Below are 72,089 nucleotides of genomic sequence, written 5' to 3'. Positions count from 1 at the left end.
CTAGTAAAGAGTAGTGACAAAATAGATCACTTGGACCACTTGAGAGAGACCTTCGACACATTACGTAAGTATAAAATGAAACTGAACCTAACAAAATGTGTTTTTGCTGTCTCCTTAGGAAAATTCTCCAGTTTCATGGTGTCTCAACAGGGCATAGAGGAAAATCCAGACAAGATAAAGGCAATAATGGAGATAAAGTCCCCAAGAACTGTGAAGGAGGTACAGAGCTTGATGGGAAAGCCTTAAAAATATTCATCTCTCAGGCAACAGATCAATGCCTAACATTCTTCAAAGTCTTAAAGAAAGCCTTTCAATGGATTGACGAGTGTAAAGATGCCGTGATAAGGCTAAAGGATTACTTGACATAATCGCCATTGTTAAGTTTGTCAATAATAAGGGAGAAGTTGTATCTTTATTTGGCGGTATCTAACATGGCGGTGAGCTCGGCACTAATCAGAGAAGAGGAGGAAGTACAGAAGCCGGTGTAATACACCAGCCTAGCTTTTCAAGGAGTTGAAGCAAATTACCCATGGCTAGAGAAGATCGCCTTCGCTCTATTAATCGCTTTCAGAAAACTCTGTCCCTACTTTTAGGCACATCCTATCTTCATCATGATAGACCAGCTAATAAGGGAGAGGATGAACAAGATAGACGTAGCAGGGCGACTCTTCTAGTGGGCCATAGAGCTTGTCCATTTCGACATAGAGTTTCAGCCCTGGGTTGCAATTAAAGCCTTGGTCCTAGTCAATTTCATTGTGGAGTTCACCTACCCTTAAGAAGAAGAAGAGCCTCTAAAGAGAACATGGACGATCCCAACAGATGGATTCACCACCATGAAAGCTGGAGGAGCAAGTGTAGTTCTCATATCACCATAAGGAGAAATCTTGAAGTAAGCAATTAGATTGTAGTTCCCAGTAACAAAGAACGAAGCTGAGTATGAAGCATTTCTAACAAACTTGAGATTGGCAAGAGTACTAGAAGCAAAGATTCTCATCGTCCAAGCCGATTCTCAACTCATGATTGGCTAGTAATAGGAGATTACGAAGCATAGGAGGAAAGAATGCAGAAGTTTCTGAAGATCGTCCAACAACTCCTACTGCACTTCAACAACGTCAATTTCCTACAAATCCCTCGAGTAAAGAATGCTGAAGCTGATTTCCTAGCATGATTAGCTTCGTTTGACAACTATAACATATCCCTGAGTTATGTATGGAGAGAAGGGAACAGCCTAGCATAGAAGGAGAACAAGTGCTGAAGGTACAAAAGCATGATGAATGGATGACCCCCATCGTCCATTTCCTAAAAGAAGGGAAACTCCCAAATAACAAGACAGAGGCACAAAAGATCCAGATCAGAGATGCCTACTTCGTCATTATAGATGATGTCTTATATAGACGAGGACACTTCCTTCCATATCTTTGATGTGCTAACTCAGAAGAAGCCAACTACGTGCTACAAAAGATATAGGAAGGGGTCTGTGGTAATCATGTGGGAGCAAGATCTCTTAGAGCAGGCTATTACTGGCAATTGCTATGGAAGGATGCCTATGACCTCGTCAAGGCATGCGACCAATGCCAACGCTTCGTGAATGTCCAGACACAACCAGGGGAACTAATGACAGCAATAACCATGCCTTGGCCTTTCACCTAATGAAGGATCGACATCTTAAGCCACTCCTAGTAGGAAGGAAGCAATTTAGATTCCTAATAGTCACAATCAACTACTTTACTAAGTGGGTGGAGGTTGAGCCAGCAGCAACAATCACAGATGCCAAATCACCAACTTCGTATGGAAGAACATAGTTTGTAGGTTTGGGATTCCTAACGTAATAATATCAAATAATGGGAGGCTATTTTACAACCCTATGCTTCAAAAATTTTGCCAAGATTTAGGAATCAAGAATCACTACTCCTCTCCAAGACACTCTCAAGCTAATGGTCAAATAGAAAGGATTAACAGAAGCCTATTGAAAATTATCAAAACTCAGCTTGAGGGGGTAAAGGGTGCATGGCCTGAGGAACTACCAAACGTCCTATAGGCATACAGGACTACCACAAGAGTGCCAACAGGAGAAACGCCATTCAGATTGACGTTTGGCACTGAAGCCGTCATACTAGTGGAAGTAGGACTAACAAGCATTTTAGTTAAAGCCTATGAAGAATAGAGGAATTGGCAAAAGCTTTGCAGCAATCTCGACTTGATTGACAAAGTTAGAGATGAAGCTATAAAGCAGATGATGAAGTACAAAGGAGCAATGGCTAGATACTACGACAAAAAGGTGAAGGTAAGAAGATTCGACACAAGCGACCTTGTCCTTAGGAAGGTTTCACCAGCGACAAAAGACCCATCCTAAAGGAAATTAGGACCAGCATAGGAAGGACCTTACGAAGTCATTCGTCATTCCAAACAAGGGTTGTACTAGTTAAAAACACTGGATGGTCAAGAACTACCTTGTCCATGGAACATAGAGCACCTGAAGAATTACTATCAGTAAGAAACCCTAAGTATCATCAAAATTCCTATCTTTATCTAGATGTATTTTCATCTCTATTTTTTCCATTTTGTACACAATGAGATGTTTTTATCTCTCTATCAATAAAGCATGAGGAACAATATTATTCAAAAATCATTATCGCAAATATTTCTATTGTAAAACCATTAACTACATCGTCATTCGTACATGACTTAGAAAAAAGTTATTAACACATAACGATATTGTCATTCATACACAACTTAGAAAAAAAGTTATTAAGACATAACGATATCGTCATTCATTCATGACTTAGGAAAAAGTTATTAATACATGGCTTAAAAAAAAACTAGTGGAAATAAAGAACAATAAAATATAAAACACTCAGAAAACACCTGAGTAAACTATTCAAAAGCGGATAAGTTTGCTCAAAATAGACGAGCCCAAGAGATTATAAAAAAGAAAAGAAAAGAAAAAGTAATGTTCTTAGGCAAATTAGAAGATGACAGATCAACGCTAGTAGCGTTGTGAATAGCAACGGCCTCTCCGCCTTCCCTAACTCCCTTAGTGGACTAACGATCCACTAGGATCTCCGTTCTCAATGGTCTCCATGTCAAGCTTTGAAATGTCCAAATTAGAGTGATGCTTGGCCAAGTATTTTCTAAAAATTTCAAAACCTTCCACTTAATAATCGCAAAATTTCTCCGAGTATTCATCAGAAATTTTGAACTTCTCCACTACCTCCAAGCCAGCCTTCTTGACCTTCAAAAGAGCTTTGTCTATATGCTAATCCTTCAGCTTAGAAAAGGCCTTCTCAATTTTAATGCTCTTCTCCAGAATCTTTAGAAAATCCTTATCCTTCTTAGCCTTGTTTGAGAGAGCAAAAACTTAACCCTTGAGCGATTCGTTCTCTAAGGAGAGAGAGTCCATCTTGGATTTAGCTGATACATATTTTTCTTCATAGTCCAAGTACTTCCCAGAAATGTACAAGGATGTTAGGATTAGTGCCCTTAAATCCCATTGTATGATGTTATGTATGATATTATGTATGACTTAATGTTGTAATTAATAAAGTTGTATTATTATTAAATAAAATAATGGTAACATGAATATTTGGAGATTATCATATAGTCCATGAGATGCATTGTATGTGATTTACGTGATTTAGTCACAGAAGATATAAATCACAAGTTCTTTGTAAACTCAGAATTTTAGTTCGTAGTTGGTGATGAAATTGGGCATTTCATCTACAAAGACTATAACATATCAACTAAGATGATTTGTCTTGATCATGGAAGTGGAGACTTCTAGTTGGTATGTTGTTTTAAGAGTTAAGACATATTGAACTAGACCGCTGTGAGATTCATTATTCTCTTAACGACTGTCAAATGAATAATAAATCTCACGACTTCTATTTACATGAACTCTTAATCTTGAGAGAATAATGGACCTGATCATGAAGTGTAGGTTGCTCTGATATATCAGGAGTGAGATCTAAAGTTACGATCAAAACCTCAGTATGTTGAGCAGCCACATTTATTGTTGATGGAACATATATTCTTAAAATGAAATTCATAATCTCTTAACGAAGATATAAAATATTCCCTTGAGACAAGTTCAATGGGTTTGGTTATTCAGAGTGTTAGGCCTAGCTACTTTAGTAAGAAGTTACTAAAGTATATATTTATAAAATTGGATTTTATAAATATATGATGAATAACTTTAAGGATTAAATTGGATACTCAAGGATTAAGATGTAGTAATCTTCAAAGTGGCAGTCTACATTTATGACTTTGTATTACTACGAATATTTTATGAAGGGGTTGTATGTATAATAAAGTCTTGGGATATTTATTAATAAGGCCTAGAGTGCAATTATATTTATTTAGTGGAATTAAATATAATTAATGGTAATTTTGGGCTTCTCAAGAGTTGACAGAAATGCCCAAAACCCCTTGGAGCTAAAGTCTTATTTGTTCCCTTTTAGTCCTACTCCAAGCCACATACTAAAGCCCAATTGGAATGTCCCAAAAGGCTATCCCAATTAGATAATCAGTTATAAGGAGAGAAACATACAGAATTTTGTATAAGAATGAAATGTTTGTATGTGAGTGTTGGACACTCTCTTATTCTCCCTAAAACACATACCTATAAACTGATTGAGAGACCACACTTCTTGGGTATCAAGTGGAATTGGAGTGAAGATTAAAAGTGTTCCCGAGTACTTCTAGTATTTGGTTTTGAATTTCACTGCACTAAGGTACACTCTCTTGTTCTTATATTTATAAATTTATATAGTACATGTTATCTATTGCAAATGAAGTAGATCCGTTAATTTTCCGCTGCGTATGTTTTGTATGCAATACAAACATATGTTTTTCCAACAATTGGTATCAGAGCGGTCTTCAATTTCGAATCTATATAACATGTTTTGTGAGTTTTGGAATTAGAGATAATAGTTTCATGATGTTAGAAGATAATACATTTAATTTTTTGCATGGTTGCTGAAATTATTGTTTGATGAAAACTGATATTGATATTATGATGTTGTTTAAGTTTGATATTAAGTATGTTAAATTGAACTTTAAGGCTATAGCATCAATGGAATTCAGTTTTGATATCAAATTCTGTCTATTACGTTCATATGATGGTTGTTTGTTCATGAAAAACCGTTGAAAACTGCTTCAAAAAATTCTGGAAAATTCAAGTTTCACAAGTTTTGATCGATCGAAAATTGCTTTCGATCGATTGAGTGAAACAATAACCAATTTGTTTGATTCGATTGCTAGTCGATCAATCGAATGTTCTTTTTCGATTGGTCAAGCAATGATAGAGTACCAATCGAGCCAGCAGATTGTTAAGTATGAATTTTTTAATTTTTTTGACTGATCGAGATACACATTCGATCGATCGAAAACTATGAATTCAGAATTTTTCTAACTGTTTTCACATGGATAAAGTGTAAGGCTATATGTAATGAGATTACGCATGTTTTCTAATTAAAAACCTTTATTTTAAAACATCTAGTGGGAGAGAAATACAAGGGTTGGATCTCACAGCCTCCACTGTCAGTTTACAGTAGTGTGATTAAGCACGTTGCCTTGGCGTATATGCCTTGCTCCCAACGGAGGGTATTTAATGGTACTACAGATTAAACTTCTTAATGATGGATGATTTGTGTTTTTACATTAAGAACGACCACGCTACCGTGGAGTTGCTTAATGACTCACTTAGATTTCAGGCAATGGTGTACACTAGACTAAGTTTAATGTTAACCTCCCTACGGAGCTATGTCATTATTACTTAGAGGTTAAAGGAAATACGGCATGTTATTAGTGTTTGATAAGAGTTATCATGATAGCACTAATAATGAGAATAGTTCTCAATCAATCATAGCGTTTATAATTTACTTGCTACCAAGGAATTTTAAACATGGGATTCGGTTGTCGTTGCATATTTTATATTATGGTTTTATAAAGGTTCCATACTATATGCTTATATGCTAAATTGATAATGTCCACTTTACTTATTATATTCATGTTTATTGTTTTTAGATTTAATCATGGCATCATTCAGCCCACTTGTTGCGATTCTTAATCAAAACAAACAGACTGGATCCAACTATGTCGACAAGAAAAGAAATTTGGATATTGTTCTTACTGCTAAAGAGCACAAATATGTGCTTACTCAACCTTGTCCTAGCTTTCCATCATTAGATGCTCCTCTTGAGGAAAAATAGTGATATGATCATTGGCAAAAATCTAATAAGATGGCCAAGTGTTATATCCTAGCATCTATCTCAAATGTTCTATAGCATCAAATGTAGGATGTAGGACTAGCTTCAGAGATAATGTTAAGTTTGAAGGAGATGTTTGGTGAGCAAGGTAATTCTGCAAGGCAAGAAATTATTAGGCAAATTTATAATACCAAAATGGCTGAAGGCACTTCAGTGAGGGAGCATTGTCTTAAGATGATCTCTAATCTGAATACATTTTAAGTTTTAGGGGCCGATATTGATGGAGAATCTCAAGTGGATATGATACTCTAGTCACTACTAGAATCATTCAAAGAATTCAAACTTAATTACAATATGAAAAAAAATATTTATTCATTTTCTAAATTAATGAATGAATTGGTAGTGGCGGAAGGCATTCTTGGTACATTCAGTGTTGATGCCAATACGGCTGAAGCTTCTACTTCTCAACCTAAGTCAAAAGGCAAGGGTAAAAAGAAGTAGAATAAGGACTTCACCAAGCAAGATGGTAAATAAATTGCCTTAGGAGTTTCCAACAAGGGAAAGAAAAAGGAGTACACCAAAGGAAAGTGTTTCCATTGTGGTGAGAAATGTCATTGGAAGAGGAATTGTCCAATATTTAGAGCTGCCAAGAATAAGGGTATGAAATGTTCATTCCTTCTTGAAATATGTTTAGTACAAAATCCCATGAATTCCTGGTGTGTGGATTCAGGTTGTACTAATCATATCTACAATTCTTTGCAGGGGTTCTAGGAGACCAGAAAGCTGAGTGAAGGGGAATTGTATCTTACTTTGGTTGATGGGAGCAGGATTCTACTTGTAGCTGTTGGAGTGTTTAATTTATGCCTTGATTCTAGAGTTTTAATATTGGAAGACTATTTATATGTACCTAATGTTTGTAGGAATTTAATTTCTACAACTTATTTAGATAAACATGGATATTGTGTTATCCTGAAAGACAATGTTGTAATAAAGAAGGATAAAATGTTTATTTGTTCTGGCAATATTGTGGATGGTCTTTATATTTTAACTCCTAATAAGCATGAATTATACAATTCTGAATTAGATAATGACTCTCATGTAAAATCATTAAAGAAAAGTTTCCTTCTACTAATGATACATATCTTTGGCACTTGCGTTTAGGTCATATTAATCCAAACAGAATTCAAAGACTGATCAAAGATGGACTCTTAGAGCCATTAGACTTTGATGGATTTCCAACTTATGAATCTTGTTGGAGGGAAAAATGACCAAACGACCTTTCAATGCAAAAGGTAGAAGAGCCCAAAATTTGCTAGAACTAGTACATTTAGATGTATGTGGTCCTATGTCAACCCAAGCAAAAGGAGGTTATGAGTACTTCATCACTTTTACAGATGATGACTTAAGATGAGGTTATGTGTACCTAATGAAACGGAAGTTCGAAACTTTTGAAAAATTCAAAGAGTTTAAGGCTGAAGTTGAGAATCAATTGGGTAAACGCATAAAGGCCATTCGATTTGATCCAGGTGGTGAATACCTTCTTGGGGATTTCAAGGATTACTTCACTTAAAATGGGATTATATCCCAATTGTCTGCACTTGGAACTCCCCAACAAAATGGTGTAGTAGAAAGAAGGAATAGGACTCTTTTGGAAATGGTTAGGTCCATGATGAGTTACTTAACTTTATCAATTTCTTTTTGGGGGTATGCCTTAAATACAACAATACATCTTTTGAATTTAGTTCCATCAAAATTTGTTCCTAAAACACCCATGAAATTGTGGAGTAGGTATAAGCCTAGTATAAAATATTTCCACATTTTGGGTTGTCCGACACATGTGCTAAAAGGGAAGCCTGATAAATTGGAACCAAAATCAGAAGTATGTTTACTTGTGGGTTATCCAAAAGAAACTAGAGTTTATTTATTCTATAGTTGTAATGATAACAAAGTTTTTGTTAGTACAAATGCTAAATTTTTGGAAAATGACTATATGAATAATTATACTCCTAGAAGTAGAGTTGTTTTGGCTGAAATGAATGAACCTGTAATTGAACAACCAATGGATGAAACTATGAATGATGTAGTTGTATCTGATACACCATAAGATGTTACTCATGAGATGACTAGTACACTGGAGCCTTGTCATATTAGGAGGATTTTTAGGCCACCTATAAGATTTATAGATTTGGGAGAAACTTATGAAGCTATCTCAGAAGAGGTCAAAACAGATCCTTATACTTATGAAGAGGCAATGAATGACATAGATGCACATCATTGGGTCAAAGATATGAAATCTGAATTGGATTCAATGTATTCCAATCAAGTTTGGGGATCTTGTAAATGTGCCTAGCGGCATTAAACCTGTTGGTTGCAAATGTGTTTACAAGAGGAAAAGAGGGATAGATGGAAAGGTTGAAACATTTAAAGAAAAGCTAGTGGCAAAAGGGTATACACAAAAAGAAGGTATTGATTATGAAGAAACCTTTTCACCAGTAGTAATGCTTATATCTATCAGAATTCTCTTATCCATTGTTGCTCATTATGATTATAAGATTTGGAAAATGGATGTCAAGACTGCATTTCTTAATGGCAATCTTGAAGAAGAAATCTATATGATGCAACTGGAAGGTTTCATAGCAAAGAACCAAGAGCATATGGTATGCAAGTTGAAAAGGTCCATTTATGGACTTAAGTAAGCATATGGATCATGGAACATCAGATTTGATCAAGCAATCAAGTCATTTGGTTTTGAACAAAATCTTGATGAACCATGTGTATACAAAAGACATCGAGATAAAGCAGTAATGTTCCTAGTACTTTATATTGATGATATTCTACTCATTGGAAATAATGCAGGGGTAATGTCATCAGTAATGTCATCAGTAGGTGAAGCTAACTTTATTCTAGGGATCAAGCTTTGGCGAGATCACAAGAATAAGATGTTAGGCTTATCACAAGCTGGGTATATAGATAAGGTTCTAGAGCGGTTTAGCATGCAAAACTCCAAGAAAGGATTTCTTCCTTTCAAACATAGAGTTCCTCTGTCTGATGACCAAAGGCTTAAGACTCATGAGGAAAAAAATATGATGAGACAAATTCCTTATGCTTCTGTAGTGAGAAGTCTCATGTATGCCATGCTTTGTACTAGACCAGATATCTATTATTGAGTTGGCATGGTCAACCGATATCAATCAAATCCAAGACCAAAACATTGGCAAGCTGTAAAGCATATTCTCAAGTATCTACAAAGAACGAGAGATTATATGCTTGTTTACTGGTGTGAGGATTTGATTCCCATTGATTATACAGATTCAGATTTTCAATTAGATCTTGATTTCAGAAAGTCCACTTCAGGTTGTGTATTCACCTTGGGAGGTGGAGCCATGAGTTGGAGGAGTGTTAAGCAATCTTGTATTGCTGACTCCACCATGGAAGCTGAATATGTTGCTACTTGTGAAGTGGCAAAGGAAGCTGTTTGGCTCAAGAAATTCCTTTCTGATCTTGGTGTTGTGAGAATGGAGCAAGTTCCTATCACAATGTTTTGTGACAATAGTGGAGCGGTTGCACAATCCAATGATCCAAGGAATCACAAGAAAGGAAAGCACATTGAAAGAAAGTACCACATCATTCGAGACATTGTTGCTCGAGGGGATGTAGTAGTAGCAAAGATAGACAGTTCAAATAATCTAGCAGATCCTTTTACCAAAGCCTTGCCCCAAAGGACCTTTGAGTCACATTTGGAGGGAATGGGAGTTAGATTAGTGCACAATAGTCTTTAGGGCAAATGGGAGATTGTTAGGATTAGTACCCTTAAATCCTATTGTATGATACTATGTATGACATTATGTATCATTTAATGTTGTAATTAATAAAGTTGTTTTATTATTATCTAAAATAATGGTAATATGAATATTTTGATATAATAATATAGTCCATGAGATGCATAGTATGTAATTTATGTGATTTAGTCACAAAAGATATAAATCACAAGTTCTTTATAAACTCAGAATTTTAGTTCATAGTTAGTGATGAAATTGGGCTTTTCATCTGCGAAGACTATAACATATCAACTAAGATGATTTTTCTTGATCATGGAAGTGGAGACTTCTAGTTGGTATGTTGATATATTTTAAGAGTTAAGACATATTGAACAGGAAAGCTGTGAGATTTATTATTCCCCTAACGATTGTCACATGAATAATAAATCTCACGACATCTATTTACATGAACTCTTAATCCTGAGAGAATAATAAACCTGATCATGAAGTGTAGGTTGCTTTGACATAAAGTGAGATCTAAAGTTACATTCAAAACCTCAGTATGTTGAGCAGCCACATTTAGTGTTGATGGAACATATATTCTCATGATGGAATTCATAATCTCTTAATGAATATATAAAATATTCTCTCAAGATAAGTTTAATGGGTTTGGTTATTCAGAGTGTTAGGCCTAACCACTTTTGTAAGAAGTTACTAAAGTATATATTTATGAAATTGGATTTCATAAGTGTATGATGAATAACTTAAAGGATTAAACCGAGTACTCAAGGATTAAGATGTAGTAATCTTTAAAGTGACAATCTACATTTATGAAGGAGTTGTATGTATAATAAAGTCTTGGATATAATTTAGCAATAAGGCCTAGAGTGCAATTATATTTATATAGTGGTATTGAATGTAATTAATAGTAATTTTGGGCTTGTCAAGAGTTGCCAGAAGGGCCTAAAACCCATTGGAGCTACAGTCTTATTTGTTCCCTTTTGGTCCTACTCCAAGCCACATACTAAAGCCCAATTTGAATGGCCCAAAAGGCTAGCCCAATTAGATAATCAGTTATATGGAGAGAAACACCCAATTTTGTATGAGAATGAAATGGCTTGTATGTGAGTGTTGGACACTGTCTTATTCTCCCTAAAACACATACATATAAATTGATTGAGAGACCACACTTCTTGGGTATCAAGTGGAATTGGATTGAAGATTAAAAGTGTTCCCGAGTACGTCTAATCTTTGGTTTTGAATTTCACCGCACCAAGGTACACTCTTATTCTTATATTTTGAAATTTACATAGTACATGTTATCTATTGCGACTGAAGTAGATCTATTAATATTCCGTTGTGTATGTTTTGTATGCGATACAAACATGTGTTTTTCTAACAAAAGATTCACCCAACACCTGAGGGAAAGAAAGGGAAGACGTTGAAGAAAAGAAGCTAAAAAAGAAGAAGAAAAATATTGTTCGCAAATCATACCTACATGATCTTATGCACTTGGGAAGACAACAGCTCATGAGACAGCCTCACTCCCAAAGGCGAAAGGTCGTCAACAGATATTGCCTCGTGGGCCTTCAATACAGCAGCCCATGCGTCTTCCCAAAAAGAGCCTATTTGGGCCTTATCCTTTCCTTTGGCCCTAGAACCACCGTTAGAAGGGGTAATTAGCTCCACGGAAGAAGTAGGCGAAGCTAGATGCTGAGGCTAAGACTTGGCAACCGATGAGGTCACCGTGGGATCGTCCTTAAGTGGTTCGTTGTCCCTTTGACGTTTCCTCGTCTGAAGGCCACCCATTAGGCTAACCTTGGCTTTCTTCTTTTGGATCTCGGCCAGTTTTCCCTTACTAAATATGGTTGTCATTCCTTAAAAGAAAAAAGAAAAGGAAAGTTAAGTACTAGTATATTAAACCTACTCGTGTAAATGATGATTCTAGTAAACTTACTCTTCTTGGTCTCAACGTTTTTCCAAACGTGGTTAAAAGGTTCTGGTCCAAGAAAGTGGAGAAAAAGGGACTGAGGAGAGATGAGCTCGTCGAAGTCTTTAACAGTCTCAAGGTAGTCTCTGACCCTTTTAACACGGTTATGGTACCTCTTCTTCAAATGAGGATGAACGAAAGCTTCAAAAACAATATATATATATATATATATATATATATATCAGTACCACATCCATCTGAATAGTTATACACATACATGGAGAATAAATAGAAAGATGCACCAGACACAGAGTACCCCAACTATAAAGCAGTTTAGGAGAATCATCTGGGTCCTCTCCCAGAGTGAATTCCCAATCGTCACTAGAGACAAAGAAGAAGTTGGTTTTCTAGTTTCGAAGAGACGATGGGGAATCAAGAACCAATCATTAACTCCTACCCCATGGTTTAAACTCCTAATAGTCAGGTCTTTGGATTGTCTCAGGCGATAAAAATGTAGAAACTCATCTATCCTATTGGTGTCCTTGTCATTAGTAGACATCCATATTACAATACAGCAAACTACTATCCTCCATGAGTTCGGCACTAACTAGGCTGGAGCAAGTTTAAAAAGGAAGAAAAGCTCTCTAACAAAAGGATGACTTGGGAAGCGGAGTCCACTGACAAAGTCAGCCTCATAAAAGCACACTTCGTCAACATAAGAGTGACAAGCTCTATTGTCACTATCTGGGATCCTAACAAAAGAAGAAAATTGAAACCTATCTCTTTTTCTTTTCTTGTCCTTCTCCTTAAGGGCATAACGTATACCCCAGGCTTTGTGCGGAGTAGACGGACAAGTGGCTTTAATGGCCCTATGGTCCTCGGACGTGGACAAACTTGTCTCGAGTTCACTAGACCTAACCTCCTCTTCTCTAGATATTGCCAAAGTTTGGGCAACTCCTACTGAACGGTGAACTAAAGGAAAAAGAAAAAGCAAAATGAACCTAAAAGGGCAGTCTCTCCCTACGAAAAGCCTAACTTTGGGATGTCTTCTACCCACAGCCACAAGTAGACCACACAAATGAGTAAAGAAAAAAGAAATTGGGGGGCAATTTGACCTAACTGAAGAATAATCTACCATAAAAAGCAAAAATACAGAGTAAGGAGCGCAGAAAACTTACCAGAAAACAAAAAAGGAAGGAAGAAAACTCAAGGAAGAAGGACTCCAAGCAGACGAAATGCCACGAAGAAAAAAGGAAAAGGGAGTGAAAATGAAAAGAAAAGAAAAAGAGGGAAAAACACGAAATAAATGGAAGATCGTGTGCGGGAAAATTGAGAAAAACTAACATGACGAGAACATCTTGACCATACACGTCTCACGCAATAGACTAAACATCAACTCACAATAAATGCGTCAAACACGAAACACGAAGTGACAGACAACTATGTTCTTATCTTGTCCCATAGACGAAGATAAGAATAGAGGGGGCAGCTGATGAGTCAAAAAATAACTAGAATCATTATTCTCTATAATGACAATCCAAATAAGCGTTACACATTTATTGCGTTCATTAAAGACAAAGAGTAATAGACGGAGCAATGGTAACAAGTGAGTTGTGCACATTAGAGCGCCCATTGGTAACACACTAGCCGTTGAACATAAATACAGAAATTCATTGACCATTAAGACAAGGAACAGCTATAAAAGAAAGAGGTGACAAAATCCAAAGAGACACACAAAAATTCATCCATAAACTACTCCCAAGTCAATTTCTCTCTCAAATACCTTTTCTTTTTCTGAATTCACCATCGGTGTGTTTTCGGCAAACACCACACCGGTGTATTCCATCTCAATTCAAATCTTATTACAGGTTTCACATCGAAGGCATAATCAACCTAACTTTGTCCATCGACAAAGATGATGAGCTCAATTGCTGATTTCTTGCATCATTAGGTATCATTTTTTTAACAAGGTTATATAAATAAATTTATACAAATTTATTTTTTTTCTTTCCTTTACTTTTTTAGTTCCAACCAAACACAAAGAGGAAACGTAAAATATCTTTTTTATTTTCTATTCTTCTACTTTTTCATCTCTCCAATCAAACAAACCTTAAAACTTAGTTGTTTTTTAGTTTTTATTTTTTATTGATTTGATGTCTATTTTGATTGGGTGAACCCCGGAGGAACAATTAGGCCGCTCAACGCTTTAACTTCTTTTTTGCAAGACATACCACATCATTCATTAAATGTAATGTGAAGTTGTTGAGGGGTGCAATTAATGTGAGGATAAATACTATGTAAGGTTGAATTTAATCAACCATGTTGTTGGCTTTATTCTGTGCCAAATTTGCTTGTATTTCAACAACTAGTCGCTAACCCGTGCGATGCACGGGATAATTTTTATATTTTGGCTCAAAGCATATTATAATTTTTTTTAACCCATAATAGTACAAAATGTTAAAGCAAGAGCAAAATGGGGGAAAATATAAGGAGAATACAAATTGACTAAAAAAGGGATGAATCTTAACAAATTTAAGTTAAGAATAAGTAGTTGCCAATGTAAATCCTTCAATTTAAGAACTTTCATGGCCTTACAATTAATGCCCAAAAACCAAGTCTTGTCTGGTTGAAAATAGCTACGGAATAAAAAAGAAAAATTTAAAAAGGGGGGCTCTCTCCTTTTCTTCTAACCTCAAGTGTCAAGCAAGGATCATAGGATGGATAATGGGCAATAATAAAAGTCCACAACACAAATTTGGGTAAAAGAAACCACCTGCAACATTTAACATTCTGTGAGGCAAAAGATATGACAATCCAACTACAAATTTGAGTTAAAAAATTAATTGCAAGTAATATAGAAAAGCATGATTCCAATCCAAAATTTGGATTCTAAAACAGTAATAGGTTCAGGAACAAAATATGATCCAACTCAGATTTTCAACAAAGATGAAAAAATTGATGTGTAACCCCAAAGTCTTAGGGCATAAAGTTCAACTTAAGCAATCTATATATTAAACTCTAGGAGTTTAAACTTTCTTTTTCAGTTTTAGATGTCTTTGTGATTCTCATTAAAAAAAAAAAAAGCTTTAAATGTAAATAATCACCCTTTCATCAACATGTTTAATATAAACACAGGCTAGGGAAAAAAACCATAACCAAAAAAGAAAAAAAAAAGAAAAAAGAAGAGAATCCTATAGAGTTGAGAACAATTACATCTCAGCGAAGAAGCAATTAACAATAAAAGTACTAAATTTCTAAACTTTGTTTTATCAACATAGTACAACTTTTTCATTAAAAAAATTAAATTAAAAAAAAAAAAACATAGTACAACTTAAAATGATGAACCATAGAACAATGGAGAACTTTGTTCTGTTTTTTTTTAATAGTAGAAAAAGGAACAAAACGGAATAGTAGAAGAATTAAAACCTTCTAGGTTGTGTTCCTTGCAATCCTCCAAAACCAAAGGAAACCCATCAAACAAAAAAAAAAAACATGAAAAATAATCAAGCAATAGGGAACCAAACGAAATAAAAGAAAAATCCATATGGAAAAAAGAGAGGAAAAAATAGGGATGTACAAAGATTCAATGGTGGAGTTTACAAACAAATAGAGAGACAAACGGATATAATTTAGGAAAACAAATTTGAAAAGAATTGGGAGAATTACCTGACATGAGAAACCAATCAAAATCTCATCCTGATTGTATTTTTGCTGAATAAAACTTTGGATGCTGTACTTATTTTGCTAAATCTTGTCTTTGCCATTGCAAGGTGAAAACAACACAACTTTCTTATATCCTTTATGCAACATAAATTTCAATGAGGTTGATGGCATGCTAAGCATGGCTGTAGCTCTGTACCTGCAATTACATATATGTACTTACATATTTGTATTGTAAGAGTTCCAATTAAAACAAATTAGAGATAATTAATAACTTCCCTAATATGAAAAAAATTCATCAAGAGCATTTACAAATATAATAAGTCTAGAGGATAATTCAGTGATATAACAATAAGGGGAGTGGCAAAATAAATAAAATCTAAATGCATCTTATAGGGAGTAACAATTAGCATAGCTGCTCCTGGCTGCTCCTTTTGGAATTTAGATCAAACATATCTTTGCAGCTCTCCATACCATTTTAAATCACAATCATATCATTGAAAAAACTATAACACTATAAGAAGAAACTATACAATGTATAAAAGGAATTGAAATGGAACAGAGCTGATATTGTACAAAATTACAACAGAAATTGCTATGATAAGCCTAAAGACTGAGCTAACCTACATTTTTTTTTATAAGTAAGATACACATACATTGGCTGGATCTTGAACCCAAGACCTCACCATCTACTTTGCTCTTACTAACATACAAGCAGGTTTAGAACACAAAGAGCCTCCACAAAGCTGATCAAGCTTGCTCTCCAAAATTCTTCATAGGTTTGATACCCAATAAATTAAATCAAAACCAACCAACCAAAATACAGAAAACTAAATCCTACGAAATGCAAAATTAAAAATATTTTTGTTAGTGTTCATATATTTTGATGAAGATTAAGTCTTTCAAACATGGAAGACTCATAGCTTGTCTACAATTATATGGATAACAACAAATAGAACCCAAAATATATTTAAAACCTTATTCAGAAGTTTTGAATTAAAAAAACACAAATTAGTAAACCAAAGTGTTAAACTGGACCCAAAAACCACAATTTCACTCCTACTAACAAATAAATAAAGAGAACAGGTTAGGGAGGAAATCCTAAATTAAATTAAAACCTCAAAACACAAAGAGACAAAGCATAGGTAGAATTTGATCTTCTATGGTGTTCCCCTGACAAAAACAAAAAAGAACAAAGAGGAAACATATTAGCAATTGAAATCTATAATTGCAGCAAACCCTAATTAGGAACCCCAAAATCCCAAAACTAATAAAAACCCCAAATCAATCCTTCAGCCTCAAAGTCATCTATGGAAACAAAAACCACAAATTAATTATAAGCAAATAGATTAGGACAACAGCAACAAAAAAGGAAGAAGATAAGGAAGATTGGGGATTCAAGGTGATCTTACCAAGGAATTCTTGAGAAATTGAACCGGGAGATTTTGGGGCAACATTCACTTTTACCCTCTGCTTCATCCTGAAAACAAAACCGTCACATGCATGTGATTGGTCCTTATGAAAAACACCAAAATTATTGAATTCCTCTTTGTTCAATAATTTTAGTGGTGTGTAAGAAGAGGTTTAGGGTTTTATCGGGGAACTTACACAAAGGATAGTATATAATAGAAAAATTAGCACAAACGATCAATGTTGGTGATGATGATTCAGTGGCTACGTGATTGACTTGTCAATGAAATATGCAAGAAGCAAAGAATTAACTATAAAAGAAAACCTAAATGCTATTTATTCATTAAAAGAAACGATTAAATGGCTACATATATCTACCGCTTTTGTTAGGTACGGAAGGCTGTCTTCTTCATTCTCCTTAAGATTGTCATATGCCATCTCATTAATTGTGTTATAGAGAGCTAGGAAGCTCAATTTCATACAGTAGGGAAGATTTTTCACCACACTAATATCCCATCTGAAAAAATCATTAAGAATTCAAATTTAAGCTATGACTTGCTATTATAAAAATTGGAAGGTTGAAGAGTTGGTTGGTATAAACCTTTCAACGGCATCAGTAAATAGCTCCAGTTCATCCAGAGTATTCAATGGCGGTTATAAGAGAAGTCACTTTCGTTAACCCTTTACGAAGATGACTGAATTGAGGTTCGTAGGCCATTCCAACGGTCCAAAAGAAGCATTCCATCAGTCTATCTCTACTGAAGCTCAACTTGTTTGCTAGACCCATACCCTTCCACCACCTAAATGCATGTGGGAACGAACGTAATTGGGCTAATCAGTACTCTAATGTTTAGGGTTTTAACGGGTTTGATTGAAAAACAAATCAGAGGTTGAAAGGGTAGAGAAGAGAGATGAGGGAGAGAAATAGAGAACAAAGAGGCGGTGTGTAAGAAGAGGTTTAGGGTTTGGGGAAGGAGAACAAAAATTTGGGTATCAGGTTTGGTTTTGTTGTGGAAATAGAAATAGGTTTTTTTAGCTTTTTTATTTTTTATTTTTTATAATGATGACGTGGATTGGGAAATACAAATAGTTTTTTAATTTTTTTTAAATGGCGATGATGTGGAAAATTGTGGAACCTTCAAAAGCTTCGGTTTTATATATATATATAGATTAGTAACTATAATACCCGGAAAAAAAAAATAAATAAATAAAAGGAAGGGTATTTAAGTAAATTTGTTATGGGTCAACTTTTATAATTAATATTACTAAAGGGCTTTTAGAAAATAAGGTTGAAACCCTAGTTTATATAGTCTAATTTTAAGTCAGCGTATACTGACAGATGTTTTGAGAAAGGAGACTACCCAAAATACTGAAGCAAAGAAGATTTGACTGCACAATAGAGGTAAGAGCTTAATAATTTCTTTCTTGTCAAATCTAAGTTTTATTTAGAATTAGAGTATTTTTTTTGTGTGGGTATTTTGGCTAATAGTGAGACTATATATAAAAAATTAAAAAAAAAAAATCCAATGAAATATGATGATGTAGACGAAGAAAGAATTAGATCTATTTTTCCCTCCCGGTGTTGCGGTAACTGTAAGTGTTGCACAGGTTTACCGAATTGAATTTTGGTGAATAGCAAAAAGTTTTTGTGTTGGTCGGTAGTGTGATAAATTATGGAGGTAAAATATGTGTCTAATAGTATTTTTTTTCTGTAAAAGCGTGTCAGGAGCTTGACTCTGGTTTGATGTAGTGCTTTTCTTAGTTTTGTCCTCATGCCAAAAGAGAACTATGGTCGGCGGCACTAGCAGGAAAGAAAGAAAAAAAAATACATTTATATATGCATATATGGTAAATGGAATTACCATCTTGAGAAAGCAAAGCCAGCTCCTTTTCTTTATTGTTATTATTATTATTATTATTATATTGTTTATTTGGTTGGTTGAGGCGTAAAGGGGAAGCAGCAGGTTTGACTAAGTGATTACATATATATATATATATATATATCAACTCATGAATATAATAATGGGTGATCTACTTTTAGGCCTATAGGTATGGTGTAACTATAGACTTGATTTCCTAGGAACTATTAGTGGCAGAAAATAAAGAGAGCAAAAATATTGTAAAGTTACGTGGGATATTGGTGTGAGTGGATAGTGGGAAATTATTGGTTATTTTGAATAGTCTCTAATCTGACTGGATACCGTTATAAGTTTTCTTGAATTATTTGATTATTGAGTATAGTGTTTGAAAATTGTTCTAGGTGATATCTAAAGATTTTAGGGGAATTGTTAAGGAAAAGTTTCTTTTGGAATAGCATTTGGAGGTAAGTAATCTTATCCTAATGGGTTTTATTTTGCGTATTTTAACTACTAAAAATTGTTTACAGTTGTTACTATTTATTTCTATTGTATTATTGATTTCAAGTAAAGAATAGAGAAATTTCACAGATAAATATGAGCATTGAATATATGATTTATTTATTTAATTGTTCCTTTAACTATATTGATTTAAAGTACAGAATATAGAAATATCACAAATATATTTGAATACTGAAAATATGATTATATATGATTATGGACAAATTGAATATGAATTGATTTTGATACCCAAACCAATGGGGGTCATTCATTGGTATTCTGATACCCAAACCAATGGGGGTTATTCATTGGTATTCTGATACCCAGCCAATAGGGGTTATTCATTGGTATTCTGATACCCAAACCAATGGGGGTTATTCATTGGTACTCTGATGCCCAGTCACGGGGATATAGCGTGACCATAGTCATAAGATTGTTAAGAATATGAATTACGTTTGAGTATTTGAACTAATTTGAGTCTTTAAAACTGCTTATGTATTTTCAGAATCTATTGTGAGTTATAGCTTTTGATATATGAAAAAAAAAATAAATAAATAAAAAAAAAAAAACTGACTATTTCCTAAATCACCTATGATATTTTTATAAGATTAAAGTATGTGATCTATTTGCAACTCATTATTTTAAGACTATAAAATTTCTTTAGTTATTTTTGAAAACCCATAGCATAGTATAACTTTTGAAGATTCATATTACATCTTATTACTTCACAGATCTATTGTTGGATAGAACTTAATTGGATTTTGGTTACTTATTGAATTGTCAACTCACCCCCCCTCTTTCTCCTTTCATATTTTGATCAGGAAGAGTAGCATATGTTTGGGCTTCCGCTGGGATGTGCGCATGAGTGAAGTTTAGGAAATCAATGGAATAAGTTTTGAACTTTTATGTTTTAAGATTACCATGTGTGTAATCCTTCAGACTTAAAGTATTTAGTTAATTCTTATTTGATGTTGGAAGATTATTATTTGGAGATCTTTTGAGAATTCCTTTATTAAGGATATTTTAAAATTTATTGATGAAATTTTCTTAAGGATAATAATTATTTAATTGTTCAAGAGGGCCTTACACACTTGTAGAGTGTAAACTTTATAAGTGTGTGGCTGTTGTCACGTGCCTAGCTCTTTTTGGGTTCGGGGCGTGACAATATTTATGGTATCAGAGCTCCAGGTTGGATCCTTAGGCATTGTTTTATGAAACTAAATGGTGAGAGGGGTAGGAAATTAGGCATTTGGGGATACGTTGTATGATATATATACTAGATGAGTTTTTGATCTTTTTTTTTTTAGTTTGATAACATGTTAGTTTGTTATGTGCTTAATGAACAGAGGTTAGGATGCCACCTCGCAGTAAAAACACTGGGAACACTCCCAATAACTCTGGCAATGGTAGGAATCAGCAAGATGGGAACCGAGACTGTAGGCACAACCAAGGCCAGCCACCAGAGATGATCCAAATGATGCAGACCTTGGTTGGAGTGGTCCAACAACAAGTCACTACTGGAGATAACTTGGCTAGGATGATGGAGCAACGCCGAGGTAATCATGGTGGGATGATTGAATTCAAGAGGTTGTCTCCTCCAACTTTTGAGGGGACTACTGAGCCTATGGAAGCAGAAAAATGGATCATTGAGATGGAGAAAGTATTTAGAGTTCTTGAATGCTCTGAGGGTGAAAAAGTGGCTTATGCAACTTATATGTTGCGTGGAGATGCTTATGACTGGTGGCGGCTGGAAGAAGAAAAACGTGGCCAAGAGACTGAGCCTTGGACTTGGGAGCTATTTAAGTCTATATTCTATGAGAAATATTTTCCTAAGAGCATCCGCTTTCAAAAGGAAAAAGAATTCATCAAGCTGACACAAGGTAACATGACAGTTGCTTAGTATGAAGCTGAATTTTCCAGGTTAGCCAAATTTGCTCCGACAATGGTGGTGGATGAAGAAGCTATGGCTCAAAGGTTTGAAGATGGATTAAGGTTTCGAATTAAGTAAGGAGTTGTGCCCTTTGAGTTGACTACCTTTAGGGCGGTGGTGAGTAAGGCTTTACTAGTGGAGATGGGGCTTAATGAGGCTCAAGCAGATAGAGATAATAACCAGAAGAAGAGGCCTAGGCAAGGAGAGCAAAGCTCCGGCTTTCAAGCCAAGAAACAAGGAACACAACGTGCTGATACCAAGGCACTGCCAAAGTGCTCTCGATGTGGTAGGCCTCATGCAGATAAGGATTGCCACTGGAATACTGGAGCATGTTTCTCATGTGGACAAAGGGGTCACAAGATTGCTGAGTGTCCCCAACGGAAAGAGGTTTAGACCACCCCAAGACCAACAACAGGACAGAATCAAGGAGCAAGCCAAAAGCCCAAGATCCAAGGAAGGGTTTATGCACTCACTCAACAGGATGCTAATATTTCTAATGCTGTGGTAACAGGTATTATTCCGGTTTCCACAACTTATGCTTATGCATTGTTTGATCCTGGTGCCACTCACTCCTTCATATCTTCTAATTTTGCAAAGAAACATAATTTTAAATTTGAGCCTATGGAGTCTGAATTATGTGTGGATACCCCGGTTGGGGGTGTAGTAGTTACTGATAGTGTTTGTAAGTCTTGTGTTGTCAAAATAGCAGATAGAGAATTACTAGCAGATCTAACATTGCTGGAGATGCGGGATTTTGACATAATCTTTGGGATGGATTGGTTGGCTGCACATTAGGCCATGGTTGATTGTCATAGGAAGAAGGTAATTTTCCAAGTCCCTGGCGAGATTGAGTTCTGTTTTGTGGGAAGTGGGGCATATACTTCTCCACGGGTGATTTCAACTTTACAAGCTAGACGTATGATGAAGAAAGGGTGTAAAGGATATCTGGCCATTGTGAGAGACACACAACAAGGTGAATTGAAGCTGGAGGACATTCTTGTAGTGAGAGAGTTCCCAGACGTGTTTCTAGAAGACTTGTCAGGGTTACCACCAGATAGGGAGATAGAGTTTTTTATTGACCTATTACCAGGTTCTAGCCCAATTTCTAAAGCCCCATACCGGATGGCACCTGCTAAGTTAAGGGAATTAAAAGCACAGTTGCAAGAGTTGTTTGACAAAGGCTTCATCAGGCCTAATGTATCCCCTTGGGGTGCACCTGTGTTGTTTGTAAAGAAAAAGGATGGGAGCATGCGGCTCTGCATTGATTATAGGGAGCTGAATAGGGTAACAGTGCGAAATAAATACCCTTTACCAAGGATAGAGGATTTGTTTGATCAACTCCAAGGAGCACAGGTTTTCTCTAAGATTGACCTTCGTTCCGGTTACCATCAATTGAAGATTAAGACTGTTGATGTGCCCAAGATAGCCTTCCGTACAAGATATGATCATTATGAATTTTTGGTGATGCCTTTTGGCTTAACCAATGCACCAGCAGCCTTTATGGACTTGATGAATAAGGTGTTCAAACCCTTCTTAGATAAATTTGTTGTAGTGTTTATTGATGATATCTTGATATATTCCAAGAGTGTGGAGGAGCATGAGAATCACTTGAGGCTTGTACTGCAACTATTGCAGGAGAGGAAGTTGTATGCAAAACTTAAAAAAATGTGAATTTTGGCTAGACAGTGTTGCATTCCTTGGGCATGTTGTGTCTAAAGATGGGATTGCTGTTGACCCTAAGAAAGTGGAAGCAGTAGTTGAATGGAATAGACCGAACAGTGTGACAGAGATTCGTAGCTTTTTGGGACTGGCTGGTTATTACAGGAGGTTTGTTGAAGGATTTTCTCACTTAGCCATGCCTTTGACTCGCTTGACCCAAAAGGGAGCTAAGTTTGAGTGGACTGAAAAGTGTGAAGAACGCTTCCAGGAATTGAAAAGAAGGTTGGTGTCAGCACCCATTCTCACCATACCTTCAGGTAGTGGAGGCTTCACCATTTATAGTGATGCCTCTAGGAAAGGCTTAGGGTGTGTTTTTATGCAGCATGGAAAGGTAGTGGCTTATGCCTCTAGACAGTTGAAGCCTTATGAGCAAAATTATCCCACACATGACTTGGAGTTAGCTGCGATGGTTTTTGCTCTAAAAATTTGGAGGCACTATTTGTATGGAGAACAGTGTGAGATATTCACTGATCACAAGAGCCTCAAGTACCTCTTTACTCAAAAAGAGTTGAATATGAGACAAAGAAGATGGTTGGAGCTATTAAAGGACTATGACCTGACTATTAGTTACCATCCTAGAAAAGCCAATGTGGTAGCTGATGCCCCTAAGTAGGAAGTCTGCAGGAAATTTGGCAGCATTTTTGACTACACAAAAACACATATTGGAAGATTTGAGGAAAATAAGGATAGAAGTACGGTTTCATGAAGTAGAGGCATATCTGGTAAACCTTAGAGTTCAGCCTACCTTGATTGAAAGAATAAAGATTGCACAAAGTAATGATCCACACATGTAGAAGATAAGAGATTTGATAAATCTAGACTCTCCATCTGAGTTTTGCATTCATGAGGACGAATCCTTGAGGTTTGGTAATCGGCTTTGTGTACCAAATGATCCAGACCTTAAGGCAGAAATTCTAAAGGAGGCTCATAACACGAGTTACACGATACACCCAGGAGGCACTAAGATGTATCGGGATTTAAGGGAGACTTTTTGGTGGAACAACATGAAGAGGGAGATTGCTCAATACGTTGCTCAATGTCTAGTGTGTCAACAAGTCAAGATGGAGCATCAAAGACCAGCTGGATTTTTGCAACCTCTTCCCATTCCAGAACGGAAGTGGGAGGACATTACTATGGACTTTGTGACGGGACTGCCAAGAACCCCTACTGGTAAAGATGCAATTTGGGTGATTGTGGATCGGTTGACAAGATCTGCACACTTTTTGGCCATTAGGGTGGATTTCTCACTCGAAAGGTTAGCTAGATTGTATATTAATGAAATAGTGAGATTGCATGGTGCACCTGCATCCATTGTGTCTGATAGAGACCGAAGATTTGTGTCTCAATTTTGGGAGAGTGTGCATAAAACAATGGGTACTAACTTGAAGTTTAGCACAGCCTTTCACGCTTAAACAGATGGACTTTCAGAAAGAACTATACAAACATTGGAAGATATGCTGAGAGCTTGTGTAATTGATTTCAAAGGTTCATGGGATGAACATCTACCTTTGGTAGAGTTTGCATATAATAATAGCTACCAGGCAAGTATTAAAGCAGCACCATATGAGGCTTTGTATGGTAGGAAGTGTAGGTCCCCTATATGTTGGGATGATGTTGGAGAAAGAAGATTGTTGGGTCCTGAGATTGTACAGCAAACGATAGATAAAATTCAAGTGATTAAAGAGCGGCTCCAAACAGCTCAGAGTAGGTAGAAGAGTTATGCAGATGTTAGAAGAAGGAAATGAGAGTTCCAAGTGGGTGATCATGTGTTCTTGAGAATTTCACCTACTAAAGGAGTTATGAGATTTGGTTTTCGAGGTAAGTTGAGCCCTCGTTTTGTAGGACCTTTTGAAGTCTTGGAGAGGATGGGTAAAGTTGCTTATAGGCTTGCCTTACCACCTTCCTTATCAGGGGTACATAATGTTTTCCATGTCTCAATGTTAAGGAAATATATTCCAAACTCCAGTCATGTAGTAGATTATGAGCCTCTAAAGTTAAGAGATGATTTAACTTATGAAGAGCAACCAGTTAAAATTGTGGACAAGAAGGAGCAAGAGTTGAAGCGTCGTACCATACATTATGTCAAGGTTCAATGGAGGAACCAGTCTGTAAGAGAGGCTACATGGGAGTTAGAAGATGAAATGAAGGAGAAATACCCATATCTTTTTGAGGACTCAGGTATGTCAAGTTTAGAGGACTAAACTTCATTTAAGTGGGGGAGAATGTAATACCCGGAAAAAAAAAATAAATAAATAAAAGGAGGGGTATTTAAGTAAATTTGTTATGGGGTCAACTTTTATAATTAATATTGCTAAGGGGTTTTTAGAAAATAAGGTTGAAACCCTAGTTTATATAGTCTAATTTTAAGTCAGCGTATACTGACAGATGTTTTGAGAGAGGAGACTACCCAAAATACTGAAGCAGAGAAGATTTAACTGCACAATAGAGGTAAGAGATTAAGAACTTCTTTCTTGTCAAATCTAAGTTTTATTTAGAATTAGAGTATTTTTTTTTTATGTGGGTATTTTGGCTAATAGTGAGACTATATATTAAAAAAAAAAAAAAAAATTCCAATGAAATATGATGATGTAGACGAAGAAGGAATTAGATCTATTTTTCCCTCCCGGTGTTGCGGTAACTGTAAGTGTTGCACAGGTTTACCGAATTGAATTTTGGTGAATAGCAAAAAGTTTTTGTGTTGGTCGGTAGTGTGATAAATTATGGAGGTAAAATATGTGTCTAATAGTATTTTTTTTCTGTAAAAGCGTGTCAGGAGCTTGACTCTGGTTTGATATAGTGCTTTTCTTAGTTTTGTCCTCATACCAAAAGAGAACTATGGTCGGCGGCACTAGCAGGAAAGAAAGAAAAAAAAAAAATACATTTATATATGCATATATGGTAAATGGAATTACCATCTTGAGAAGGCAAAGCTAGCTCCTTTTCTATATTGTTATTATTATTATTATTATTATTATATTGTTTATTTGGTTGGTTGAGGCGTAAAGGGGAAGCAGCAGGTTTGAGTAAGCAGGTTTGACTAAGTGATTACATATATATATATATATATATATATATATATCAACTCATGAATATAATAATGGGTGATCTACTTTTAAGCCTATAGGTATGGTGTAACTATAGACTTGATTTCCTAGGAACTATTAGTGGCAGAAAATAAAGTGAGCAAAAATATTGTAAAGTTACGTGGGATATTGGTGTGAGTGGATAGTGAGAAATTATTGGTTATTTTGAATAGTCTCTAATCTGACTGGATACCGTTAAAGTAATAAGACGTATTGGTTATTTTGAATAGCCTCTATGGTGCATGTTGCCTCAAAGATCAAAGTTTGTGGTGAGAAGCTCTTGGATTGGAGCCGGCATTCTTTTGGCAGCATTAGGAAGCAACTTGTATCAAAAGGCAAGCAACTCTCCAAGGCTGAATTCAATGCTGCCAGGGGTTATCTTGATTACGAAGTGGTTAAAGTCCTAAGAGCTGACCTCATCGACCTTCTAGACAAAGAAAGTAAAATGTGGCAGCAGAGGTCCAGAGCTCTTTTCCTTAAATGTGGGGACCGGAACACAAGTTTCTTCCATAGTAAGGCCTCTCATAGATGCAGAAGGAATAAAATCTCTAACCTTAAGAACTCTGTCAACTCTTGGTGCACGGAGAACAGCGAGATCAAAGAGATAGCCTTTGAGTACTACCGCTCATTATTCACTTCTTCCCAACCTTCTGATTTTTCAGCTATATTGGAGGCAGTTCAACCCTCTGTCTCTGAAGACATGAATACCCGCCTCCTTAGGCCCTTCATCAAAGCAGAAGTTGAAGCTGCAATAAAAGAGATGAAGCCCATCACAGCCCCAGGCCCCGACGGTATGCCCCCTCTATTTTATCAATCTTTTTGGTCGTTAATTGGTGATGATATCTGTGCTGCTGTGCTTGATTGTCTTAACAACCGTAAAATCCCAAAGGAAATTAACTGTACCAACATTACCTTGATCCCTAAAGTTAAATCCCCTGAATTCATTACTGATTTTAGGCCGATTAGCCTGTGTAATGTAGTATACAAAATTGTTGCTAAGGTTCTAGCTAACAGATTGAAAGCTATCCTCCCTCAAGTGATATCTGAAAACCAGAGTGCCTTCCAAGCTGGCAGGGTTATTACTGACAACATCCTCATGGCCTTTGAAACCTTGCATTACATGAAACACCATCAAAAGGGTAAGTCGGGGTTTATGGCTTTGAAGTTAGACATGAGTAAAGCCTACGATCGAGTGGAATGGATTTTCCTAGAAAATATCATGAAGAGAATGGGTTTTGATGTCAAGTGGGTTAATCTAATCATGGAATGCATTTCGACTGTCACTTATTCTGTTCTTATTAATGGTGAGCCTACCCAAGTGATCCATCCCTCTAGAGGCTTACGTCAAGGGGATCCTTTGTCGCCTTACTTATTTCTTTTGTGCTCTGAGGGTCTCCATTTTCTGCTCTATAGGGCAGCGGAAGCTAGGCAAATTCGGGGTGTGTCCATTTGCAAAAAGGGCCCTCGATTGACTCATCTATTCTTCGCGGACGATAGCTTGATTTTTTGTAAAGCCTCGCCTGTTGAATGCCAAAAAATCCAAGACCTTTTGGAATGCTATGAAAAGGCTTCCGGTCAAAAGCTGAACCGGAATAAAACCGGCCTCTTCTTCAGCAAATCTACCCCTTCTAACATTCTGGACCAGATCAAATCTTCGCTTGGTGTGCAGGAGATTAAGCAATTTGAACGCTATCTCGGCCTCCCCTCGCTAGTTGGGAAGAAGAAGAAAGCTAGCCTGCTTTATATCAAGGAAAAAGTAGCAGCTAAACTTCAAGGCTGGAAAGAACAACTCCTTTCCCAAGCCGGTAGGGAAGTTCTCCTCAAATCGGTGATCCAGGCGATCCCAACCTTTGCTATGAGCTGCTTCAAACTCCCCCTCACTCTCTGCTCCGATATTGAGGCTTTAATTAGAAATTTCTGGTGGGGTCAAAGGGGGAATCAAAGAAAGATACACTGGTTAAAATGGAAAACTTTGTGCTAGCCAAAAAGTTTAGGAGGGTTGGGTTTTAAGGAGCTCCAGAAATTCAATGTTGCCATGCTGGCAAAACAGGTCTGGCGACTAGCGGACAACCAAACCTCTTTATTTCATAGATTTTTTAAGGAAAAATTCTTCCCTAATGGCTCCATTTTTTATGCTAAAGAGGGTAATGGCTCTTTTGCATGGAAGAGCATCTTAAAAGGCAGAGACGTGATCAGCAAAGGGCTGCAATGGAGGATGGGGAATGGTGCCTTGATCCGGATCTACCATGATAGATGGCTCCCCGATCCATTCAACAAGAAAGTGGTGTCCCCTAGTGACTTCCTCGGCTTGGATGCTCAGGTGGCTGTCCTAATTGATAAAGAGAAACGGTGCTGGCTCCAGGAAGCAATTGATAACATTTTCATTCCCCATGAGGCAGCTATTATTAAATCCATCCCCCTCAACATTTGTGACTGTGAAGATAAGATGTTCTGGCCTCTCTCTCCTGGAGGCAAATACACTGTTTGTTCGGCTTACAGACTCCTTATGGATAAAGAGTTGAGTGACTCTCCTTCTCCATCTGATTTAACCCCTACCAAGAAAATTTGGAAGGGCATTTGGAGTCTTCATGTTCCGAACAGAGTTAAGACTTTGCTTTGGAGAGTGGGTTCAGATTCTCTCCCCTCAAAGGCCAATCTTTTAAAGCGGAAAGTGCTAGTTGAGGACACTTTCCCCGGCTGTAATAGGGAGAGTGAAACCTCCTTTCATGCCCTTTGGTCCTGCACTGAACTAACCTCAGTTTGGGAGGGCTCCTTTGGCTGGTTAAAGAAGCTTTCCAGAGATTGTAGCTCTTTTTTGGATGTCTTTCAGCTATGTCTTACTCATAAGGACCTTGTTGATTTGTTTGCCATGACTGTGACACAGATTTGGACCCGCAGAAATCAACTTAGAGTTGGTGAAAGTTCAGCCCCTCTATGGAAACTACTGCCCTTAGCCTCGGACAACCTGCTGGAATTTCAGAGAGCTTCGTCTGAAATCCCAGCAGCCAAAAATGTTCTCTCCAGCGCCAAATGGCTCCCCCCTCCTACGGGTTGGCTGAAGGTGAACTTCGACGGGGCTATTTTTAAGGAGAAAAGTCTAGCTGGTATAGGTTGCATCATCCGAAACGACAAAGGTCTTGTAATGGCTGCCTTTACACAAGTTATTCTGCTACCTACATCTGTAGAGATGGTGGAAGTGTTGGCAGCGCGCAGCGCCATTGGTTTTGCGCAAGAACTTAGTCTAGATCAGATTATTTTGGAAGGCGATTTAGAAATATGCATTAATGCGCTATCCAAAGGAGGTTGGGAGTCTTCAAGCTTCGGGCACATCATCAATGATATCAACTTCTTCGCTTCAGCTATTAGGAGTTTATCCTTTAGCCACACCTGTAGATTAGGGAACAAAGTTGCCCATAGACTAGCAAGATCAGCCTGTAATTTTCCCCTTTTTCATGCTTGGATGGAAGACATCCCCCCTGATATTGTCTCTGTGTATGCCTCTGAGTTGCAGTAATGAAATTTGCTTCCCCCTTTTTCAGGGGTGGTTTCTCAAAAAAAAAAAAAAAAAAAAAAGTACAGAATATAGAAATATCACAAATATATTTGAATACTGAAAATATGATTATATATGATTATGGACAAATTGACTATGAATTGATTTTGATACCCAAACCAATGAGGGTTATTCATTGGTATTCTAATACCCAACCAATGGGGGTCATTCATTGGTATTCTGATACCCAAACCAATGGGGTTATTCATTGGTACTCTGATACCCAGCCAATGTGGGTTATTCATTGGTACTTTGATACCTAAACCAATGGGGGTTATTCATTGGTACTCTGATGCCCAATCATGAGGATATAGCGTGACCATAGTTATAAGATTGTTAAGAATATGAATTACGTTTAAGTATTTGAACTAATTTGAGTCTTTAAAACTGCTTATGTATTTTCAGAATCTATTGTGAGTTATAGCTTTTGATATATGAAAAAAAAAAAAGAAAAAAAAGAAAAAAAAAACTGACTATTTCCTAAACCACCTATGATATATTTATAAGATTAAAGTGTGTGATCTATTTGCAACTCATTATTTTAAGACTATGAAATTTCTTTAGTTATTTTTGAAAACTCATAGCATAGTATAACTTTTGAAGATTCATGTTACGTCTTATTACTTCACAGATCTATTGTTGGATAGAACTTAATTGGATTTTGGTTACTTATTGAGTTGTCAACTCACCCCTCTCTTTCTCCTTTCAGATTTTGATCAGGAAGAGTAGCATATGTTTGGGCTTCCGCTAGGATGTACGCATGAGTGAAGTTTAGGAAATCAATGAAATAAGTTTTGAACTTTTATGTTTTAAGATTACCATGTGTGTAATCCTTCAGACTTAAAGGATTTAGTTAATTCTTATTTGATGTTGGAATATTATTATTTGGAGATCTTTTGAGAATTCCTTTATTGAGGATATTGTTAAATTTATTGATGAAATTTTCTTGAGGATAATTATTTAATTGTTTAAGAGGGCCTTACACACTTGTAGAGTGTAAACTTTATAAGTGTGTGGCTGTTGTCACGTGCCTAGCTCTTTTTGGGTTCGGGACATGACAGTAACTGATGCAGATACGTTAAGGAAGAATAAAATATTTTAATATTTTATGTTGTTTTCTTTTTTTCATAGTTGAATTAGGGTTTTAATTGTTTTTCTTTTCCAAGTTAAATTGTTTTTCCTTTTCCAAGTAGGCGTAGGTTTATTATGTCTTTCCCTAAAAAGAGTAGGAGAAATTCTATTCCTATAAATACTCTTTATAGAGAGGTTGATTGATGTTATGTGTTGATTAATAAAAGCTTGTTAGAGAGGTTTTCTCTATTATTTTTCCTATTAGCCTAGTGTTCTTGTGGAACTTAGGTTTTGTGGAAGAATTGTAGTATTTGTGTGTTACAGATTCTGCTTTTACACGCCTACGCTGCATCAGTAACCCTGTATTTAGGTGGTTTGTTGTGAGGGTAGTAAGTGAGATAGAGTGTTGAATGCTCAGGAGTGTACAAGAAAACAGAGTCTCGCGACTGGATCTCGCGGGTGACTCGCGGCTGCAAGCCGCTAGAAGCAGCACCCGTGCCAAGCATGCCAGAAGTTGAAGCGTCATGCTAGCTGGAGTACTACAGGACAAAATAGGACAACTGGCCGTTTTGTTATCGCGCGACTGGATCTCGCAACTCAGTCAAGCCGCGAGCCACCCTTATTTCGAAAAACCTGACTCTTCACATTCCATTCTTACCCTAGTATAAATACCCCTTATACCCACAAAAGAAAGAGAGCTTCCAGAGAGAATTTTGAGAGAGAAACCCTAGAGAAAAGAAAGATTGATTCATCCACAATCTTCACCTAAGAGACTCTTTAAATTCCTCTACTCTCTTCCTCTCCATTAATACATCCTTGAGAGGTTCTTGGCCAAATCCTTTTCTCACCATACCCATATCTGTGAGAAGGTTTATTTGGTGTTTTGGTTGATGCTATGGACTATAGTGGAATCCGGTAAGTTAGAAAAGAAAAAGGTTCGGCGCAACCTCATTGGAGCAAGAAGTTTGGAGGGCTTAGGTACATCGGGTAGATTAGGCTTGGAGGGTCTATTGCTGTTCATGTATCCCAACTACATTTTCTAGTGGATTATTGACCGCTTGGAGGGCGGCGGAGAGGTTTTACGATGAGGGCTTCAGTTTCCTTTTCGATAACATATCGGATATTGTCCTTGTGTTTGCATCTCTCTTCCCTTTTATCTTTACCATTTAATTACTGCTGTGATTGTGATTATTTATGGTTTAGATTGTTTATCGATTCAATTATTAGCTTATGTTCATGTTTCGCACATTTATTGTCTTTCATACTATTTGTGAACAATAGCGACGCTTCTTTCTAGGTTAAGGATCTAATAAGGTGGTGAATAGTCGTGGCAAAACGGGTGGGTCGGGTTGGGTCAATCGGGTTTGTGGGTCAAACGGGTCTTGGGTCAAAACGGGTCATTTTTAAACGGGTCGATCGGGTTGCAGGTCTATTGGGTTGTGGGTTAGGTCGGGTTGACCTGTATTTTTCAAACAATTTTTTTTTCAATTACAAAAACAAATCAATGACAACCTGTTTAGTGAGAATGAATAAAATCAATGAAGCAAATGAATTGCACTTAATGCCACTTGTTAAATATCCTTCCAATTTTGACAGTTTTGAGCATAACAAAAATTATTTATAGTCATAAATTCATAATGGAAAAATTCTTCAATGTTAATAGTTTACTATCAAAATGCATATATAAAGTATATATAGAGTATAAACATATCTTTCATTCACAGTATTTTTCATACTTTATTGAAATGATAAGTTGTGAGTAGTTGATAATCATTTTTTCATGCATTTATTACTGACATCACTTATTTTCTATCACTCACAAGTTGCCACCTTAACAAGTTGTGGAAAAATTGTATTCCTAAACTTATTCAAATATTTTTACTGAATTTTTTTGTTATCCCATAGAGATATACTAAGGGATAAGGATAAATAACATTTTGAAATTTCTTGAATGTGGATTAAAAAAAATGTTTAAATATATATTAGGGATTTGAGCCATGAACATTTTTATTGAAAATATCAAAACTTGTCAATTAAGCTAAAAGACTTTTAACCTTTGGAAACTATAGTTATTGACATCAAAAGGGATCAAGTAAGCTTGAAGAGGGCTATTAAAACAGCTAAATTTTCATTTAAATCGTTTCTATTTTTTAAATAGATATAATAAAATTTCAATCTATAACATTTGGTCCATGTCTCCTAAATTGTTTGAGTTATACATTGGTTTGAATGTAAACAAAATTTGTAATAAATTGATAAAATTGCATTGCCATTTAATCCTTTGAATGGATTTGTGAGTGTATCATGTAGTTGACTCAAGCTAACAATAAATAAATATAAAAGCTCCTTTTAGGTACCACAAAAGAAATAGTAACTCTTTGAAAACTATAATGGTCATATCAATAAGAGCAAGACTTAGGTATAGTACTTAGATGATGTTTCTTAGGTTTTCTTTTAAAATTATGCCATGTGGATTTTTTTTTTTTAAATTTTTAAAAATTTTTTTTTTTTATATGAGATGAAAGTGTATTTTTTAGTTAAGTAGTCATATGGCTAAATATTAAGAGAGGGACCTAAGGAATAACACCTAAGGTACTGTGTCTAAGCTTTGTTCTATCAATAAATGGGCCAAGGGGTTCAACCATTCAAGCGACACTGTTGTTTGGATTGAGGGGTATAGAGAGGACTGAGGAGTAGAGTAGTACTGTTAGCTAAAATTACTAATTTTCAGCTAATACTAATTTACTCCGCAACTCCTCAATCCAAATTAGCGCTTTAATGAACATAAGACTTATTTTTATGCACCATTGAATGGTAACTCTCTTTTTTTTTTTCTTTTTTTTCTTTTTTTTTTCTTTTTTTTTTTTAAAAACAGTAACACTTTAGAAACTAAAATTGGTCACATCAATGACAGGACCAACATAACTTAAAGGAGGCCAATAACTGCAGCTTGGCCTAGTATTGAATGAGATTTTTTTTTTTTTTTTTAATAGTTGTCTTGAGTCTTGACAGTCTTGTGTAACGTGTTGTCTTGTCTCATGTTTCATGTCATGTTTGTGAAGTATTGAAACTTGGTACTTTGTGCTTTATGCACCTAGTATCAAGACATAGCTTAAATATTTTTTTAATGATTTTTTTAAAATGAGTCGGGTCACGGGTTATTCGGGTTGACCTGTAAAAAAATCAGATCGGGTTAGGACCAACCCGTTTTTGCTTCAGATCAAGAAAATTGGGTTCGAGTTAGGTATTTTTCAGGTCGGGTCAGAAATTTTCTGACCCATATTGCCATGTCTAGTGGTGAAGTCGATAGGATGGGCTCCCTGAATCATGTTTTATCTTCAGTTTCGAGTTTGGACTGCTCATTTGGCTCTCCGTGTCGTAGAGGTTTGGAAAGAAGAAGGTTAAGTTCATCAGATCAAATCACATGGACCATATCATTAACTTTCTACCTAAATATTTATGTACCAAACAAGTATAATCATTTTCATGTTTTAACATTTACATAATACATAACTTTATAGAGACGTTTAAAAAATATTATAGTCATATTTTTTACAATTTCATGTGAACGAGAAATTGGAAAGTTCTCCACCTTTTCTTTGTCTCTTTTTTCCCTGTCAAACAATGTGAAATGTATTACTTCAATCAAATAATAAGTTCATGACCCAGCTATAATATTTTCAGCATTTTTCTTATTAAAGAAGCTTTTAACAATGAAGATAAATTCATTTTTATTCCTATCTTAAAATAATATTTTAAGTGATTTATTGGATGATTAGCAAATACACAACTGTTAGGGAATTGAAGAAAGTAATCAATTCTCTATAAGTAACACAAACTTGATCATATATTCAACATAACATAAGAATGATACGTTTCATGTACTGCATAGTAGTATATCAGAAGAAAGAACTTGATGTTTGCATCTCTTTTTTTCACTTTCCCAAAAAGAACCAAAAACAAGGAGAAACTATACATGGATAAAGCATTTAAGCACACTAAAGAAGTAGGAATTATGTGGATGATGATGCAAAAGCCCATGGCCAACCTAGCTAAACTCTAATCAAATACACACTAAGTTCAGGACCTCCAGCGCCATCAGGGTTCATCATATAGAAAGCCTCTGAATCTTTAGAACCCACAACTCTCTCAAACCTGGCTCTCATATACATGAGCTCTCCTTCGGACCCATCAGCAGCTCCATTCCCAGTTCCAGGCAACACACCTGCACCCATTGAAATTGGCTCCACAGCTTTCAACACCTTCCACTCCTCAGGCCCGCACTCGCGCCTTGTTGCAAACCCACACTTCTTTCCATTGCAGTAACTCCTCCAAAGGGGCTCCTCTAGCAACCTCTTGCCTTTCTTTTCTGTTCTCTTTTCACACTCCAAGGCAATGCGAACCAACCCAGAAGCCATCTCTCGGACTAAAAGACTTGTGGGTGTTGCAAGTTCAATAAAAAATGCTGGACTCAACTTGGCATCTTCTTGAAATGCAAAATGGACATGGCCTCTTCGATACCCGAAAAGGGTACCTATCACTCGGCTCCCAAGACTCGAGTGATACCTCGATTGGCTCTTACCGAAAATTGTAAGAGCCGATCGGAGCTTAGAATGTTTCTTCGGCCTTGGTGCTGCTGTCACAGAAGTAATTTTCACCGGCCCTGGGATTGTTAGCTCCTCCAAATCTTTGATCTCATCTTCACAGAAATGTGAGGATGAGCTGAAGGTCAAGATTTCTTCCTCATCATCCTCCTCATCAATTTTCTTTTTCCAGTGGAAGTATCTCCTGGAGAAAGAGAAAGAAGAGTCATGAGGAGTTTTGGCAATGATGGTCTTCATTTGGGTAAGTAAAAAGGACTCAGAATGAAAAGCAAGCAAGCAATCAAGCAAACAAGCAAAACTCTTAGAAGGGAAGGTGGGTATGACTATAGACTGTCTTGTTTCTAATATGTAGTAGTAGTTGCTTGTTCTAGCTATCCCTTGTAATTGGGCTCTATTACACTGAAAAGACTGGCAAGAGAATCCTGCCAAAAAAGTAAGGTGAGCAGTCCTACCTAACTGTAAAAGGAGAAAAGAATTATCAAGGGAGAAAACAATTTTTAACGGATAGGAGAAAAGAGAGTGAATGAGTGATGGAAATAGGGACAAGAGAGGAAACTTGAGAATGGGAAATCTGAGAATAGTGGAAGCAGAGGAGACCACACCTTTTGTGTTATTTCTTTGTCATGTGAAGGGGGCTGAGCTGAAAAATGTGGGGTACAGAGAAAAAGGGCAGCTTGACTGACAATGCTGACTTGCATTGGAAACGGTTAAGGACAGGTAAAAACACACCAACCGTACCCACCAGGACCACCACCCTAACCAAGCTTTGGCTTTAGTCCTTTCTTGCTCCCTCCACTTGCACCATAGCACAAATAAACCGCACTTGTTCCCATGACCATGAGCCACCAAAGCCTCCTTTGTGTTTTGTACCCCTTTTGTCGTTTTACATATCCTTTATGATTTTTGGGTTGGCAGAATGATTAGCCTGATTGTTGAAGCTATGCAAAAACTTAACCAATGTGTTTCCTTTTCCTTGTTATTGACAGACTCAGGAAGGTTCTGAATTCGGATTGTCTTAAGAGTTAAGTCTGGAAGTTATCGGGTGTCCTCATTGTGTGCGTATTTTCCTTGATTTCCCATTGAAATAGAGAGAGAATTTGTGAACATAACTTTGTATCCAAATTTTTCTCACAACTCTCTATAAAAGAAAAACATAATAATAATAATAAATTTATGTGAATGTAATAAACATCTGCCCAAATCTATCGCATTAAAATTATAGAAAAAATTGTGACGCAAAGATTATAATCCTAAAAAAACACTCATACGGTAGAAAAAGATCGCAGGTAGCTTTAATAGACACCAATCCACTGTCTAAAAACTCAAATCAGTTTATTATCGATAGGTTTGGCTAGGACCTAGAAAATTCTATCATGCCAAGAACGTCACTGTCAAAAAGAAAAAAAAAAAAACCAATGATGATCGGCTATAAATATTGAGCCAATAAAATTTATGAGAAAAGAATGGGCAAATGTAGGTGTAGTCTTTTTTTTTTTTGGGAGTAGATCCCTAGGTAAAGAACTTGAAAATTATGTCCCACTGAGTTCCATTTGCTCCACATGTACTGCTTGAATTTTAGGAAACAAAACTATATAGCTTCTTTTTTTTTTTTCTTCCTTTTTCTTATTAAGTTTTCGTGGGACCGACCAAACATCACAGATGAACTAACAAAACCAACAACTTGAATCAAAACAAAGAAAGAGTTAGACGAACCTACTAATACATAGTGTTTAATTAAAGTTTCTCTGTGAAGAGAAGTTGGGTTTTCTTTCTAACTCTTTTTTCACAGTAGAATTTGTGTGTCCCTTCGACGAAGGTGTTGGGTATCCTAGGAGTAACACTGTTGCTTCTAGGCTTGTTGGGTTCCTTTTGGGGGTGTGGGAAACTGTTTGAGTGAGTGTGAGGATGGACGAATTGGCTCAGTCATGGAATCGACTTAAGTTGTCAGAGAGAGAGGGACCAGGGTGTTGCTTGATTGATGATGATAGTAAGGAGAAGTTTTCCATTGCTGCAAAGTTTTTGACAAAGCGAGCCATTAACATGGAGGTCATAGCGAAGACGTTTAACCCGCTATGGAGAGCCAAGAACGGGTTCAAGATCCAGAGTTTTGGAGACCATAAAATTCTTTTCACATTTGATAATAGGGAGGATGTGGAGAGAATCTTAGAGGGAGAACCATGGACTTTTGATAAACACTTGGTGGCAATGAGTCGATATGATAATGAGTCCTCGCTTCAAGAGTTAAGGTTTGAGAGGACGAAACTATGGGTTCAAATGCATGGAATTCCATTGAAATTTATGACAATAGAGGCTGCGAAGAAAATTGGTAGTGTTTTGGGGGATGTTTTCGTGCCAACGGATCCAAGAATATTTGATGGTGGTTATTTTATCCGAATCCAGGCCTCCATTGATTTGTCATTACCATTATGTCGGGGTAGACTGATTTCTGTAGGGGAAGGAGGTAAGCAGGTGTGGATATCGTTCAAGTATGAGAGGTTGCCGAATATGTGCTACTGGTGTGGACGATTAACTCACGATGACAGAGACTGCGGGTTATGGATTGACAGTGAAGGTACTCTTACTCCTGAGCAACGTGAATTTGGTCCGTTTTTGAGAGCTCCACCATTTGTTGCTGCAAGACGAAGTGCAATATTAGTCCCTGGGTTCTATGCCGAGAAGAAGAAGAGAAGTTCAGGTACACCGGAAGACTCTGATTCAGGTCGGACCTCTGTTTCTGGTGGAGAAAATGTACCGGAGCAGCCACATGGAGTAACGGCTAGCATTAATGTCAGCCTTGAAGACGAGGAAGTAATTAGGTCATTAAGGAGTAATGAAGGGGATGGAATTAATATGGGAGACACGGTCAATCAAGAGGGAATTAAGGAGAAAATTATTGAGGATTTGAAGACTCCTAAGGAAACTGAATTTGCTGATGAAGGAAATAAAGAGGAGTTAAGTCTGGCTCAGGAGTTTGGGGCGGCTAGCATGCTTGGAACGGGTAGAAGTTTGGCAAGAAGCCCTAATGCATGTGAGAATTTAAGTGCACGTGACAACTTAAGTGTGAATCCAACACTTAAGCAATCACGTGCTGCTCAGGAAGTCAGGATTCACAACACTCCCAACTCACGTGCTGCTCAGGAAGTCAGGATTCACAACACTCCCAACTCACGTGTTTCTTCAACCTGGACACGCAGACAAAGGGAAAAGTCTAAGGGCAACACAGCAGCAAATTTTCAGTCACAAGGGAAGAAAAGAAGGGCTGTGACAGAGGCAGATCATAATGAGGTTTCAGCAAAGCGAGTCCAAAAAATCCTTAGTGGAGAAAACAAAACTTTTGTAATGGCGGGAGCTGATGTGCAGCCCCGCCAACAGCAATGAGTTGTTTAGCTTGGAACTGTCGTGGGCTTGGGAACCTACGTACAGGGAGGGAGCTCGTGGAAATCATACGGGCAAAAGATCCCACTGTAGTGTTTTTAGCCGAGACGCTTACAGATGATGCTAGGCTAGAGTTTGTGCAAAGAAGTATTGGTTTTGATCATAGATGGGTGGTGCCAAGAGTGGGAAGGAGTGGGGGATTAGTTCTTTATTGGAAAGCTTCGATCAATTTAAAGGTGGAAGATTCAGATAGGTACTATATTGATGCGGTGATTGATAAAAATACGGAGAATGAGTGGAGATTAACGGGTTTTTATGGTGAACCGGATACAGCTAGACGTCATGAAGCTTGGGCAAAACTTAGGGCTTTAAACTCTAGACCGGAAAAACCATGGCTTTGTTATGGGGATTTTAATGAAATTATCAAACAAGAGGAGAAGCTTGGGGGTGCAAGAAGGCCTTATAATCAGATGCAACAATTTAGGGAGGTGATTGATGAGTGTGGTTTCATGGATTTGGGATTTGAGGGCTCTAAATTCACTTGGAGCAAGCACTTCGAAAATGGGGCTTCAATTTGGGAGAGGCTTGATAGGTGTTTGGTAAATAATAGTTGGTTCATGAAGTTTGGAGGTTCAAGGGTGTACCATTTGTCATGTAACTCTTCGGATCATGTTCCAATTCTATTATCTCTTTCTGGCCTGCACCCACCTACTCGGAAAAAAATTTTCCGGTTCGAACAAATGTGGCTCTCAAATCCCAGTTGTGAGGAGGTGGTAGTTTCGGCGTGGGGCAGTGGGTATGAAGTTGGTGATGAGGATGATATACTAAAAAAAGTGGAGAAGTGTGGTAAGGAGTTGGGGCAATGGGAGAAAAATGTTTTTGGGAATGTAAGATTGGACTTGAACCTGTTGAAAAAGGACCTAGCTAGAGAAGAGAGGGTAGCCATGGTTAGTGGGGATAATTTTAAGGTGAGACAGATTAAAAAAGAAATTGAGGTGTTGCAAGATAGGGAAGCTGCGATGTGGGCTCAACGATCACGAATTCTATGGGCAAATCAAGGGGATAAAAATTCAAAGTATTTCCATAGCTATGCCTCAAAGAGATATAGGAAGAACACAATGGAAGGTATTAGGGATGAGGGAGGTGTTTGGAGAACTAGACAGGAGGATATTGGGGAAGTAATGGTGAACTATTACAAGTCTCTATTTACCTCAACAGATGGGAGGGTTTCTACAGGTATCTTAGATTGTGTGCCTACAGTGATAGATGAGGAGATGAATGAAAGCCTCTGTAGAGAATTTGAAGCAAGTGAAGTTGCTACTGCACTCCAACAGATGGCGGCCCTCAAAGCTCCTGGACCAGATGGCATGCCTCCGCTCTTTTATCAACATTTTTGGAGCACGGTGAATCATGATGTTACCTTAGCCATATTGTCATGGTTGAACTCAGGTACTATACCTACGCCCCTAAACCATACTTTTATCACACTTGTTCCAAAAATAAACTCCCCTGAATATGCACACCAATTTCGCCCTATTAGCCTTTGTAATGTCCTCTACAAAATTTATTCCAAAATTCTTGCAAATCGCCTCAAAAAATTACTTCCATCCATTATCACTGAACACCAATCAGCCTTCACTAAGGGTAGATTAATTTCTGATAATATTTTGGTGGCCTTCGAGACCTTGCATAGTCTACAAAATTACAAGGGGAGTAAGTATGGGTATATGGCACTGAAATTGGATATGAGTAAAGCGTATGACCGGGTGGAGTGGTATTACTTGGAGGGGATAATGAGGAAAATGGGTTTTAGGGAGAGGTGGATAAATTTGGTTATGGGTTGTGTAAAAACAGTTTCATATTCTGTGTTGGTAAATGGAGAACCATGTGGGATGATTTATCCTACAAGGGGGATTAGGCAGGGAGATCCACTTTCCCCCTTCCTATTCCTTCTTTGTACGGAGGGGTTGAATGGCTTAATTAAAAAGGCGGACCTACATGGTGATATCCATGGCTACTCCCTTTGTCGAAGGGGCCCAAAACTAACGCATCTGCTTTTCGCAGATGATAGTCTTATTTTTTGCAGGGCAACAATGGAGGAGTGCAACAATGTCTTGGAGATACTAAAAGAGTATGAAGAAGCCTCGGGTCAAAAAATGAATAAGAGTAAAACCTCCTTGTTCTTTAGCAAGTCTACTCCGGAGGGGGTGAAGCATGGAATTAAGGCGGCTTTAGGTGTACCAGAAATCTTGCATTATGAAAAATACCTTGGGCTGCCCTCCTTGGTTGGGAAACGAAAAAAAGAAAGTTTTAGCTACATTAAGGAGAGAGTTTGGCGGAAACTTCAAGGGTGGGAAGCAAAGTTACTTTCACAAGCCGGAAGGGAAGTGCTTATAAAGGCGGTCATACAAGCCATCCCCACTTACACTATGGGATGTTTCAAATTACCGGTGAGTTTGTGCAATGAAATTGAGGCTCTAATCAAAAGATTTTGGTGGGGCCAAAGGGGAGACCGTAGGAAAATCCATTGGATAAAATGGGGAGAGATGACAAAATCTAAGACTATTGGAGGTATGGGCTTTCGAGATCTTGCTATGTTCAATGATTCCCTCTTAGCAAAGCAAGCATGGCGGCTATTGAATAATAAATCCTCACTCTTTTACAAAGTATTTAAAGCTCGTTTCTTCCCAAATTCATCGCTTATGGAGGCTGCCGAGTCAAGGATGGGGTCTTATGCTTGGAAGAGTATCCTTAGAGGAAGAGACATCATTCAAAGGGGGGCAATATGGAGGGTAGGAAATGGAGAAAAAATAAACATTTGGCAGCAACGTTGGCTGCCAAGAAAACATCCAACGTTTCTGCCTTCCTGCCCATTGGAGAGTCTTGAAAATTATACCGTAGATTCACTTATTGACCCAACTACAAGAAGATGGAATGAAGAGATGGTGGATGGGTTATTTGTGGAAGAGGATGCTAAGTTGATCAAGAAAATCCCCCTAAGTCGACATGTGACAGAGGACACTTTGTATTGGCCTTACTCAACCTCCGGAAATTACACATGTAAGTCCGGATATAGGTTCCTTAAAGAAGAAGAGGAGCTGCAATTAAATTTTCAAACTCCCCCTATCTGTCATAAGCGAGTTTGGAAGGAAATATGGCGGATGCAAGCTCCCCCAAAGATAAAAAATTTTCTTTGGAGGGCTTGCCGTAATGTACTTCCAACCAAACAAGCTTTGATGCGTAGGAAAATCTTAGAGGAACCAATCTGTGAAAGGTGTAAACTGGCAGTGGAGGACTCGGTGCATGCTTTGTGGTCATGCCCGGAGCTGGATGTAGTGTGGACTGATCAGGAAAAATGGGGGTTTAGGTGCGAAATGGAGTTCACTTGTGTAAGAGAGCTGCTGTCATGGATGATAGAGGAAGGGAAGTCTTTGGAGCTGCTGGCTTACACGGCCTGGACTATTTGGAATCAAAGGAACAAGGTGAGGCTTAATTTGCAAGCTTATCCGTTGCATCATGTTGCTGATCTGGCAGCTGAATGGTTGGCGCATTATAAAACCAGCACAGAAGCAGCAGGTACAGCGGTAAGGAGTAACAGAAATGGAGGAAACAGATGGAGTGCACCGCCGGCTGGTTTTGTGAAAGTTAACTTTGATGGAGCAGTCTTTGATGATGCAAATAGAGCTGGTATTGGTGTTGTAATAAGGGATAACTATGGTGCTGTTTTGGCTTCTTGTTCAGAGAGTATTTTTCAGGCGTATGAGGCTGGTGTGACAGAAGCGTTGGCTGCCCGGAAAGCTTTGTCATTTGCACATGAGCTGGGGTTCCAAAATGTCATTCTCGAAGGTGATGCATTACATTTGATTCAAGCTTTGAAATCTCAAGAACAGAACCTATGCCCATTGGGTCTGCTGGTAGAGGATGTTAAAATTTACTCAAATCATTTTCAAAGAGTGTTGTATTCTCATGTAAAGAGAAACGGCAATTGTGTAGCTCATGATCTGGCGAGATATGCTATAGGCATACCAGATTTTCAAGTATGGATGGAAGATGTTCCATCTCATATTGTGTCGGTTTTACTTTCGGATGTAACTCATTTACATTAATAAAAATACTCAAGTTCTTTCTCAAAAAAATACTAATACATATCCCAATATTTATTAGACCTACCAAAGAAAAAAAAAAAAAAAGAAAAAGAAAAGAGAGGCAAAAAACACATTTTGGTCCCTACATTTTCAACCGATTCCTGTTTTAGTCCCTAAGTTTTATTTTTACCGCTTTTAGTCCCTCTCCTGAAAAACGGTTCCATTTTGGTTCCTGCCGTTACATCATAAACGGATATTGTTGACGTGGCAAACGGCATTGATAATCAATAATAAAATAATGTCTATAGTAACCTGACTTGTTACTGTTAGTTACTCCCACCCTTAGTAGTCACATGGCACTCACATGATGGTCCCTAACCCAAACAAAACCCCAAATCACCCAAGTAGACCTAACGGTGAACTTACTGAAAATCTCTAATCTCTTACCTTACCCGTTGCTCATCACAAGACCGATCAAAAAACCCACAAATCGGCAAGCACAAAAAACCCACAAATCAGCAAGCTTCAGTGTGTTTGTGCTGAGCAGATTGCGAAGGTTGTATTTCTCTCCAACTCTCTCTCTCTCTCTCTCTCTCTCTCTCTCTCTCTCTCTCTCGTTATGTTATGAATGCCATTTTAAGTGCTGGGTAATCGTTCTGGGTTTGAATCTCAATTGTTGGGTTTTGAGAATTTGGGAATTTTGAGATGTTGTGTTTTGTTATTGCTCTGGAATTTCAATCTATCTTTGTTTCTCTCTCGTTGTGTCTCACTCTCACTCTCTCTCTTCCTCTCTCCCTTTATAGTTTTTGTAGTGGACATAATACTGACCGTGATAGTGGAATATTGTTGGGATTTGCATTGTTTGGCTGTTGTGTGTTGCTTTTGTTATTTGCGGCTCTGTTTTTTTTAATTTTTGTTTTACTTTTGTTTATTAGGGACCACAATACTGACTGTATTTTTGTTGGCAATTGCATTGTTTGTCTGTATTATGTGTCACTATTGTTTATCAGGGACCACTATATTGACCTTTAATAAACCATGGAATCTTTGTGTTGGTATTTGCATTGATTGTCTGTATTGTGTCTTGCTTTTCAAGAAGTGGCTGGGTCCATGTGATCCCTTTGTCGGTATTATATGCTTTTTTATTTGTTTATTAGCCTAACAAAGTATTATTAATATCTGTTTTCATTTTCATTCTGTTTTCTTCCCGTGACTTGCATGCAGGATGGATGAGCTTTTTACTCTGCATGTCCACCATGGTGGGCATTTCATGTGGGACCCTCAAGTGTATGTGGGAGGGACAGTTGATATAATGGATAATTGTGACCCAAATAGGTGGTCAATAGTAGAGATTGAGAGTATATGTGGGATTTTGGCTACTCTGAAGTAGATAAGCTATGGTATAAAATACTTGGTGTGAACCCAAAGCGGTCAAATTTCCATCAGGTGGTTGATGATGATGCTACTATGTTCATGACTGACTTGGTGAAGGGATATGGGGAGATTCATGTCTTTGTGGAGCATCCAGTGCATGAATCAGTTGAGTTACCAGTGAAGGATTTTGATCCCTTAGTTGCTAGAGTACCTGGTAGTGAAGTAGAAGGTGTAGGTGTAGATGCTAAGGCCTTAGAGGTTTTGCTAGTGACAGTGTGCTTCAAAATGATCACTATTATGAGTATGATAATGAAGAGTACAGACCTGATTTTTCACAATTTGGAAGCCATGATAATGCTGAATTTGTTAATGTTGACCATGGTGAGCCACATGAGGTAGATGCTGAGCAAGTTTGTGCTAGGAGGGCTGGCAAAGCACCAGTTGTTGATGACCAAGTTAAGGAGAGTAGTGAGGGTAGTGAGGGTAGTGAGGATGAGAGGAGTGACTTAGAAGAAGAGCCAGAAGTGCAACCAATGAATATTGGTGAAGATAGTCCTGATAGTTGGGACAATCAAGCTGAAGATGATGAGGTTGAACTAGGACAAATGGGTGGTGCTGTCATGAATTCTGACTATGAGAGTGAGGAGTTGCTTAGCCTTGACGAATTATCATCAAGCAGTGAGGATGGTGATGATTCAAGTGATGATGACATCCCTGTTGCTGAGGTTGACAATTCTATTAGGAGCTACAAATACCTAATCTTTAGGCCAGTAGCCAAAGCTGAGAACCTTAGGTTTGAAAAAGATATGTTGTTCATCTTAGCTAAACAATTTAAAGATGCTATAACTGATTATGCAGTCCATAGTGGGTGGGGTATAAAATTTGTGAAAAATGACTTGGTGAGAGTGAGAGCCCGATGCTAGCCAGGGTGCAAGTTTGTTACCTACCTTGCAAAGGTGCCAAGGGAGAAGAGTTTTAGATTGAAAACACTGAACATGGAACACACATGCAGCAGAAGTTATAGAAATTCAAGGTGCACAGCATCATACATTGGGAATAAATTAGTGAAGAGGGTTAGGAGACAGCCTGGCATAAAGCTTAAGGATATTCAGGATGATGTGCATGAGAAGTATGTGGTTAACATAAGTGCAGGCAAGGCAAGTAGGGCTAGAGAGAAAGCTCAAGATGCTGTTGATGGGACCCACACTGCATAGTTCAACCAACTATGGGAGTACTGTGATGAGTTGAGAAGGTGCAGTCCTGGGAGCACAATATTGATGAAGGTGCATACTTATGATGATGGTGATTTGGCAACTAAGCATGGATTGGCAACTGGGCTGCCATATTTTGAAAGAATCTACATCTGCCTTGAAGGTTGCAAGAAGGGCTTCTTGGCAGGGTGCAGGCCAATCATTGGTCTAGATGCATGCCATCTAAAGACCAAGACAGGTGGTCAACTGATGTGTGCTGTTGGCAGAAATCCTAATGATGAATACTTCCCATTCGCATATGCAGTAGTCGAGGCTGAAACAAAGGACACTTGGACCTAGTTTCTTAATTTATTGCTTGCTGACATAGGAGATGACAACAAATGGGTGTTCATATCTGACCAGCAGAAGGTATGATGGTAGCTTTATTGCTTGTTGAATTAATTGTAGTTGATGGTAGTTTCATTGCTTGCTGAATTAAATGATTGTGCTTTGCAGGGGTTGGTGAACACCTTTGTTGACAATTGGCCACAGTACGAGCACAAGATCTACTGCAGACATTTATACTAAAATTTGAGGAAAAATCATCCTGGTGTCCTTATTAGAGACTTTTTTTGGAAAGCAGCCAAGGCTACCTATCGGCAAGCATTTGAGAGGGCAATGAATGAGCTAAATGAGGTGGATGAAGATGCATTCAAATGGCTGCAATCTCACTCAACAACTATCTGGGCTAGGCATATGTTTAAAAGTGATGGCCAGAGTGACACAGTCCTGAACAACATGTGTGAAAGCTTCAATAGCACGATAACTAAGTTCAGGAGCAAACCTATAATCACCATGGTATGCATAATTCTCCCTTTCATGTGCATTATGATCCATAGACCTGTGTAATTCATGAATGATTAATTCTCCCTTTCTCTCTATGTGCTTGCAGTTTGAGTGTATTAGGCTATATCTGATGACTAGATTTCAAGCAAACAGAGAAATGATTATGAAGGTGGAATCTGAGTTGTGTACTAAGATAAGGAAGAGGCTGTACAAGGAGAAGTTGGCATGCAGCAAGTGGATAGCATGTTGGGCTGGTCGTATGAAGTTTGAAGTGAAGAATGGGCCGGAGAGTTTCATTGTGGACTTAGAAGAGAAGAAATGCAGCTGTAGGAAGTGGGACATAGTTGGCATACCATGTTGCCATGCCATTTCTTGTATATTTTTCAACAGAGAAGATGCTAAAAAGTATGTCAATGCTTGTTACAAAAGGACTACCTACATTGATTGCTATGAACCCATTATAGAGCCCATCAATGGCCAGAATATGTGGGGACCTAGTGGACTGCCATCTATGCAACCCCCTATCAAGAGGAAACCTCCTGGCAGGCCTAAGAAGAAGAGGGCACTGGAGCCTGATGAACCTAGAAGTCACAGAAAAAATAGAGGCCTAGGCATCTCAAAACAATGCAAGTTATGTGGGAAATTAGAACACAACAAGAGGAGCTGTAAGGGAGAAGTAGGAGGGAACTCCTCCTTGCTTGGGAGTGCATCCCAAGCTAGTAGGACCACTAGGAGGGTAAATATACACTTTGACTTAGATATCCTCATTGTTTTGTTTTTCAGTTGGCAAACTATTAATTGTTATTGTGCTTGTGCTTGCAGGCAGCCAAGGATGCTCAGCCAACAGTACATAGGGCACAACCAAGCTCTAATGATGATGTGACCACAAGTGCACCTCCACCCCCCACTGATAACCAATCCAATCCAAGACCAAAAAGACAGAGGAAGAGAAGTGCAGTCACTACTGAGACCTTGAATGCAACTGGGAATGCAACTGGGAATGCAGCAAGATATATGGCAGCAATGAGATCTGTTAAAAGATAGCAAACTGAAGCAGGACCTTTTTTTTTTGTTGTTGTGCTATATGTTGAAGCACTCTTCATATGTTTATGTAACTGCTAGAACAATTGGCATATGTTTATGGGCTGACTAAGTCCTTTTTTGTATGAATGTGCTTGGTAGACTTTGTCCCATATTTTGTAATTATTGTGGTACACCAAAAACTATCATTGGTGTTAAATATTTTGTAATTATTCTCCCATTGTTATGATGATTCAGCTTCCATTATTCAGATTTGCTGGCTTTTAGCTTTGGTTTTTAAAAGGCTTAAACTCAAATTTGCTGGTTTTTAGCTTTGCTTGGCAGTTTGGTGATTATGCAGGTTTGGTGAGCATTGGAGTTTAATGTGCTGGGCAGTAGCCAGTTTAATGTGTAATGATATTTGATGTATGAATTAATGTGTAATGATGTAATAATGTATGAATAAATGTATATTATGCAGGTTTGGTAAGTTATGCAGAAATTATGCAGGTTTGGTAAGTTATGCAGAAATTATGCAAGTTTGGTAAATTATGCAGGCTGCTGGTGTGCTAAATATGTTACAGTCAGCTCCTTCATTTTGAGTGATGCTAAATATTTTGTAGCCAACTCCTTCATTTTGAGTGATGCTAAATATTTTGCAGCCAGCTCCTTTAATACATAAAGAGCTGCTTCTTTTATTTTACAGCCAGTTGCTCTCTAAATTGCTGTCAAATTGCAGTATCAAATTGCTGTGTCAAATTGCTGTTTCCATTCAAAATTGCAGTGTCAAATTGTTGTGTCAAATTGCTGTGTCAAATTGCTGTCTAAAACAGGATGCTTTCTCAAATTGCACAGTTAATATCAAAATTGACAGTTGATGCACAGTTAATATCACAAACTGCTTTAGCACAAACACTTAACAACAATGTAATAAATTGGTACACAAATCATAGATTAATTAAAAAGACCATATTCCATTGCTAAAGTGTTGGATTGCAAAGAGAATTACACCAAAAAATCAGGCATTTTCCCACTACTACATACCAACACATTCCAACACAAATAATGGGCTTCTTCCACTAATACATACACCAAAATTCAGACCTTTTGCCACTAATACATACAACAAAATTTAGGCCTTTTTCCACTAATACCTACCCACCCAATGACCCATTTCCACCCCACCTATTTAGCCAACCAGAAGAAGCATCAAACAAAGTAGCATCCCATTTATCATTAGAGACAGCCCCAGGCAAATGAGCAACCTCTTCTCTCTCTTCCTGTAGTCTACAATGGTAGCTTCAAGGGTCAAAATCCGTTGCCTCTACTCCGGAATCAGCACCTTGCCACGCTCGCAGATTTCATTATCAAGCCACTGAAAAAATTTACACTTACGTCCAACCTGACACCCAAGGGCCAGATAAATGATGTTAAATGAACAACCAAAATCATGAAAAATAATAACAAATAGTGTTAGCAAATACTACCTTACCAGAAACTAAAATAGTATTAGCACAATGTTCTTGTATTAGCACAATTTATATTGTCAGCAACAAGTTGAGTTTTTTTTTTTTTTTTTTTTCTTAAATTTTTAAAATTTTTATTTATTTAAGAAAAGAAATTCTGGGTTCCCAAGACAAGAAAACCAACTTGGGTTTTCTCTACGAATTAGCAAAAAAAATTTGGTTGTCAAATATTATGAAGCTGTGTTGGTTTAAGATCAAAATGACGGTCTTAGCGAGACAATAATGAAAACTAAGAGAAATAAAAGGTCTGTAAATGAAAGAGAGAGGGGTTAGAGTTAGACTAAAGGGGATTGCAAGATTGAAACGAAAATGAAGAAGGAAACCAGAAAGGCTAAAGGGAAGCTGAAGTGCTTCCAAAGTTAAAAACCCAGAAATTTAAAAACATTACAAAGAGAGATACTACCTTACCCAGTAATTTGGACAACCGTAGAACCTTCTTCCAGGGTTGTCAGGTGTCCACGAAACGACCACAACGGGTTTCTCTTAGCAGAAGCATCGGGTTAGGCCCCTTTTCCTCAAGCTTCCACTCAATGACATCGAGCTTGAATCCATGGAAAGCAGTTGGTTTGAAGATGGTTTTCGGCTGTGTGGTGAGCGAGGAGCAATTGATTTGAAGGTGTTTTTGAGTTTCGTGATTGGTGAGGGACTTCAATCCGTGTGGTGACTGATGAGCGAGGAGCTGAGGAAATTTGGGGGTTAGGGATTTCTATTTGGGTGATTTGGGGTTTTGCTTGGGTTAGGGACCGTCACGTGAGTGGCACATGACTACTAAGGGCGGGGAGTAATGAACAATGGCAAGTCAGGTTACTATAGACATTATTTTATTATTGATTATCAATGCCGTTTGTCACGTCAGCAATATCCGTTTATGATGTAACGGTAGGGACCAAAATGGAACCATTTTTCAGGAGAGGGACTAAAAGTGGTAAAAATAAAACTTAGGGACTAAAACGGGAATCGGCTGAAAATGTAGGGACCAAAATGTGCTTTTCGCCTTCTTTTTTATTTTTTTTTTCTTTGGTAGGTCTAATCAATATTGGGATATGTATTGGGATACAGCTTACTTTGCTGAAAACTGAAAACACTGTAGTAAAATAATTTTTAAATATGTAAATAGTGCCGTGGAACCCATTTTTAATTTTTTTTTCTGAATAAAGTGGTTGTGGGTCCCATAAACAGTGCGTAAACAGTGATAAATAGTGCATGAATAGTGTACTTTGTCTCTTGCATAGTGTAATCCATGTACATGAATAGTGTGAGTTACTATTCATAAGCGCTGGAAAAAAAAAAAAAAAAACCGCAAAGGCAGAAATGCGCTTCAGCCAAATGCAAATCCAAACACTCACAAATATTAACTGTATTAGGCGAGATCTCTTTGAGATCCACCTAGATCCGGCGAGATCTTTCCATAAAAGGCCAGTTTTCAGCCAAATTCACCAAATTTCGGCTAGATCTAGCGAGTTTTGGTCAGATCCAACCCCGACCGAGACTTGACCACCTTCTGGCAAAGAACCATCTGATTCGACCCAATTATCTAATCGGTCGACAGCAGGTTTGAAAATTTTTAACCCGACTTGGTCGGGTCGGTCACGGGTTGGGCACAAACCTTACCCGAACCAACTCGTGGTCACCTCTAAACGGTATAGTCATGTGCCTAAGTATTAATTTATTTAAATCAGATATACATAAGAGCTAATGACACTTTTTTGTATATCTTCGTGTGATTAGCTCTTTCTCAAAATTTTGGTGACTAGAGTGTGCAAAAGGACATCTACCCTTAATTTTGAATAATAATAATATGTAGTTTTGTTTAGGTATATAGTTTAATATTTTATTTTTAGGGTCATAGATTAACCTATTTCAAGAGAATTTGGTTTTTTATGACCACCCTAGTAAATGAAATAATAATACTAATATTATGTAGTTTTGTTTAGGTATATAGTTTAATATTTTATTTTTAAGGTCATAGATTGATCTATATGGGTTCCTGCTTTGGACAGGCTCAAGCCCAATAATTTGAGAGGATCTTGGGCCTCCAAAGGATAGTGTAAATAGTTGGTGGACTGGGTTTGACTCACCACGGTTTTGTTAGGCCATTTACGAGTCATTCTGTGCACGAAACATAGATTCCACAACACAAATATACATAAACATACATACATATATATATATATATATATATATATATTGGTTAAGAAAATAACTAAGAAATAACAAAGGAACTAAAAAGAATGCAAATAAAATGAATGTTAGGATCCTCAACATAGAGTGAAATTATATTTTCATCATATCAAATATTTGAATACATTGAGTCCTACTCAGCTGGGATATATCACAAGGTTCAATAAAGTTCAAAAATCACAAACTTAGATAGCTCTTTTGAGCTTCCAAGACTTGTGAGGTTTGAATCCCTTTGAATCCAAGTGTATCCTCCAATATTTCCGTAGGATCCCTCACGATATCTCACTCTTTTACTTTATTTCAAGCTTACAACTCTCTTTTGTATCTTTTATCGTGTATCAACTACTTCTTTGCTGAATGCCTTTTGGTTGGAGCTTTAGCCCTTTTTATAGTGCCACTTCTAGGTTTTTTATTTTTCTTTTTCTTTTTATTCATGCTATTGATCCATTCTTTGTGCTCTGGGTACTAGAATCAATGTTATGTCTGCAACATTGGTGACTGGTCCTTTCCCCTTTCTCTCATTATTTCCCTTTTTGAGGTTTGGCAGCCTAAAAGTCCTCAGTTGACCTTCCTCTAATGAGAGATCCTGTTTGATTAATCCTAGATGTCTTTTCCCAAGTCAAGGCTTCTCATCCTTTTCCTAAGGTCTCTAAAAAAGGCATTTTAGAGCTCTGGCTGCTTCACACTTTATCCATTTCCTCTAAATAGGCAGATTCTTCATTGTTGATGATGGAAGGCAGAAAGGCTCCCAACCACCTTCCTTCTTGGTTCCCCTTTCATGCTTTACTCGAGGTACTAGGCTCCTTCATCAGGTGCTTATTCCTAAGCTACCATCTATTCCCAAAGCTTTTTCTTCTGAATTGTGGGCGGTTAATGGGACATGACTTCTTTCGTTCCTTGTGCCCATGGGCATGCCTCCCTAAGCTATCCAAATCCCAACTGGTTTTCCCTACATCTCCCGAGGATCCCCTACCTCTGACTCTGGTGGATCCTATGTAACCTGACCCAGCTCCCACCTTCTTCCCTGTTGGGCTTCCTTGAGTACCTTGTTTTACTTAAGCCATGGCCCATGCTTCCCTTTGTGCCTCTTTTTTCTTCCTAAGGCCTAATATTTTATTCTTTTCTCTTCATGGGCTGAGTTCCTTACTTCTTTATTTTTCAAGGGCCAAGCCTTTCTTCTTCATGGGCTGGGCCTCTTTTATTTTTTAAAGGCCTAGTTCATTATTGTAATTTTGAACCTCAATAGCCTAGAAAAATGTTAGTGGCAAAATTGATTATCTACTTAATGGCATAATTCTAGGTATAGCATACTATATCACATATAATATGTATGTCGCAGAACTCCCATTAAATTGGTTTGTCACACTTAAAACATTGTACGAACCTTAGTCTATTAGTCTAGTTGTTATGTAGTGTGAGAGATCGTGACCTTGGCTCGCCTCTACCTTTGAGCCAAACCCACACAAATGGATTAGATTTTGTTTGTATCCCTTATTGTGGTGATTCAATTGAATTTATTTAATTCAAAGGTTGAGTTATAAGATGGTAAGGTATTAGGCACTCCCCTAAAAGCCCGACAGGCGTGTTGCGCCCACAATGGCGACTTCGCTGGGGATTTAGAGTTTGATTCTAATGTGTTTTATTTCTTAATCTTAATAAAGGCTTGTTCAATACTTGTTTACACACACTTCACTTGGTTCTTTTGTCCCTTTTACCCCGGCTGGTAATGAGGGGAAAGGTGAGTATACTCCATTCAGGCCAAAGCCTTTTGAAGTTAATCCCACCAACTCATAATCTGTGTCATTGCCTATGATGGACTTTGAGTACGTTAACGGTTTGCCACCAATCCACAAAGGTCCACTTAGGCCCTTGGTTGGAATCATGGGCCACCTAGTTACGATCTGTCCTTTTAGCTCTAAGGAGCCTACCCACACTTAGAGAGATCCTAGATCCTATCCATGATAGGGTACCCTTTTTATATCTCTTGTTTGTTCAATCATATATCTTGTATTCACCTAATTCTTAAAGGACAAATAAAAGATGTAAACATTTGAGGATGACCCAAAAGTAATGGCATACCTTAAGATATTGGGATAAAAGAAAAGAAGTTCTCACACATAAGAGGCTTATCCCAAAATCCAAAGGCATATCTTAACTTGAAAGGTTCATAAGACCATAGCGTAATTGCTACCGTAAGCCCAAATCAAAAGGTCTCTTGAAAAAGAACCTTGTGCCTAGGGTAACAAATATGCTATGGACTTAGCATCCAACATCCTACAAAGCCGAAATGAAATTCCCTAATCTTGGGCCTCCTGTTGCATGCCTAGGCCCAAAATGATGAGAAATTCATGGACTTTGAAAGGAAGGCTATATTATATTCTAGCTAAAGGGCTACTTCAAAAAAAAAAAAAAAAATTTGATGATAATGAATGGAAAGAAAAGAGCCTAAAGGTGATGAATGCATTGTAAGCCTATATTTGAGACAAAGGGTTGAAAATCTCTAAGCACATTCTAATGAAAGCCCATGAAAGTAAGATGAAAACTTTATTGTAAATGAACTAAAGCTCAATGAAATAAGGGGCAAGGTTCATGAGAGGAAATGGAGTGATTTTGTAATTGGGCCTTCATTAAAATGAACTTAAAGATTCTTCTAAGAACATCTAAATTAATACAAAGAACCTTGTAATTGGGACATGGGCTTAATAAAAATGGGACTTCTTTTCAGGCACCATTACACCACCAAGATAAGTATGTCCACACTCCAATTTGGGTCTGAGAAAAGAATGGAAGACATTTGGTCAAGATCGAGGAAACATCTTAAGAATAGTTATCTCAAGGAGAGACATCTCGAGAGGAAGTATCTCAAGAAGGAATGGATGCTCCAAATGATGACATGAACACAAAAAAGATATTTAAGGCAATAGAAGAATATAACGACATTCTCAAGAAGATGGAGGGTTGTCTCACCAAGCTAGAGGAGAGCAAGCTTAAGAAGTCTATACATGTGGATATACATGATGAAGATGAAGATTGGGATGAAAGGGATAAGGTTGAGTATGAAAGAAACAAAAAATTTAAGAAGCTCACTGCGGATACCATGGCCGTGAAGGAGAAAATGGAGAAGATGCAACTGGCCTTTCGGAAGGCCTAGGGGATGGATGATTTTCTCTACAATATGGGTGGCATAAGCTCCAAGACTCCATTGCATTGCCTCCAAAGTTCAAGATTTTTTATGCGGAAAAGTTCAATGGGATTGGAGACCCAAAGCAACATGTTAGGAGATATCTAAGTATTGCTGAAATGAAAGGATTAGATGAGAAGCAAACTTTGCATGCTTTCCCTCTCTCACTTACGGGAGGTGCATCGAGGTGGTACTATATCTTGGACCCAACCAAGACCAAGGTGTGGAATAAACTAGTAGAGTTGTTTGTGGATCAATTCATCTTCAATACTATGATTGATGTGACTCTAAGGGATTTGGAGGCTACCAAGCAAGGAGTAAGGGAGACATTTTCTGAATACATGACAAGGTGGAAAAGGAAGGCATCTAGAATGGTTAATAGGCCAAATGAGAAAGACTAAACCATCATGATCATCAAGAATTTGCTTCCGGCATATAATTCCTATCGTCGCCTATTAGCTCTTTTGGAGAGTTATGTGATTGTGGGACTAGAATTGAAGATGCCATCAATAATGGACAATTGGAGAAATGTGAAAGCAAACTTCCAATCAAGAAGACATATAGGGGAGGAGTGACCACCCCTAAAAAGCCTAACCCCATGAATGTGAGTGCCATCATACCTCAACAAACTTTTAGCCTACCCAAGCTTCAGAAAGAAAGCCTGCCGAGAATTTTTCAACTTAGGAATCACCCTCATCCAAGCATATGAGAACTTAACTTCCAAAGGATTCATCCAACCCTTAGATCCCACACCTATGCCCAATCTTGTACCTCCTACTTGGAACCTCAATGAATATTGCCACTTCCATCAGAAATCCGGCCATAAAACCGGCAATTGCTTTTGCCTCAAGCATGAAATACAAGACCTTATAGACAATGGAACCCTCCCAAATCTAAACATCATCACCAAGCCCTATATTAGGAAGAACCCTTTGCTTGATTATCATCAAGCTCCTTCTCCAAATCAGAATTGGGTGCAAATAGAAGAAGTCAAATAGGATTGTTCAAATTTGATAGAAATCGTAGAGGTTAACGCAGTAGAAGTCCAAGGAATATGGGATGAAAAAGATGAGATTTTAAAGAGTGCAATGGTTGTATAGGGGATACTCCCAAAGGAATGACCGAGTTGAAGAAAAAAGCCCTTGAAGACAATGTAGCAAATATTACTAGGAGTAGGAAACATTACAAGCCATCATTTTTAGAGAAGGATCACCCTGGTAGAAACATAGGAGAAGGTTCCAAACCTACGGAACTCAAAGGTAAAGAAGAGAAAGAGGAAGAGGATAGGGTCTTAACCAAATTAAAGAAGACTCAAGCTCATGTGTCCGTGTGGGGCTTGCTAATGGCTTTTCACAAGCATCGTAGTGCTCTCTTGGATGCTTTGAATGGGTTTCGATGTGCCCATCAAAACTACTCCACAAGAAGTACTATCTCTCATTGGAGTTAAGGCTCCATCTTATCCTTCCCTCACCTTTTCTAATGAAGAACTCCCTCCCAAAGGGGTCACTCACACTAGGCCTTTGCAAATCACCATTGAGTGCATGAGTACCAATGTTCCAATGGTGCTTATTGATAATGGATTTGCATTGAATATCTGCCCTTTTAGGACCACTCTCACCATTGGGCTAGATGTGGAGACAATCATCCCTTCTCTTTTAACTATTAGGGCATATGACAATACTTTAAGGAAGGTTATGGGAACTTTCAACGCTCCTTGCAAGATTGGTCCATTGGAAACAATTATAATATTTCATGTGATGGACGTCACCCTTAACTACAACCTCCTCTTAGGAAGGGCATGGCTTCATCTCATTGGAGCTATCCCTTCCACTCTACACCAAAAGATGAAGATACCATGGAAAGGGGGGATTGCTGTAGTGCTTGGTGATGGAGAGATCCTAGCTCCCATTCGTGATCTTGAAGAGGGAGGAAGTGAGCTCCAAATGAGTGGCTTTGAGTTTGTGAACATGACTAACTATGGATTGAAGAATGAGAGGTATACTATAGATTTTCTCCCACTTTGTAGCCATTAAGTGATTACGATGATGAAGAAATTGTAAAAGAAGGAAGAGGGGTGGCTAAATTTCCCGACTTCAAGATTCATGTTGGGAAATGTAGACCTCGGTTGATAGAATTAACAAGTTTTAAATCTAAGTTGTTAATTAGATATATTATGAATAAAACTTGTTAAAACAAACAAACATCAATATCATGTCAAAATCATGCAGTGGAAAAATAAATAAGACCAGATATGATGACCTAGAAAAACCAATGAAACAAACTAGTTTCACAGTAAAAAACCTAGGGGGAAAACTTCTCGAAAAGCAATCCACTATAGTAAAGAGAAGTTTTAGATCTAGTACAAAACCTTTGTCCCTAGACTTTACAATCCCCGTAGATGAACTCACAATAAAAACCTTCTACCGCTTCAGAACCTCTGAACACTTCAATATATGAACGCCACCCTTTTTGGACAACTCCCAGTACGTGACTAACACACCAACTTGAAGAAGATGTTGGCTACAAAATTCTTCACTTCATCAACAATGAAGATCAAGAAGCACTTGGTTACAAAACCCTAAGGTGCAAAGATGCAGTAGCTTCTTTCAGAGAGAATAAGGCTTCGGTCACTTTTTTGCATGTGTTCTCCTTGTATTCTCTTATATGACGGCCTCTAAGATAAGCCTTATATATGTCTAGGGTTGTAAGAAAAGAAACCCTACACAAATACATAAGCATGGGTCAAAAATCAAATTTGAAAATTTGAATTCCCGTAATCTTGATAGATACCTTGATAGATAGTATCTGTCGAGCCTCATTAAACCTCGATAGATAGTTATCTGTCGAGCAACTATCGAGCTATCTGTCCAGTTTTAGTAAACAGCTTTTCTTCACTTGTTTCTTGGTCCAATCTTCATGGCTTTAATACTAGACTTGAACAACATGTTTCTTGAAGTATTAAACACTCTAGATCTATCCAAATACAAGTAAAGTGCGTTTTGTCAAAGGATTAGCCAATTACACAAAATATGTCCTTAACAATCTCCCCCTTTGGCAATCCGTGATAAAACCACAACAAACAAATGAACATATGAGAGAAGTCATAAATCACTCAACTCATACTCACTTGTTGAATACAATAAAATCTATCCTAACACAAACTCTTGAAAAATTTTGCAAGAAGAGAGTTTATGGCAAGTTGACTTTGACAACCTGTATTTCTGATACACTTTAAACAAAACTCATCAAGGCATCTTTGTGTGAAACAGAAATAATAGATTGCATACAAATATAAGAAACATGTGTATAAAGATAAAAAAAAAAAAAAAAACAACACATGTAGAGGTAGGTGAAGAAGAACATACATCATCATCATTTATATATATATATCAAATATAATCATAATGTATGTAAACATGGTCACAAGACTGGTGTACACGAAGGAGGTAATCACTCCCCCTAACAAGATGAAACACATCTCCCCCTTACAGAGGCATGTATTTCTCCCCCTAACATGTATAATCTTAAAAAAGAAACCACATTTTCTCCACAAATTCTCCCCATTTTTGTCATGATTTACAAAGGGTACAAGAAACTAGAAAGCTTCACCCAAGAAACATAAAGATGATCAAGAGGGCACAAGAAATCCATATAAATGTATGAATGTAATGAAACAAGATGCTATGGATGACAAGAGAAAAGAAAGATGCAAAACATGTGAAAAACAATGCATGCAAAAAAAAAAATCTCGATGGATCGAGAGGTGTCGAGATACTATCGAGCAGAAGCCAACCTCGATCGATCAACCAGCTATCGAGCATCTATCGAGGGGACAAAAAGTTTCTCAATGGATCGAGGAGCTATTGAGATTGCGATAAAAAGAAGCTGAAGAGCTCGATAGATAGCCTAGGTATCGAGAAGCTGTCAAGACTACTTAAAAATAGCTTTTCAAAGAAGAGAAAAACACTGACATGAATGCAATCAAACATGCAACTCAACTAAGGATCCAAATAGGATTTTGAACTCTCAAAAACATCTCTCAACAAAAAATGTTAAGCACATAGATCCCAAAAAATGTTAGGAGAAACTTATGAAGCTATCTCAGAAGAGGCTGAATCGGATCCCTACACTTATGAAGAGGCTATTAATGATATAGATGCACATCATTGGGTTCAAGCTATGAAATCTGAATTAGATTCCATGTATTCCAATCAAGTTTGGGATCTTGTAAAGGCGCCTAAGGGCATTAAACCTGTTGGTTGCAAATGGGTTTACAAGAGAAAGAGAGGGATAGATGGAAAGGTTGAAACCTTTAAAGCAAGGCTAGTGGTGAAAGGGTATACACAAAAAGAAGGCATTGATTATGAAGAAACCTTTTCACCAGAAGCAATGCTTAAATCTATCAGAATTCTCTTGTCCATTACTACTCATTATGATTATGAGATTTGGCAAATGGATGTCAAGACTGCTTTTCTTAATGGCAATCTTGATGAGGAAATCTATATGTTGCAACCAGAAGGTTTCATAGCAAAGAACCAAGAGCATATGGTATGCAAATTGAAAAGATCCATTTATGGACTTAAGCAAGCATCTAGGTCATGGAACATCAGATTTGATCAAGCAATCAAATCATTTGGTTTTGAACAAAATCTTGATGAACCATGTGTGTACAAAAGACATCAAGATAAAGTAGTAATGTTCCTAGTGTTTTATGTTGATGATATTCTACTCATTGGAAATGATGTAGGGGTAATGTCATCAGTAAAGGTTTGGTTGTCAAGCCAATTTGATATGAAGGACTTGGGTGAGGCTAATTTTATTCTAGGGATCAAGTTTTGTCGTGATCACAAGAATAAGATGTTAGGCTTATCACAAGCTGGATATATAGATAAGGTTCTAGAATAGTTTAGCATGCAAAACTCCAAGAAAGGTTTACTTCCTTTTAGACATGGAGTTCCTCTGTTTAATGACCAAAGGCCTAAGACTCAAGAGGATGTAGATATGATGAGACAAGTTCCTTATGGTTCTGCAGTGGGAAGTCTCATGTATGCCATGCTTTGTACTAGACCAGATATTTGTTATTCAGTAGGCATGGTCAGCTGATATCAATCAAATCCAAGACCAAAACATTGGCAAGCTATAAAGCACATTCTCAAGTATCTTCGGTGAACGAGAGATTATATGCTTGTTTACCATTGTGAGGATTTGATTCCCATTGGCTATACAGACTCAGATTTTCAATCAGATCTAGATTTCAGAAAGTCCACATCAGGATGTGTTTTCACCTTAGGAGGTGGAGTCATAACATGGAGGAGTGTCTAGCAATCTTGCATTGCAGACTCCACCATGGAAGCATAATATGTTGCTGCTTGTGAAGCAGCAAAACAAGATGTATGGCTTAAGAAATTCCTTTCTGACCTTGGTGTAGTAAGAATTGAGCAAGTTCCCATTACTTTGTTTTGCGACAATAGTGGAGCAGTTGCACAATCTAAAGATCCAAGGAATCACAAGAAAGGAAAACACATTGAGAGGAAGTACCACATCATTAGAGATATTATTGCTCGTGGAGATGTGGTGGTAGCAAAGATTGAAAGTGCAAATAATCTAGCAGATCCCTTTACCAAAGCATTGCCTCAAAAGACCTTCGAGTCGCATTTGGAGGGAATAGGAGTTAGATTAGTACACAATAGTCTTTAGGACAAGTGGGAGATTGTTAGGATTAGTGCCCTTAAATCCTATTGTATGATGCTATGTATGACATTATGTATGACATGATGTATGACTTAATATTGTAATTAGTAAATTTGTTTTATTATTATCTGAAATAATGGTAACATGAATATTTGGACATTATCATATAGTCCATGAGATGCATAGTATGTGATTTATGTGAAAAGTCGCAGAAGATATAAATTACAAGTTCTTTGTAAACTCAGAATTTAGTTCGTAGTCGGTGATGAAATTGGGCGTTTCATCTGCGAAGACTATAACGTATCAACTAAGATGATTTGTCTTGATCATGGAAGTGGTGACTTCTAGTTGATATGTTGATATGTTTTAAGAGTTAAAACATATTGAACTGGATCGCTGTGAGATTTATTATTTTTGTAAAGATTGTCAGGTGAATAATAAATCTCATGACTTATATTTGCATGAACTCTTAATCCTGAGAGAATAATGGACTTGATCATGAAGTGTAGGTTGCTTTGATATATCAGGAGTGAGATCTAAAGTAACGGTCAAAACCTCATTATATTGGGCAGCCACATTTAGTGTTGATGGAACATATATTCTCTAGATGGAATTCATAGTCTCTTAACGGAGATATAAAATATTCCCTTGAGATAAGTTTAATGGGTTTAGTTATTCAGAGAGTTAGGCCTAACCACTTTAGTAAGAAATTACTAAAGTATATATTTATGAAATTAGATTTCATAAATATATGGTGAATAACTTAAAAGGATTAAACCGGGTACTTAAGGATTAAGATGTAGTAATTTACAAAGTGACAGTCTACATTAATGACTTTGTATTACTACGAATATTTTATGAAGGGGTTGCATGTACAATAAAGTCTTGGGATATAATTTATAGATAAGGCCTAGAGTGTAACTATATTTATATAGTGGTATTAAATATAGTTAATGGTAACTTTGAACTTGTTAAGAGTTAACGGAAAAGCCCAAGGCCCATTGGAACTAGTGTCTCATTGGTCCCTTTTGGTCCCACTCCAAGCCACACACTTAAACCCAATTGGAAAGGCCCAAAAGGTCAGCCCAATTAGATAATTGCTTAGATACAAAGGGAAAAATGTACAAAATTTTATGTATGAGAAACATCATTGTAAAATGGTGTAGATGAGTGTATGTCACTCTAAAATTCATCCTTTGTAACCAATTGAGAGTCCACACTTCTTGGGCGTTAGTGGAATTGGAGTGAAGATTAAAAGTATTCCCAAGTGCTTCGATCTTAGTTTTTGAAATTCACTGCTTCAAGGTATGCTCTCTTATACTTGAATTCTTAAATTTACATAGTGCATGTTATAGATTGTGAATGAAGTAGATCCGTTTAACTTTCCGCTGCATATATGCATATTTCCAACAATTTCTTGGTCTAATCTTCATGGTACTAGACTTGAACAACATGTTTCTTGAAGTATTAAACACATCCTAGATCTATCCAAATACAAGTAAAGTGTGTTTTGTCAAAGGATTAGCCAATTACACATAATATGTCCTTAACAACTCAACTAACCAAGGAAGGTTTGAGATTCTTTGAAGGCTGCGACGAAATAAAAAAGAACCTTGGTACCTTAAATGGGAACTTTGTGAAGGAAGGAGGGGACTTTCCTTTCTGTGGCTTTCATGAGCTTTGGGTGGACAAGAATGGAAAAGTGATTCCTGGCTGGGAGATATTCTTTAATAAGAAGCTCACTTTCAAGAAGAAACCTGCCATAATGATCAAGGAAGTTCAAGAAGAGGTCAACTGGGTGGACTACATGGATGTTGAAGCAATGAGAGCTATGCTAAAAGAAGAGGTGGACGTGCTTGCCATCACCATCAAGGAGCCAAGTGATCCTTCTGCCTTTATCGTGCCATCTATGGGACAACTTAATTATTGGACTTGGGTTAGGTTTTTTAAGAACATGGGAAATGAATTTTGTAATGTGAGTTTAGATGTACCTTTCAACATTTTTAATAAGATGAATTTGAAAATGAAATTAATAAACAATTGGAAAAGAAATTTGAACATATGGAACCAACTTGTGAAACTCTCAATTTGGGCAATAATGAGAATCCATGACTAATTAAAATCAGCTCAACCCTAAATGAAAAAGAAAGAAAAGATCTCAAAGAGCATCTCACAAAATTCCAAGAAGTATTTGCATGGTCCTACAAAGATATACTTGGCATTGTTCCTAAGATAGCCTAGCACCACTTTGATACTCATGCTCACATGGTACTCATCATGCAAAAGTTGAGGCATATGAGAATCGAATGGCTCCTTAAGATCAAGGAATAAGGCACAAAACAGTTGAAGCTGGGATTCATCAAACTCATGCACCAAGCCGATTGGATAGCTAATGTTATCCCTGTACCAAAGAAGGATGGAAAGGTAAGGATGTGTGTGGATTTTAGAGACCTAAACAAGGCTTGCCCAAAGAATGATTTTCTTCTTCCTCATATAGATGTCTTAGTGGATAATACTGCCGATGGTGCCTTGATGTCTTTCATGGATGGATTTTCGGGATGTAACCAAAATGAAGATGTCTCCTATGGACATGACTAAGACCACCTTCACCATAGAATGGGGAATCTATTGTTACACCGTAATGCCATTTAGGCTCAAGAATGTGGGTGTAACTTACCAAAGAATGGCTATAGCTTTGTTACATGACATGATGCACAAAGAGGTAGAGGTGTATTTGGATGACATGATTGTGAAGTCCAAAGATAGAGAAGGCCACATAGCTAATTTGAGGAAATTCTTCGAGAGGATCAAGTAATATAGACTGAGATTGAATCCACAAAAATGTATCTTTGGAGTAACTGCTGGAAAATTGTTAGGCTTTTTCGTAAGTGATAGAGGGATAGAAGTCGACCCATCAAAGATCAAAGCCATATTAGATATGCCTTCACCCAAGAGTGAAAAGGAGATAAGAGGATTTTTAGGATGATTACAGTACATCAGCCGATTTATTGCCAAACTCACCTCCACTTGTGAGCCCATCTTCAAGCTTCTAAGGAAGAATGAACCCCATGCATGGAATGATGAGTATCAAAAAGCTTTTGAGTTCATTAAAGAATACCTTCTCCATCCACCTATATTGGTACCCATGAAGCACAGAAAGCCGTTACTACTCTACCTCTCTAGCATAGAAGATGCAGTTGGGAGTATGCTTGCACAAGAGGATGATGATAAGAATGAGAGAATTGTATACTATTTGAGTAAGAGGTTCCATGATTACGAGACTAGATACACACCTATAGAAAAGTCATGCTTTGCTTTTGTATGGGCTGTACAAAAATTGAGGCACATCATCCTACCTTTCCAAGTATGGATAGTAGCCAACATGGACCCTTTGAAGTATCTATTTGAGAAGCCCGCTTTGAGTAGAAGGTTGATCCTATTGGCAGAATTCGATTTGAAGTATGTGGCAAGAAAAACTATCTAAGGTAGCACAGTGTCAAATTTTTTTGCCGAGAACCCCTGTAAAGTTGTGATTTACTAATATGTATTTTGTTGGCTTTTATTCCGTGCCAAATTTGATTGTAATTTTGTTCAATCTTTTATACCCTGTATTTGTTGTGGGAATTTATTGTAAGGGTTGTGTGATAGTGAGAGAGAGTGTGAAGACTCAAGCTATTGAAGAATGAAGTGTTTTCGCGGGTAGCTCGCGACTTAGCATCCTGCGAAGTAACTCATGTGCCCTACACATGCTGGAATGCGAAGAGTCAGGCCAAATGGAGACAGCTATGTCTCGCGAGTATCTCGCGGGTAAAGCCTTCCTGCGAGACACCCGCAAGACATTCTGTTCTGCCAGCCTGTCCAGTCTGATACACACTTTCTGTGCCTACACTATTTATACGCACATTACCCACAAATGTAATAGAGAGCTTCTGAGAGAAAACCCTAGCTAAAACACTTGAGAGTTAGAAATTGTTCATCCAACAATTCTCTACACATTTGTTTGTGGAATTTCCTCATCTCCTACCTTTCCATTTCCATACCATTGAGAGGTCAATAGCCCAAACACTTACCACACCTTTTGAGAGTGTCCAGTGAGGTTTTGGTGCTGCTGGGAAACATTGGAAGAAGCCAAGGATGGCAGATGCAACATGGAGCTTATTGCGGGATTCGGAGAGCTAGACAAGACATGATTCCGAGAAGCCTTGTTGGAGTAGGAGCTTGGAGGGCTTAGGTACAGAGGGTAGATTAGGCTTGGAGGGTCTCTTGCTTTCCCATGTATCCTAACTGATTGTCTAGTGGATCGATTACCGCTTGGAGGGCGGCGAAGAGGTTTTTCGCCGAGTTTTTCGATAACATGTCTCGGTGTTATCTGTGTTTGCATCTCTCTTCCCTACTCTTGTTCATTTCATTTTACTGCTGTGTTGCTTTAAATATGGATTAGAGTAGCTCTCTTGCATGTTTGCTTGCGTTTACACTATTCTGCATTTAGTATTAAGTTAGTGTAAAAACAACCAAGCCGTAATTTGAATTGGGGGTCTAAACGAGCTTTAGTGTTTTCACACTTTTTGAGCTTTCAACCCCATTGAAAGAGAGGACGATAAAGAGGATTTTCCAAATGAGGATATTTTGGACAATGAACTAGGGGCATGGAAGATGTATTTCGATGGGGCTGTGAACCAATATGGAAATGGGATAGGAGTACTCTTGATCCCCCTTAATGAATCCATGTACCTTTGGTCGTCAAGTTGAACTTTGAGGCAACCAACAACATGGAAAAATATGAAGCTTGTATTTCTGGAATGGAAGCTCTTCAAGGGTTAGGGGTAAAGGAGGCAAAAGTCTTTGGAGATTCGACTTTAGTCATAGTCCAAGCACAAAAATTGCGGAAGGTGAAAGAAGAACACTTGAAACTTTATCAACAATATTTAAAGGATTTGACCAAAACCTTTGACAAGATTGAATACACTATCATCCCTAGGGCTTAGAATCAGTTTACAGATGCCTTGGCTACCTTAGCCTCTATGGTTGAAATACTCGAAGAAGTATAGACACGACCTTTAGAGATTGAACAAAGTTATGATTTGGTACACAAGGTGAGGACAAAGTCTTCAGTCACGGCTATAGAAGAAGAAGGAGTTCCTTGGAATTATGACATCACGAAGTTCTTAGAATTGGGAGTGTACCCTGACAGTGCCAATAAGAGGGAGCGTTGTTTAATTAGGATGATGGCGATGCAATACATTCTATATGGAGGTCAACTCTATAAAAGATCCTATGATGGCATATACCTTCATTGTCTAAAGGAAGAAAAAGCCGAAAGAGTCATAGAGGTAGTTCATCAAGGGATTTGTGGTCTCCATATGAATAGGAGGATGTTGGCAGAAAAGATCCTAAGAATGGGGTACTATTAGAATGCAATGGAGACCGATTGTGTGGATTTTGTGAAAAGTTTCCACGATTGCCAAACATATGCAAATTTGAACCATGTACCACCTAGTAAGCTATACATCATGACTTCTCCATGGCCTTTCTCAATCTTGGGCATAGATGTGATTGGAAGAATAGCCTATAAGGCTTCAAACGAACATGAGTACATTCTAGTGGCAATCGACTACTTTACCAAATGGGTAGAAGCCACCTCCTACCCCGTGTTAAAGGCAAAGCATGTTGCGTGATTCATAGAAAACAACATCATTTGTCGATTTGAAGTACCACAAAGATCATATCCAACAATGGTTCCCATTTTGAGGGAGAGGTTCAAAGGATCATGAAGTTATATAGCATTGAGCACCACTAGTCTTCGTTGTACGACCACAGACTAACGGGGTAGTAGAGGCAGCAAACAAGAACATCAAGAATATCCTGGTCAAGATGGTAGTAACGTACAACGATTGGGCTGAAAAGCTTCCATTTCCCTTATAGGGTTATAGAACTTCTATTTGTGCATCAATAAGGGCAACCCCCTACTCTTTGGTTTACGAGAGTGAAGTACTTCTTATTAAGGTAAAGATACAATCTTTGAGGGTACTAGTGGAATCCATGGTCTTAGAAGAAGAATGGATGAAAGAAAGATATGAGTAGTTGGCTTTGATAGATGAGAAAAACGGTAGAGCACAATATCATGCACAAGGTTACCAAAAGAGGATTGCTAGAGCATTTAACAAGAAGGTAAAACTAAGAAACCTTAAGGAAGGAGATCTAATCCTAAAGGTACTTGGAGATGAGATTTTCGACCTAAGATGAAAAATGATGCAAAGATGGTTTGGGCCTTTTATCATCAAGAAGATTATGTCAAGAGATGCTACAAAAATTATAGACTTGGATGGGGAGAGATGCTTCACCCAATCAACCTAGATAGACTTCAAAAGTACAACATTTAAAAATGAAAAAAGTTTGCTAGGTTGAAAACCAAAGAAGGCAACCTTGGCATAAGTTAAGGCAAACAAACCTCGTTAGGTTGAAAACCCAAAAGGATGATCTAGGCAAAAGATAGGGGAAAAGACCATAGGCATGGAAAAAATTCCCACAAGGACATCATGGGCAAAAATTACATGGCATAGAAAAAAGAAAAGAAATAAAGAAAAGAAAATAAAAATAAAAGCAAAGATAATAAAATGGTTTATTCTCTTATTGCTCAAATTAAAAGATACTAAATTGTTTTCATAGGGGATTTGGAATATTTCAATCCTTTATTAAATTCAAAAAGAAAAGACATGAGAATAATAGGTGCAAAAAAGTAAAATTTAGGACATATAAGGTAGTCAATCAATCCTCTTCCTTTTGTTGGACTTTTGGTAATCTTTCTCTTCCATACTGTTACGGACATATTTTTATGTAATTGGCATATCTTTTGACAAAACGCACTTTATTTGTATTTGGGTAATCTAAGTAGATTCAAGATGATCATTACAAATGGTTAAATTGAAGACATGAAGACTGCTCAAGAAAAGTGCAATCTGCAGGTCTCGATACCTCCTCGACAGAAGCTCGATCTATCGAGATTCATTAAAGCTCGATAGATGTCTCAATCTATCGAGCTTACGGGATTTAGACTATAGCCAACAACGTTTTTATTCTAAAAGGCTATTTGTTTATGGTTTTGTATAATCCTTATTGGACTAGGAAAGCCCAAGGTTTGTGTAAACCTATTTGGAATAGGAGAGCCCATTAAGCTCCCATTTAAAGGAGGTGGAAAAAGAAAAACCTAACCTTAGAGAGCTTTATAAGGTTTTCTTTTTTGAAACCCTAGCCTCCTTCTACAGAAGAAAGAGTTTTTGCTGCGTTTCTTGTATGCCTTTGGGTTCTGTAACCAAGCAAAGTCTCTTGCATCAACATTGAAGATCTTATTCGTGTTTCTATGTGAAGCTGGTGCAAATCAACTACAATAATCAAAGGGTTGCTGTGGAGTTAGTCACGTACTTGGATTCTTGCAAAGTAGTAAGCCACGCTGCGCATCAGATTCGTTAGTCACGTACTAGGAGCCGTGCATTACAAGGAGAGATTGTCACTACAGAACAAGTGCAATTGGGTATTGGAGTAAGGGTTCAACTATAGGTTGGTATAAGGTACTGGGATTCCTTTACTTATAAGCACTTGTTTTGATAATAGTAGATTCTCAGGAGTGTTGGTTTTCCCTATTCGTAAACAAATCACCGTGTCAATTTAATTTCCGCTACACTTAGTTTAATTGATAATTCGTTTGTGCTACCATGCATTTACATGTTAATTTGATTAATTAATAAACTTGGCTAATTGTTAGGTTCTAAAAGTTTAGAATAATTGGCAAATCGTGAACACACAAGACCATACAAGCTGCAAAAAGAAGATTTCAGAATTTTCCTAGTTCGATCGATCGAAGAACAGGCTCAATCGATCGAAAATCGTATCTGTAGAAATATAAGTAAGTCCAAATAGCAGTTCAAGCCCATTAAGGATTAGGCTTTCAGATCTACTTCTCCCAGTATATAAAGGAAACTCTAAGCATGTTTTTATAAGGCTTTTAAGAGAGGGAAGAGTGTGCCTCTTTTATTTTTAGGGTTTTGTACCTAAAAAGCTCTCTCATATTTTCTACCGGTGTTATTACTTGAAGAATCTCAAGATCCAGTATTGTAAAAGTTGCTGCCTTCTCTAGTCATCAAAGGTGCTGATGATCTAAACCTTCAAGGGGGGTCTTAGAGCCACAAACATGAGAGTTTGTTTTGCTAAACCTTTGAGTAGGATCTCAAAGTCACAAATGTGGGTGTTTGTGTTTTGCAAAGGCCAAAGAAAGAAATAGTTCATGGACTCGGAGCTATCATGGGGTCGTGGTAGTAAGTTTTCTACTCGAGGTAGCAATAAAATGTTAGTGGTCTAAGTTTTATTGTACAAACTTCAATTCTTTCATAGTGGATTTGCTTTTTACCTTGAGGATAGCTAGGTTAAATCCTTCCCAAGTTTTTTACTGGTTTAGTTTTTCTGGGTTATCATATTGCTGTGTTCTTTATTTTCCACACTTTACAATAATATGATATATGTGTGTTAACCAAGACTTGATAATTTGACTAAGTAATCATTTGGCTAATTACCTAGGTTAATCATGTTGTGTTTTAAGGGGTCTAAAAACGTTCACTAATTAATCAATTAATTTATCACAAGGGGTCAATTTGTTTTTGGCCTATCAAGTGGTATAAGAGCAGGCACACTCTGATTAGGGTTAATCTTTGCTGTGTGATCCATTGACCCCTGTTGTCATAGAAACTCTTGATTGTTTTGATTTGCATGATCTTATGTTGAATGATGAAGATGATATTCAAGATGCCTATTGTAAGCTTTATAATTTTTGTATGAAATCTCTTGAATATTCTACAAAATTAAAAGCTAAATTTAAAAAGGTCAAGCTTGAAAAAGATGATTTGATTGCAAAATTGGATGAAACCAATAATTTGAATGAGAAATTTAAAAATCAAATTTCATCTTAGGTGGACAAAATTAAGAGTTTGGAAGAGCAACTAGTTGAATCTAAAACTAAAGTTGAAAAATTAACTAGTGCCAAACTTGTTGTTGAGCCTAACTCAAAAGAAAAAGATTTTTATATTCCTCCATTTAAAAGGAATAATGAAGAGTTGAAGGCCAATTTTGCTAGGATAGACAAGGGTAAAATATTTGATGTTAACGCTGAAATTTCTAAACCTATGTCTAAAACTCCTCCTAGGTTGAATAAAAATTCTGTTTTTGTCCCAACTTGTCATCATTGTCATATTGTTGGTCATATTAGGCCAAATTGTCCTAAATTAAGGTCTTTGTCAACCTCTAAAATTAGACCTCCTTTTAGGAAACCAAGTAGTTCTAAAACTACTCGTGTTTGTCACCATTGTGGTGGTTCAGGTCACACTTGTCCTAATTGTTTCAAGTTGTTTCCTCATAAGCGAGTGTCAAATAGGTCTCATCTTTTGTCTAAAGGCTCTGTACCTATTCTTGGTGAGTTATTAAAAACTCTGAGCTTTTTAACTCAATTTCAGGAGAATTCTAATTCCTTTATGTCCTTTAGTAGTCATACTAGGACACGTGCCTTTTTATCTTCACGGCCAAGGACTCGTGCTGTGTGGGTGATAAAGGATCCTAAGACTTAATTGTCTTTCTGTTTGTCCTTTGCTTTAATTCTTTCTATCTAAAGTTGGACTTTCTTTCTTGATTTCTTATTTGTTTTTGGAATCATGCTTTCATGCATTTGCGTCTAGTTTAATGCTTTGCTTTGTTTAACATGTTTTTGTTTGTTTATTTTTCATTTTTAGTTTATTTTGTTTTTCCTATAAAAAAAATTGGAAAATCAGTAAAATTCAAAAATAGTGTGTGTTTTTGTACATTGGTACTTGTGTACCTTGGATGGCCATTGAAACAAAGTTTTCTAAATTTTGTATCTTTTGTAGCTTACATGAGCATCTCTATGCACAACTAAGAAAATGAGTTTTGTGGGTCGTGTTTGTGATGAGTAAGATTAAGTAATCTCTTGTACTTAACACTCGTATCACTCTTTTTGACGGGAAGAACTAGAAAATTCTAAGAGAAAGTCATAAATAACCATCTCACCACTGTTACCCTCCAATCATGAAATGACATTTGTATGCTTCGGCATAGCAAAAGTGGAATGTCAAAATGCTTAACATCATTGGGTATTTCTTTTCTATCTCTTATATGCCCATGCATGGTTTGCTCAAAAGAAAAATATGCAAAGAACAACAAAAAAGCAAAAAAATCAAAATGCTTTTAAATATGATTGCAATCGTGTATTCTAGGAGATGTGGGAGTTATAGGATGTACCTCAAAGGTGATAGTCTCAATCAAACAGTTATGATTGTGTGTGAGTTAAAGTGATTTTCTCATATCTCAAATCGTCATAACATGTATACACTTATGCAATCTTGCAATATTTTTCACACACAACGTGCAATATTCTTTGCTACTCTTGATACATGTGCAGGTACAATGTGATTTGGTCATCACAAGGTTTACATGTGTTAATGTATGCTCACTAAATTGTCTTGACTTGTTTTTTTGAAATATAAAATTGGTTAGACTTGTTCAGTGTGTGTGTGTGTTTTGGATCCTTGTGCTTAACATTTTTCTTGTTGAAAGATGTTTTTGAGAGATTAAAATATTTTTTGGATCCTTGGTTGAGTTGCATATTTGATTGCATTCATATCTGTGTTTTTCTCTTCTTGAAAAACTATTTTTAAGTAATCTCGACAACTGCTAGACACCTCTCGACAGTTGGGCTATCTATCGAGCTCTTCTGCTTCTTTCTATCGCAATCTCGATAGCTTTTCGACAGCTTCTTGATCCATCGAGAAAGTTTCTGTCTCCTCGATAGCTGTTCGATCTATCAAGGTCTACTTGATAGCTACTCGACACCTCTCGATCCATCAAGATACCCTTGCATGCATCTTGTTTCTCTTTTTCTTGTAGGTTTTTGGTTCCTTTTTCTCCTCGTTCCCTCTATTTCAGTTTTCTGTTTGTCTCAAGTCAAGTCTTTAGGCTTTTTATGCCCTTTGACAATCGTGTCAAAAAGGAGGAGAAATTTGAGAATTGAATGTCTTTCCTTAGAAGGAGTAATAGACTTGGGGGGAGAACTTCATATTAAAGGGAAGAAAGTTTTTGATGTAACTAACTTAGGGGGAGAGTTAGTTTGATACAAATACACTTTGATATTGATATTTTTTTTTTTGTGTTGTGTATCTTTTGGTTTTGTAACCATTTACATATATCATGTGTTGTTTCCATATTTGATGATGATGTATGTGTTTCACTCTTTATCTCACATGTGTTGTTTCTTTTCTCTCTTTATACACATATTTCTTGTTTATTTAACTTGTCATTATTTTCCACATGGTACCTTGATGTGTTTTGTTTAGTACCTTCCAAGAAAGACAAGTTAAAGCCAAGTCAAGATTTTGAACCTTCTTCTTGCAACTACTTCCATGGTTTAGATCTTTTAGACTAGGCTTACTTATTCTATAATCTTGAGTAGAATGTATTCTAGGACATTCAATGTACTCTTGTGGTTTTGTCACGGAATGCTAAAGGGGGAGATTGTTAGAGACATATTTTTATGTAATTAGCATATCCTTTGACAAAATGCACTTTACTTGTATTTGGGTAAATCTAAGTAGGTTCAAGATGATCATTACAAGTGGTTAAATTGAAGACATGAAGACTACTTAAGAACTGCTCAAGAAAAGTGCAATCTGCAGGTCTCGATACCTCCTCGACAGAAGCTCGATCTGTCGAGATTCATTAAAGCTCGACAAATGTCTTGATTTATTGAGCTTATGGGATTTAGACTATAGCCAACAATGTTTTAATTCTAAAAGGCTATTTGTTTATGGGTTTGTATAATCCTTATAGGACTAAGAAAACCCAAGGTTTGTGTGTTTGTATAATCCTTATTGGACTAGGAAAGAACAAGGTTTGTGTAAACCTATTTGGAATAGGAGAGCCTATTTTGCTCCTATTTAAAGGAGGTGGAAAAAGAAAAACCTAACCCTAGAGAGCTTCATAAGGTTTTCTTTTTTGAAATCCTAGCCTCCTCCTACAGAAGAAAGAGTTCTTGCTGCATTTCTTATATGCCTTTGGGTTCTGTAACCAAGCAAAGTCTCTTGCACCGACATTGAAGATCTTATTGGTGTTTCTATGTAAAGCTACTGCAAATCAAATACAACAATCAAAGGGTTGCTGTGGAGTTAGTCATGTACTTAGATTCGTGCAAAGGAGTAAGTCGCATACTGGGATCTGCGCATCAGATTGATTAGTCAAGTACTTGGAGCCGTGCATTATAAGGAGAGATTGTCACTACAGAACAAGTCC

At 37.3% G+C, this 72,089-nt stretch overlaps 2 protein-coding genes across 2 annotated transcripts; one reads left to right on the top strand and one right to left on the bottom strand.

The window, feature by feature from the left end:
* Nucleotides 1–34,576: 34,576 nt before the first annotated feature.
* On the bottom strand, nucleotides 34,577–35,831 carry LOC115978932 (protein MIZU-KUSSEI 1-like). The gene has a single exon (XM_031100857.1). It carries the CDS (start codon nucleotides 35,516–35,518, stop codon nucleotides 34,730–34,732), a length of 789 nt encoding a protein of 262 aa, XP_030956717.1. The 5' UTR covers nucleotides 35,519–35,831; the 3' UTR covers nucleotides 34,577–34,729.
* Nucleotides 35,832–45,983: 10,152 nt separating this feature from the next.
* On the top strand, nucleotides 45,984–47,213 carry LOC115980956. Its single transcript, XM_031103152.1, has 3 exons — nucleotides 45,984–46,163; nucleotides 46,258–46,887; nucleotides 46,974–47,213. The coding sequence occupies exons 1-3, from the start codon at nucleotides 45,984–45,986 to the stop codon at nucleotides 47,193–47,195; spliced, it is 1,032 nt and encodes a 343-aa protein (XP_030959012.1). The 3' UTR covers nucleotides 47,196–47,213.
* Nucleotides 47,214–72,089: the final 24,876 nt, after the last annotated feature.

Source organism: Quercus lobata, chromosome 3 (assembly GCF_001633185.2).
Source record: "Quercus lobata isolate SW786 chromosome 3, ValleyOak3.0 Primary Assembly, whole genome shotgun sequence".
Taxonomy (NCBI): Eukaryota; Viridiplantae; Streptophyta; class Magnoliopsida; order Fagales; family Fagaceae; genus Quercus; species Quercus lobata.
Note: the sequence above shows the minus strand (reverse complement) of the source record. Positions and strands in the feature narration are given on the sequence as shown.

Coding starts and splice junctions, on each gene's coding strand:
- LOC115978932 (XM_031100857.1), bottom strand. CDS start 35,518: ATGAAGACCATCATTGCCAAAACTCCTCATGACTCTTCTTTCTCTTTC.
- LOC115980956 (XM_031103152.1), top strand. CDS start 45,984: ATGAATGAGCTAAATGAGGTGGATGAAGATGCATTCAAATGGCTGCAA. Junction 46,164..46,257: donor GCAAACCTATAATCACCATG/GTATGCATAATT, acceptor ATGTGCTTGCAG/TTTGAGTGTATTAGGCTATA. Junction 46,888..46,973: donor CTAGTAGGACCACTAGGAGG/GTAAATATACAC, acceptor TTGTGCTTGCAG/GCAGCCAAGGATGCTCAGCC.